Genomic DNA, 72,089 nt, shown 5'->3' on the forward strand with positions numbered 1-72,089 from the left:
ACAATTTTTATTAGTATAGTGTAGGTCACTACATGATTCTGGAAAATGTTTCCTGATTCGCTCCTCCAAAACACCCAAAAGTGGCTCAGTCAGATCTGGTGACTGCTGTCCATGGGAGAGGTTCAACTTCATTTTCATGTTCATCAAACCACTTTATGATGATGTTGCTGTTATTGTTTGTGATATGTTATTGTTGTTGTCTTTTGGCTGCTTCATGTTCAGGGTCACCACAGCAGATCATCCAGTCTGCATATTTGAATTTGCCACAGGTTTTTTGCTGGATGCCCTTCCTGATGCTACCCTCCCATTGTTATCCGCACTTGGGACAGGCACTGAGAGTTAATCCCTCAGTAGCTGGTTTGGTTCCCTGCCCAGGAATCAACAATTTATGGTAATGTATTGGTGAATTATCCTGATACACAGCACCACCTTGGGAATACAATATGTGAAACATTGGGCAGTGGAACACCTATTTAGCATTATCAGTGGACCTATAGATTCTTTGGGGCATCTTCACACCAAAACTCTCCCAGATATGGGAAAGACAGTGAAGGTGGACTAATCAGAAAACAAAACATGTTTCACATAGCCTGAGATTCCAGCTCTGGCACCACTGACACTGACATTTGACATTGGCATCGGTGGCCAAAGGTTAGGCTACAGCAGCACAACCATGAATATGGGGGAAACAGGGGTTTTGGTGGAAACAGGAGTATCAACATGTGCTTTTATTTCTGCATTAAGTTGGGCAGCTGTGGGTTTGTTTTTTGGATGCAGTGAGGTTTGGCATGAGTGACCAAAAGTTTGTGATATCAGTGATGTATCGCCACCAGGCCTCGCATATATAGGCTGACACCTTTAACGCTATATTGGTCAGAGTTTCAATTTCATTGTGAAACCTCTGTATAATCACTGTGTGTAAGCCCTGCAGTCATCTGCACTCTATCTAATCAGAGGACTGGGTTTGTGTCGCACTGCAGCAAGTTTGATGCCAGATGGCGCTGTAACGCTACAGAAGAAAATATCACCCATGCGCTCCTAATGATTTCCAGCATACACTGCAAAATACAGCGTATTACATTTTGTAGTAAAAATCTATTTATTTTTATTTGAAATGCTGCCAGTATCAAGTGTAAAGACCTTTATTAACATGACAGTCTTATGGACATTTAAAGGATGTAAAATGCTATGTTCTAGCGTAGAAAATATATATATATTCAGATACTGTGTCTGGGTCCAGCACCTGTAATTTGAATAAATATTTAACATGGGAAGATTTTGAGTCATGGTATTGTTAAGCCCCTAATTGTAGGTACAGGCCATCAGTTCATTTTCTGCCCCTAAAACTTATTCTACACAGGGTCATGGGGAACCTGGAGCCTATCTCAGGGATGCCAGTCCATCACAGGGCACAATCACACACACTCACACGCTACAGCACATGGGGAAGAAATCAGACTGCACATACCCAGAGGATCCCCCAAAGTATAGGAAGAACATGCAAACTCAATGGACACACTGCTGAGGCACAACTCGAACCTGCATCTCTGGAGTTTATAGTATGGTTTATAGCAAATGTATTTATTCTTTTCATCAGATTCTTGTATTAGCTATGTATCTTTTTATATATCTGTGTATATCCTGTAATTATTATTATTATTATTAATTATTGCATTAATGTGCATTTATAACACTAGCCATAGAAATAAATATTCTACACTGGACTCATACTGTTTACTCATCACTGTGTACCAAGATAGAATTTAAACCTGAAATCAGAAATGTTTATCAGATCCAAACAGATTACAACAGCAACTGTGCGACAACTATGTTAATGCTACAAGAGATTAATACGTTATTTAATGCACGTGTGCTTTATCTCCTAGATTTGAGTTTCCTGACACTGAATGGGTAAACAAAGGATGTTTGGGCACCAATTTTTTTTATACTCCAAAGAAGTACTGCAGTAATTGGCCGGTGTTATAAACCTGATGTGTTGGGAGCAGGTTGAACACTTAAATGTATAGGACAGGCGGAACTCCAGGACCAGGGTTGGGAGGGAACCTGTGCTCTGAATAAAAGGGTGTGGCTGCATTTTGTCCGTAACACCACATCTCCTTGAGCAGGACAAAGGGTTGAAGTGATGGAGCATATGGATCTACCACCAGGGGACAGTAGAGAGCTATTACGGAGGTGCACATTGAGCCGTGTTGAGGCATCCAGGCTGGACGAGCTGTCTTTTGTCTCACCAGCACAAGAGATTTTTTACATCATTCATTCACGGTCGATGAGATGGAGCCGGAGAGAGAAAAAGAGAGAGAGGACAAAACTGTACTGTAAAGATTTGTAGCCCTCGACGCTGAAACGCTTCTTGGTGATCCGTTGAAGAGGGACTAAATGCGACATGGGGGGCAGGTGAATCTTTTGGTTGCTGGAGGGAGACAGCGGGGGCCAAAAGAGGGTGATGGAGGGAGGGACAGAGGGAGGGACGGAGAGCACGAAACAATGAAACACTGGGCGTCTGATGCAGGCTGCCTGTGAAAGGACTGTGGAGAACGATGCAACGTTCTTTTTGCAAACAGACCCTTTTATCAGTCGTAATGGCGAGGGGACGTAAGTGAAACGGAGCGCGGTCAATCTCTCTGTCTCTTCATGGCAGGCGGCATGATGTTGTCGTTGCGATTCCACAGGAGTAAGTCGGTGTGGGCCGCCGTGTGTGTGCTGGTGCTCTGCTGGCTTTACATCTTTCCTGTGTATAGGATGCCGAGTGATAAAGACATCGTGGAAGAGGTGCTGCGCCAGGGCGAGACGTGGACCAAGAACCAGACAGGCATCGACATGTACAGGTATCTGTTATGAGCCGTGCTAAGGTCTATGCATTATGTTAGTTTCGATTGCTGTTACATAAGACCGTGATTCCCTTATGCGCTTGATTGGTTTATTTATTTATTTATTTATTTATTTATTTATTTATTTATTTATTTATTTATTTGCTTCCTCCACAACACCCACACAGTCTCTGGTGTAAAATGTTGACTGCTCACTCTCAGTCAGTCTCCCAATTTCAGTTCCACTCATTAAGTAACAATTCCTTTTTACGAAGGTGGAAGATACAGTATAGCCTAGGTGAAATGTGCAGTGATGGAGCATACGACTTCACAGAGAGACAAGACTCTTGATTAGCCTTTAACACTCGAGTTTACATCCAAGTATATTCCCACCCTGTTATTGAGTGACTGCTTGATTGTCTTTTTCCTCTCGGATGGTTGTCGTTGCTCATAATGAACTCTAACCATCCATTTGCAGAGTGTACTCCGTCCTGTTCCGTGTTAATGCAGCGTAGAGAGACTCCATTCTCCCATGGCCCTATTTTGTTACATCTAAATCTCTTCCCAAGAGGATGTGTGACAGACACAGTGCTGTAGAGAAGCTGATTAAGATAATGCCGCAGAGCATGACACCTGCAGCGGGTTTAGTTTGGGGAGGCATACTTTCAACCAGGTCATCTGTGTAGTTGTAGGCCTTAGAGAGGAACAGTAGGCAAAACCTTCTATTGACGCCTATCCCTCAGACACTTTAGTCACTGTTCATTAGCAGGTGGCTCATTTTAAAACTCATCATTTGTGGCCAGTCATAGGGCCTACTCACCATGTTATTTCAAGGGAGGTTTCGCACTGCTTCTACATGGGCCAGAGTAGGAAACCTATTTGTTGCGCACACATTCTCACCCATTATATTTGCTCAAACTGTGCCTAACTCACTCAATCTGTTTTCTAAATCTGATGCCTGCAATCTTTTTATTCACTATCAAAGAGAATAAAACAGTAGAACTGTGCATCATTATTAATGCATCATTAACATGCCAGAGACACATATTTCTATAGTTTATTGAATGATTCACCAATAGTGAAATACATTATCTTTAATACCACTTCTACCGTGAAGCATTTCTGCTTCTCAACTCCAGTATTGACTGGTTCTGTTTTGAGCTCAGGTTGCTCACTGTGTGGTGTTTTGCATGTTCCCCCCATGGTCACTTGGGTTTCCTCTGAGATTTCTGGTTTCCTCTGACTGAAACATGCACATAGGCAGATTGGCTCAGCTTAATTGCCCCTAGGTGTGAATGTGTGTGTGAATGGTGCTCTGTGATGGACCAGAGTGCCATCTGGGGTGAATTCTCCTGCCTTGTGTTCAGTGTTACCGGGATAGGCTCCAAAACCGCAACCCCAATCAGCACCAATGTCCCCAGGTAATGTCTGGGTGGCTGTCTTGTTCCTGTTTTTCCTATGTGTCCATATGGATTTCCTCTAAGTTTTTACATTTTCTTTTCAATTTTAAAAAGCATGTTAATAGGTTTAGCTTCACACCGCTAGGTGTGAACATGTGTGTGGTACTTTGCACTGGGCAGGAAACCAATATTCCCATTACCCTACTTACACTGACCAGGGTAAGAGTAACGAAGATTACGGTTATGAAATGATAAAACTAAATGAATGAGTGAATGAATAATGTGTTAATGGCAGATGTATTAGTTTTACACTGACGTTTATTTTCGAATGTGTACAATTTTTTTGAAGTATTTGTATACAATAATGTATATAGTGTTTATATTTACTTACATTGTTTAAATCTAATACAATTTATTTATATGTAAGAAATCTACATTTACTTAACTGTCTATTTTGTAGGAAGCTGCTAACTGAATGCTGTGACCCAAAGAGGACTTTTGCAGTGACCAAGGAGAATTCACAGATTGGTAAAGTCCTGTGGTACGATGGCGAGTTCTACCACTACCATACTGTCAACAACGACACCTACCCATTGTTCATACAGGTACAGTTCAACAAATAACAGTCACACACACTCAAAATAGTGAACCCACAAGGTTATTAAGCTCATCGCTTAATCATTTTGGGACGATGTTGTGCTGTGAGAATAGCACCTTTAATCACATTCATGAATTCAGACGTTTACAGTAATCTGAGATCTGTTTACTTCAATTGTTACTTGGATTGAGTTATCAAATATTCAGTTTTCTTATAGAAATAAAAGGTTAATAGTACAGAAATTGTTGTTTACAAAGAATAAACAGAATAGCAGCATTTAATGTATGAGTTTTCATTCATTCAGTAAGTGTTATATTCTGGTGAGTTTTCTGGTGGATTTGGAGCCTATTCTGGTAACTCTGAGCACATGGCTTGATGATTCACTCCAGATGGGATGGCACTCTATAACAGGACACCAATCACACACTCATTCTCATCTAGCAGAAACATAGCTTAGCTAATCTTCGTACCTGCTTGTATCTGGATAGTGAGAGGAAACCTGAGACAACCAGATGAAACCCAGGTGAATAGTTGGAAAAAAATGTGAATCACAGACAGCAATCTAAGCTCAGCATCAAACAAGGGAGTTTCATGTTTTGTTTTGTTTTGTTTTTTTTTTCAAATTAATTAATTGTACAGGTTTAACCATAAGTCATAGAGATGTGAAACCTGGTTATTAGGTACAGTAGGACCCAGTAGTAACCTATGCATCCTCACTCAGACTGCTCACTGGCGCTATTTATTTTTTTTACAAATATATCACTTGTGAAATAAGACATTTCTTTTTTTCTTTTTTTGATGGCTGAAACCGTAAAAATGTTCTTTTCGATCATTTAGGCCCACCCTCTGAAATTTACAGTAATACACATAATAATACACAAAAGCTGCTTTTACAAAGTTGTCCTTAAATATCTGGAATATCTTCAAAAACATTGATATTAATAAACAACATGGCTACCACATGCCAGTCAATTCTAGTGTGTGGAGTTTAATTTACTCAGACTTATTAAATCCTAAAAGCATGACCTGATTCGAGATGACCAGAGTGTTTATCCGTTTATCCAACTTTTAATCAGATAGATAGCTTGCTCATTCCAACTGACCTCAGTTGGTATGTTATTATTCTTGTGGTATGGGTTTGGTTTTTATTACAGTTGAGTCACTTAATAGACTCTTTGTCTATATTAGGCAACTGATAGCAAACAGTCTTGGTGTTGGGTGAATAATATCTAATCTGAATCTTAAGTCATTTATAATACAATAAAGACTAACTGGAGACGGAGATGTCCACAGTTCAAAATTAGGGAATATGACCTTAAACTGGATGGAAGAAACAAGATATTTTATTTATTTGTTTGTTTGTTTGTTTATTTTATGCAGTAATGAGCTAATATATATATATATATATATATATATATATATATATATATATATATATATATATATATATATATATATATATATATATAAAATATATAATAAATAATAAAAAAAATTTCATTCAAATTGATTGGTGATGTAAGGCTATAGGTTTGCAGTTTTTTCTGTTGATTTATTTATATTTTAATTACTACTGATGAATAAACTGCAGTGTAAGTGTTAACTAGATATACAATACAATACAAATACAATAGTCAGAAAGTAAAGAGTAATGTTTGACTCTTAATGCATAGATATATGGCTGCTGAGTCTTTGGACCAACAGGATGTGGCTATAACTTTACCTTCCTGTGTTCTTCAGGCAGTTATACAGTCTGAAGGCAACCTGGAAGCTCATGTGATTCCTCACGAGCTGAGCTCAAGGGTCATACGTCTGTAGTAGATTCTGTGTGTTTTCCAGTTGAGGATGTCAGTCTCACAAAAAAAGGAACATTTCTTAACTCGTGTGTTTTTTTTTTCTATTTCTTACACGTGACACCAAGATTGCAAAATATTTGTGTCTACTGATGTTTAAGTATGGTTTCTCTGATGAAATGTAGTAGGATTTTCGTTGATTTATTATCGCGTACTATTTTTTCTTATCCTTAGATACATAATTGTACAAAGCTACACATTTTGGCCCACTGATTCAGACGGCTATCAGGAAGTCACAACTAGGGGGTGTGATCTGAAATGATCTACATTGTTTTTTAAGCAAACAACAAAAGACAGAGCAGTTTAAGCAAAACATGAATCAGCCTCCTGAGGCATAGTTCATAGAATGATTTAAATGCTAGTCAATTTTTATAACAGTTCACAATACGTAAAAATGGTAAAAATGTGCTGCTAGTGGTACAGAGGAAGGCGCTAAGGTAGCAAACGCTGTCTTGACAGTGCAGTAGTATTGGCCTTATTAACAGTAGTGCTAAAATTAGCAGGCACAACCCGGCTCAGTTAACATCAGAGTATTATTCAACAGTACTTTTCAAATGTTTGAACACACACAGCCAATAGCATGAAAAAGCTTAGCGAACATCAGGCCGAAAGCAGTCAAATATATTGTTTGGGAGCCTCTTGGGAAAGACAGATTTGTGATGTGAGCATAGCAAATATAATCCTAGTTTTAAACAGACAATCCTGCAAATATAAACACAGTGAGACCTCGTGTTTTTATACTAGCAGAACATACCATAGCAATACAGCAGCAGCTTTTCTTTTTGCAAATATTTATATCATGTTAAGAAGATTCTAAATAAACTATGTTGTCATTACTAATAGTTTTTATTAAATAGGTATATCACTCATTTTTTATTTCTTCTGCCAGCATGTTCCAGAGATCTGAAATATTCATTCATTAATGTTCAGTAAACCTTTGAAGTGCTAAATAAATACTGGACATGAATTGATCCAAATAATTTAAAAAATTCAGCGACTGCAAAGTTACTAGAGTTATCAGTTAGGGCATGTGCAGATATGATTCATGGTGTTCATGGTGTCGCAACGCTACTGTCACTGTGCGAAGTAGCAACGGAAAAGTAAAACCTCATGTGCATTTTGCGCCCAGAGAATAAGAGTGCGACTGAGGCATATCTGTAACGCACTGTGAACTGTTAAAGTGATGAAATGCACCAGACAGCATGGGCTGCCTGAGTATAACCTACAGGAAGCAGGAACCTTGTCTGCATCTAACTGTTTCTGATAACTGTGTAACTGATTTGGCATCATCCCTAGTTACATGTTTCCAAGTTTGTGTGCTATAGAATGATCCAGTCCTTCAGAGAGGGTTGTAATGATAAGTGCAGTTTTGTAGCAGAGACACTGTTAAAGCAGGCATTTCCAACCTTCTTGACTGGCTAAAACTGGGCATGATAATGGAGAGTGCAACTTTCTTTCTATCATTGTTGCCAATATCATGCCACCAAATATATTGCTCCCTCCTAATATATGCATATATGGGTTGGACAAGGAATCTGAAACACTGGCCAATGTAGTTTTGGAGCATTTACACCTATATAATCGAGGCCTGGTGACTAATCTTCACTGGTTTCACATTCCATGAGTAAGAGCAGAGTAAAGGTTGAAATAGCAGAGCAGTAGTACAGGTGTGCCTGAAATATGCCAAACCATATGGCATCATTGGAGATATATCCAAAAAAAGAGGGCACATTGTTGTCGCCTCTTTGACCAGGACAGTGTATCGAGAGCCATGGTATCCAGGGTAATGTCAGCATACCAACACAGAGGTATCACAAAACACAAGAGTGATCTACTGCAAGACAATATGTGAACTTAGTAAGGGTTCTTAGTGTATTTCTATGTGGGTCAAAGAGGATGCAGATTCAGCAAATTAAACAGGTCTGGCTGCAATGTTGTATTCAAAGGAAGAAGGTCAATCAGTTAGCATTTTGCAGGGTATTTGCAACTTGGGAGGGTATTGTATGGTCTAAACCACTGTGTTTTCACTGTGCACATGACAATAAACCTCTTGCATCTAGATGTTCTTTTATACAGCTGCATTGTGGTGTAACCCTGAAGAGAATATGTTCCCTTTCCAGTCTGGTTTCCCTCAAGGTTTCTTGTCGTCACTTTGTTCATTAGATCCCTCGCTTTTCTGTAGATCCGCGGTGAAATGAATCGAGGCTTGTTCATTAATGAATCCTACCATCCTGCTAAAAGTTGAAGTCGACTTGTCGTTACTCAACTTGCAACTCCAACTTCTTTTGTTAAGCGTGCCATTTTTGTCAAATGTTGGTTTACTAATATGGAGGCAGTTCCCATCAGTCCTAGCTTTTAGCAACTTAATTAACACACTCCAGTGTCACAGTTCCAAAGATTCTGCTTTTACGCTTCGTTTCTCTGTTTGCAATACAGTTGTCAAATTTAAGGAAGTACTGACCCAAAAGCAGGAGGAAGTGATCTTAGTCTGGATTCTGAAACACAAGCTCTGGTTATTCTCTCAATTATACAGTTTTTAGACAAACATTTTTCCCAGTTGTAACCAATAGGTTCTTAGCTGTGATATGATTTTCGCTTCAAGAGTAATATAAAGGTAGCTGATATCTATGAAATGGTTGGAGGAATTAGTTTGAGCTGTATGATATAAAATAACTGGTTCATAGAGCAGATTTACAAGTGTTTCGTTGATTAGTATTGTACTAGTGGGACTGTGTATTAAAGAACACATCTCTGCTATAGATTGTGGTGTAAACAACCTGTATTTCTCAGTTGAGGAAGAGGATATATACGTATTATTTTAGCCTCACTTTCTGTTCTCTTTAGGCACTTCTCATATAAGCTCACAGGCTGCTGTTCCCAGAGCTAATGTCTTTAGAGATGTGTATGGTGAAGCAAAATTCTAGCAATGCACTGCTTTTGATTGCTGATCCCTTACCCCTATACATACCACTGTATTCCTTACTGAATTCCTTACATCAGCACTCACATGGTCCAGGAAGCCTTTATCCTGAATGTCATTCACACTCTTTCCTGTTTCCTATCTGTCTGTATTTTCTCTGGGAAATAATTAGTTTCTATGCTATTACACCCCCCACACACCCACATGTGCATTTACATGAATGTTTTTTTTTTATTGTTATTATTCTTGTGTGTGTGTGTGTATGAGGGGGTTCTCTCTCTGTGGAATTCTCTGAAATTGCATCTCCTTATCTTTTCACCAGCTTGAGCACTGGCCAGTTCTGTGTTTGTGTGTGTGTGTGTGTGTGTGTATTTAAATGACTGTTTAGTTCATTCTGTTATCACTCGGCACTTTTAGAACTTATGCTCTAAGTGTGTGTGTGTGTGTGTGTGTGTATGGGGGGGTAGGATCTTTCTGGATTTGCAAGCCCATCTCCTTATCTATTTGTCAGACACGAATTATGTCTGAGTGATGGTTCATGATGGCAATGATAAAAATGACCTTGCGTAACGTGTGTAGTAAAATCTAAGTGGATGGCAAATAAGGATTGTTTTTGTTTGCAATTGTTTGCGTCAGTGCTGGAGAATATGGCGTGTTAATCGTTACTGCAATAGTGGCAATAAACCTGTAGTCTGTACCACTTTTTTAAAATTTTGCCATTGCTATCTAATTCAAATGAAAAAACCCCAGACATTTTATCAAAATAATGCAATTCACTCTTTAAGCATGACACATCACAAGTTTCCAAGAAGTCACAATGTACTGTTTTCGTTCATGTTTTCACATGTGCTGTGTGGAAATGTGTTGTAGATCAGGACATACTCACCTCATGTGTATAAATGGGTGTGTTTCATATTTTGCTGCTAACAGCTAAGCTGAATGTGTGAATGCATGTGCCTGTTGTTTCACAAGGGCCTATTTTTGTTTGCCAGGATATTCCTTTTCAGCTGCCATTGAAGAAGTGCGTGGTGGTGGGAAACGGAGGAGTTCTGAAGAACAGCGGATGTGGCAAAGAAATCGACCAGGCTGACTTTGTTATGAGGTAACCCCACCTCATCTTGCATTGGAAAAAATTGTGTACATGTTTGAGGATTATTAAGAAATTGGCTGTGTTCTCAGTTTGGTGAGAAAGTCTGGCTTAGACTGTGTCTCATTTAATGCAATGACGATAGCCAGGAGCAGACATCTCTTAGGTCATATAAACAGATTTGGAAGGATAACATGCTCGCTTCGACACCTCCAGCTTTCGCTGTGTGAAAAGATGAGGTGATGAATGTGTTTGTGTTACCCGTCACAGTCCTAGATAATGATTATTATTGTGCAGTACAGGAGAGCAGACAGGGGACAGTTCACCCAGTATTAAGAATGCATGTAATACTTTGCTACTGTAAACACAGCTAGATATGTATACCTTTTCTAAGTGCTTTTATGCTACATTAGTGCATAGTTGTACATAGCAAAGCTTGTGTTTTGTTTTGCTTTTTAACGTCAGATGAACTAGCGCTGGGTATTAATTACACACTGAGGATTAAACTTTGTACAAGTTTTCCATTTCATCATATTGCTCTTTGAGATGTTTACTCGTGTAACTCATCTAAAAGAAGAAGTCCTTTCATTCTACTTCTGATTTCTCCATGTTTATCAAAATCCATAGTACACTGGTAAAGCTATAAGTATTTAAGGTCATATATAACTTAAATATGATAAATATATTCATATTAAGTTTAAATTATTGTAATACTATACAAGTAGTATTATATTAGAAGTTTTAATTCTTCTGCTTCTAATTGTAGACATTTTATCTCTTTCAGTCTTAAAGGAAACTTTAAATTGTGAATAAAACTTCACATCCTAATCATCCTAATCAACATTGTGTGCTGCCCAGAGGATTGATTTTCATCTTCCTTTCTCTCTTTTTTTATTTGTTTGTGTCCACTCTAGATGTAACCTGCCCCCACTGTCCAAAGAATATACTGATGATGTAGGCAGGAAGACCCAGCTGGTGACAGCTAATCCCAGTATTATAGAGAAAAGGTAATTCTATATGTTCTCTGTATTCTATAAACTCTCTGTGTGGTAAAAGATGGTGCTCTGCTTCATCACAATGACTTTCTTTGTTGTCACATGACACTCTTGCACGGCTTATATGACCAAATATGAAGACAAGGCAGTGAGATCAGATCTGAGGCTGAGGTCAGAGAAAAAGGGTTAAATTTAGGGTTTTGAAGTTTGTCCTTTGGTGGAAATTTTTTATATAGAGACCTATATAGAGACGTTTCAAGAAGAAAGTCTTCAGAAAGATAAAGCCATGCAGTGAATTCTTTCCAAAAGTATATCATAATGCATTCTGCTCAGTATGTGTGTTTTCTCAAACAAGTTCTGATTTTGTTTGTCAGAAAGTTCTGAATTGTTTTTAGAGTTGTCTTCAGAATCGTAATGTAATGTGAGCAGCATGTGGCTTGCTCATGTGGTAGACTTAAGACATCATGTTCTAGTAATGCCACTCATGAGATGTTTTTGATAATTGGATATTTTTCAAGCACAGACAGCATTCTGTGCCCAAAGACTGAGGAAAAAAAAATCTTTATTCAATTATATTTGATTCAGTTTACCTTCTCATCCTCTTTCCCCCAGCTTTCAGAGCCTGCTGTGGTCTCGCAAGGCTTTTGTGGAAAGCATGAAAGCCTATGGCTCCAGCTACATCTACATGCCCGCCTTCTCCATGAAGCCTGGCACAGACTTGTCCCTGCGTGCCTACCATGCGCTGGCTGATTCAGGGTCCAACCAGACGGTGCTGTTCGCTAATCCGGACTTCCTAAAGAATGTGGGACGCTTCTGGAAGCACCACGGCGTACACGGCAGACGTCTTTCAACAGGCCTCTTCCTGGTGAGCCTAGCGCTAGGAGTGTGTGACGAAGTGACAGCGTTCGGCTTCTGGCCTTTTGCACTGGGCCTCGACCAGCAACCTGTAAGTCACCACTATTACGACAACGTGCTGCCTTCGTCTAGGTTCCACGCAATGCCGGAGGAGTTCCTGCAGCTATGGCATCTCCACAAGAGCGGTACACTGAGATTGCGCCTGGGCCAATGCGCTCACTAAAATGTAGGATGAGGCAATTTCTGTTTAACAAAAAAAAATCTGCCACCCTCACCTACTCTTCAAATTAGCATGAGAAGAAAAGAGTGGCTACAGCCCCAACGCTATACTAAAACTCACCAAACTGATGCCAGCCCTAGAGTCTGCTTGATTCCTGCGGGTAGACACTCAATACTCCCACCTAACACACAATGGTTTCACACACACAGACAGACAGACACTCACACACTTTCTTTTTGGTTGCCAAGGGACTGTCTCAGTCTTGCCAAGAGCGCTGTGAGTGTGTAGAGTGGGGAAGAAGCGTGGGCTGATATAAAGCTGTAGCTGCATTTACAGCAGCTGTTCTCCCAGATCTTTTTTTTTTCCACTTTGAAACTTGAACGAAGGTGCGAGGAGGCATGCATGGATCAGGTAATTAAAGACATCTTAAATGCTCTCTGAAAAAAGAAGAGGCAATGTGAACAGCAGGATTTTTTGCCAAGACGACATATAGCCATGACCTTATTGGATGGTGTTTGATGAGGGCGAAAAATGGAAATATGAAAAACAAAGAAACAAACAGTCTAAATTTTTCTGCTTTTTAGTTGCAACATTCTGTGGATAAATAGTTTTTGGTGAAAAATCCCAGGAAAGTATTCTTCTATTAATATATCTTTCTTTTCTTTTCTTTTCTTTTTGATATTCACAACGTCAAAGCTGAGGTCCTTACTTCCTCAAAATGGAAAATCTGAACATTTGGGTGTGAACTGAATGTATTGTCAATGCACTGCTGTACAGCCACAATTTGAATATCAGTTCATCTTTAATTTCAAACTATTTGTATATTCAGGTGTGCAATGCTTCTGATCATGTTTGTGTATGTTTTCGGTCATCATATGGAATGGTTACAAAAGCAGCTACACACATCTTCAGTTTACTGTCAAAAACCAAAATGAAAATGTCAGGCATCAACGAATTGTCAGTTTTGCATCATGAGCGCATTAGTAGAAGCCCATTTTGTGATAACCGCAGAAGGATTTTGCTTGTGGAGGTGATGTGGCTGTCTGCTGTGATCTGAAGTCTTCAATATCTTCTGTGAACTACAGTCTTGCTTTGATAGTAAGAGTGATTTTTTTTTATGATAAAATCCTGCTGTTGGCGCTAGAATCTAAATTGTCGTTAGTACTACTGGGGCATTAGCGCTGCCTATGACTGCTCAGGTGCTGGACACCTGCTCCTGTACTGCAATCTGTACATAAATGTAATGATTCCACTGAATGTAAAGGACATTGTGGGCTATATATCCAATCAAGTTACCGGTTCTTAGCTAAATTCTATCTGTAAAACTGGCATTTTATCTGGCTTTGTCATCTCATAAGCACACTAAGGACAGCTATTACTTTGTAGGTCTTGTAGGTGCTAGTTTTGATATATCACCTAGTCCGAGTATCTAAAAACTAAATATAATTATTTTTGCAAGGACTTAAAAGAATGTGGTTAAAGTGTATGGCATGAGCACTGTTTAACATTCACCATTATGACAGCCATTATCACAGAAGGGTTACTAACTCAAAGAATGAAATGCATACACATTCATAGATGCTTGGGGTTTGCTCAAGGCCAGGCATGTATCCGTCCTCACTGTCTCTGTTCCATCTGTTCACATTCCTTGAGAGGTCGAGTGCCTTTTTAATGTGAAAGGGAAAAAAAGGAAAAAAAGAGACACCAGCAGCAGTAGATAAGAAGATAATAAGTATTTCTCTTGCCTTCAGATTTTTGTTCCTTGTTGGCAATTCTCCAAAAAGTTAATGTGCTACTGGATGTTGAATTACATCCAGCAGGATCTTGGTATAAAACCACGAGTGTTTCAAGGAGTCTTATCAGAAGCTGGCTACCAATGGACCAAGTTGAGATTCTACCAGTTGTTGTCACTCAGTTGCCATTTGAAGGCATGTCTTGTATAATTATTACTGAGAGAAACTTTAGAAAAGAGTGGGCATTTGAATTTTTTGTTATTTGCACCTTTGTCCTGTTCAGTATTGTGAATGACTGAGACTATTGCTTGTATAGCAGCCTGCATGACTGTGGTATGTGTATTTGTTTAGGAAACTGAAATTTGAGTTATGGATGTTTTTCTTGATGATTATAGTTTTCTTAACATTTCTGCCCCTTTGCTTTCTGAGCCATGTTAAGCTGTGTACCCAAAGTGTAACAGCGCTTACCTCAGCCATTTGTTCTCACTGGCAATTCCCATTGCTAATCTTATATGGAAACAAATATGGAAATACATATCGATTCGGGCCAGACTTTCTTTGAAAAAACAAGCTCCTTTTACTGTTCTAGTTGTTGGGTAGGTTATAATTTGCCTTTTCTTGTTTTCTGGCTTGAAAAGAAAATTTTAACGTGTGTAATTTACGTAATGTCAGATTTTAAGTAGAAGAAATTAAAAAGCTGAAACTGAAACACGGACTCTAAACCAGTCATAGAAAGCTATCCTATGTTCGAGCATGTCATACTGAAAAAATGGAAAGAGGAACAGCTTGCACTGAACAGCATTTTTTGTGACAGCTGGGTTATGCCATATGGAAAAAAACTCACCCAAGTAATTTGTGTTTAAAATGGTGGGAAAGATTGTGAAAGGATGTAATAAAGAAACCCAGTTTCAACTGTCCTGGTTTTCTGCACAGCTTTCTCTATTTTATGTTATACTCTGGTTACATGTTTATTATGCTCTGTATGTCTTTCCACTGTGTTAAATTGTAGCATAATTCATTAATTAATGGTTCCCAACAAAGATGTATTCCCACCTCACACCTAGTGTACCTGGGATCCACCATGATCCAGATATGGATAAAGAAATTACTGAACCTGATCTCTTACTGAGGTGAGATCAATACATTGTCAGGTGTGAGATATCAACTACACAATCAACTCCAGAATTATTAGCACCCTTTATGATAATTAACCTTTAATAAGGTTAGAGCACTTGTACAAGGTGGTTTTAGACCCCTAATCCATGAACTGTTCAACTGCTCCTTGATATTCTTGGGTTTCTGCATGTGGATGACACATTATGTTATTATGTTGTGTCACAACCGAAAGAGGAACCAATCGATAAAAGCCATGTTGCCGGTTTATGATTCATGAATCTGGCTATCAAGAAGAAGATGCAAGAATTCATAATTTTCCAAGAGTCCTTGATTAGTGCCAAACCATTATATTTTATAGTTTGTGTAAGTATGTACCGTATATGCAACCCCTGTTTAAAACCAAGCATTTCCATGATGTGCACTGTCAAAAAGGTCTATTTTCAGATTCATTTGCAAACAAACCTTTCCACTTTCACCCAACATTAGGTGCAACTAGTCTATTTTGTGGGTTGCTCTAAAAAATACCTTTTTTTCCAAATAGATCACTGTAATCATTTTAAATTGCAACAACACCATGACTTTCTATAAGAAGTATTGAAATCATGCACAGAATAATCCTGGAGAAAACTGAGGGGGAAAAAATTTCTTGTACATTTTAATGCCACATGAAAACAGAGACAAGACTGTCACCTAGAAGACCAAGTGCCATCGAGCTATATTTATTAAATCAAAGGCAAAATTTGCACAAAAAGCTATGAGGGCTGTCACTGACCTTCCTCTTTTGTAGAGTAGCAAAGATAAACCTGAGTGAATACCAAGTAAAGTCCCCAAGTAAGTCCCCTTGGAAGAAACAACACTCTTCAGGGGAATCCATCCTCCTCTATCCAGCAGTGTTACTCATGAGTTATAATGCTTTTCAGAAATCACCTTATTGGGTAACTATAATGATATCAATGTATTGCCTGAAGTCTGAGAATGTGAGATGGTATAATTCCTAAAAGAATTATAGATAATAGTCACCAGAGAAGAATGCATTAGTTTTGTTAAATTAAAGCTGAAGTCTACACTTCTATTTCAAATCCAGCATGCATGTGTACAGAGGCAAAGCTGTGCCACTGTCCAAATACATATGGATCTGACTGTTTCTAACTGGAAAATATATCGGAGGTGCTTCAAACCTGCTATCCAGTATGGAACTCATCATTCAGCTCAAGCTAATGGCACAAGTCTCATACCATTTTCATATAACATCCTATTATTGATTTAGAAGTAAAAGGAAAATTTTTAATGGATTTAAAACCCAAAGTGGTCTGACTAAATCCTCTCTCGTGTACTATTATGATTTGCTACTAACCGCATTCAGTAACTAAGATTTAATTTTGCACAGAGTATTGTGAATTTAGTTTGATAAATATTAGGTGCTTTAAGTTGCCTAGAAATCATGCTCAAAATCTTCATGCAAATCTTTCAGGATCTACAACCCTGAGACAAACACAAACCATACACTGCGTTATTTCAAGTCATAAGGGCACCTGTCTGTGATGCTTTTTTTTAGAACAAGTAAATCCTGAAATAAATATAGCTCTTGAGAAGGCAAAGCTGAGAGTAGTTGTTAGCATTTACAAAGAATTTCACTGCCCCTGCTTACAAGCGTGTGGGTGTTGGCTGAGCACAGCCTTTTGAGAAAAGGGAATACATCTTTTTTTCAGTTTTCTACATTATAAATAATTAGTCATGTAAATAGATGTGAGTATCAGACATTCCGGGAAATGATTTAGCATTTTCATTTGCTAATGGCGAATGAGAACAGAGACTGTCGCCTAGGAGACGCCCAAGTGCCATGGAGCTGTATATATTGATCAAAGGCACAAATTTGCACACAGGGCTATGAAGAGGGCGCCATGATCACAAGCTGTTTTAGTGTAGCAAGGATAAAGCTGCTTATTTATTATATTTATTTATTTACGTTCATGGTCTATAACCCTGAGTGACAGGAATTTAATAGTGCCAAGAAAACACTTCCTAAAATAAAGCTAAGGAGAAGGAAACAACACTCGGGAGGGGAATCCATCCTCCTCCATCCGGCAGTGTGACTCATGAGATGTTTACATTTCATTTCAAAATCCACTTCAATAAGCTTGTTTAGCTGTAATGATGCACATCCACATTTTAAGGCAGTAGAAGAATGCATCTGCAAACTCCAAATCTGTGGATGATTTATACATTTTCCTCTGTGTAGTAAAGCACTAGTTCAGGTAACTGGTTTCAGCAATGGGGAAAGGTGAATTGCACCACTGATTCAAGAATAGCACACGGGATGGGCATCAAGATGTTACAACCAAATAATTACGCATGTGTTGATTACAATCATAAATTACATGTTATAAACTTTAAAAGAAAGGTAGAATGAGTATTCATTATGCAGAAACATAAGTAGTATGTACAAGTACAGTACATCACAGTGGCAGCAATAAAAATAGTAGTAGTAGTAGTAGCTGTCATAGCAGAAGTTGTAGTAGCCTTAGTTGTAGTTGTAGTGGAAGTAGTGGTACTAGATATAGTAGCAGTAGTAGCAGTAGTAGTAGTAGTTGTGGTAGTAACAGTAGTAGTTGTTGTAGTAGAAGTGGTAGTTTTAGTAGTAGCATCAGCAGTTGTAGTCGTAGTTGTAGCTGTAGTAGTAGTAGCTGTCACAGTAGAGGTAGTAGTAGCCTTAGTTTTAGTTGTAGTAGAAATAGTAGTAGTTGTAGTAGTAGTAGTAGCAGTAGTAGTTTTTGTAGTAGCAGCAATCGTTGTAGTAGTAGTAGTAGTAGTAGTAGTTATAGTTGTACCAGTAGTAGTAGTAGTTGTTGTAGTAGTAGTGGTAGTTTTAGTAGTAGCAGCAGCAGCAGTAGTTGTAGTAGTAGTAGCTGTAGTTGTAGTAGCAGTAGTAGCAGCAGTAGTTGTAGTAGTAGTAACAGTAGCAGTAGTAGTAGTTGTAGTGGCAGTAGCAGTAGTAGCAGCAGTTGTAGTAGGTGTAGTAGTTGTATTAGCAGCAGTAGTAGTTGTAGTAGTAGCAGTAGCAGTAGTAGTAGCAGTAGTAGTAGTTGTAGTGGCAGTAGCAGTAGTAGCAGCAGTTGTAGTAGGTGTAGTAGTTGTATTAGCAGCAGTAGTACTTGTAGTAGTAGTAGTAGCAGTATCAGTAGTAGTAGCAGTAGTAGTAGTTGTAGTGGCAGTAGCAGTAGTAGCAGCAATTGTTGTAGTAGGTGTAGTAGTAGTAGTAGTAGTTATAGTTGTACCAGTAGTAGTAGTAGTTGTTGTAGTAGTAGTGGTAGTTTTAGTAGTAGCAGCAGCAGCAGTAGTTGTAGTAGTAGTAGCTGTAGTTGTAGTAGCAGTAGTAGTAGTTGTAGTGGCAGTAGCAGTAGTAGCAGCAGTTGTAGTAGGTGTAGTAGTTGTATTAGCAGCAGTAGTAGTTGTAGTAGTAGTAGTAGTAGCAGTAGCAGCAGTTGTAGTAGGTGTAGTAGTTGTATTAGCAGCAGTAGTAGTTGTAGTAGTAGCAGTAGCAGTAGCAGTAGTAGTAGCAGTAGCAGTAGTAGTAGTTGTAGTGGCAGTAGCAGTAGTAGCAGCAGTTGTAGTAGGTGTAGTAGTTGTATTAGCAGCAGTAGTAGTTGTAGTAGTAGCAGTAGCAGTAGTAGTAGCAGTAGCAGTAGTAGTAGTTGTAGTGGCAGTAGCAGTAGTAGCAGCAGTTGTAGTAGGTGTAGTAGTTGTATTAGCAGCAGTAGTAGTTGTAGTAGTAGCAGTAGTAGTAGCAGTAGCAGTAGTAGTAGTTGTAGTGGCAGTAGCAGTAGTAGCAGCAGTTGTAGTAGGTGTAGTAGTTGTATTAGCAGCAGTAGTAGTTGTAGTAGTAGTAGTAGCAGTAGCAGTAGTAGTAGCAGTAGCAGTAGTAGTAGTTGTAGTGGCAGCAGCAGCAGTAGTAGTAGTACTAGTAGTAGTAGCCATGACTTCCTGTGTTTGAAGCGCTTACCGCGAGTTCTTGCCTGTGTTGGCGTTTTTCATTCGAAGTTTATATTGTCTGTTTCTTTTTTCTCTTTCACCTAAGTTTCTTACTCTGTCAGGTTTCGTTTGCTAAATCTTTACTTGCATATCGCAGTTAATTTTTTTCTTTTGTTTTTCTATCGGGTGAAGCCTCCCCCCCTCCCCCCGGTTTTTACACAGCAGTCAGAGGATAGATTCACTCAAAGGTACGTGATCATTCATTATGACTAACTTTCAGCTTGTTCAGTGTGTGAGCTGCAGGATGTTCAGTAATTCTTCCTCCGTCGTTAGTGTTAATTTTACCTGTGATAAGTATACGCTAGTTAGCTCTCTGACGGAGAAGATATTAGCTTTAGAGGTGCGCATCCAGACTCTAGAGAGGGTTAGTGATGGTGAGAGCAGTGTAGTGTCTGTAGGAGGAAGTCTGAATGCCTTAGGTGGAGTTAGTAACCCCCCAACTCCGGCATTAGAGCCCTCACAGCGGGGCGAATGGGTGATGACTCGGCGGCATAGTCGCGCAGCCAAGGCTAACGCTAAGGCTTGCCCACGTGAGCACCACTCCTCTCCGCTTCACATGACCAACAGGTTTGTTCTCCTCAGTGAAGAACCCGCTGAGAAGCCTGAAAGAGCTCTGGTTATAGGAGACTCAATTTTAAGGCATGTGAAATTAGCTAGGCCTTTAGGGGCTCCAGCAGCACAGGTTAGGTGTATTCCGGGAGCCAGGGCGCCGGACATTGCAGGTAATCTTAGGGTCCTAGGCAAGCACAGGTTCTCCAAGATAGTTTTCCATGTAGGAGCTAATGATATACGCCTTCGTCAGTCTGAGGTTACTAAGAGTAATGTTGTAGAGGTGTGTAAATTAGCAAAGGCGATGTCCGATGCTGTAGTATGCTCTGGCCCCATCCCAATGTGGCGTGGCGATGTAGCTTACAGCAGGTTATGGTCGCTGAACTGCTGGATGTCCAGGTGGTGCTCCGAAAACAATGTGGGCTTCATAGACAATTGGAGCTCTTTTGAGGGCAAGGCTGGCCTGTTAGGATGGGACGGTGTCCATCCCACTCGGGAGGGTGCTGCTCTCATTTCTTGCAGCATAGCACATAGTCTTAGAGCAGATCTAGTTAATCGGTGACAATCCAGGGCCAGGGCCAGGGAGCAGACAAGCAGGTTAATCCGACCGTCTGCTGGCTGCAATGAGTCGTCACTCAGGGTTCATAACATTGCGACTGTGTCTATTCCCTGAACCAAACAAAATGTTTTAACAATCAGAAAATTTGTTTTAGTAACCTGATTAACATAAAACTAGATGATAGTGAATGCACAGCCAGCACCTTTGATCTGAAGCTAGGACTGTTAAATATAAGATCTCTGTCAACTAAAACACTTATAATTAATGAACTGATTACTGATCAGGAGTTCAGCGTTCTTTGTTTAACAGAAACATGGATTAAACAAAACGAGTACGTAGCATTAAATGAAGCTTGTCCGCCTGGCTATAGCTATATACATCAACCGCGTCTAACAGGCAGGGGAGGAGGTGTCGCAGTTATTCATGATAATAAGCTAAGCGCCACACAAAAACCCAGACATCAGTTCAACACATTCGAAATTGTTTATACTAACCTAACGTATGCAAGTACTAATAATAAGTTCACAGAGTCAATTCCACTAATTGTTATTGTTACCCCCAGGGCCATACTCTGAATTCCTTAGTGAATTTGGAGATTTTACTTCAAACCTTGTTGTTTCTTTAGACAAAGCACTAATAGTAGGAGACTTCAACATTCATTTTGATAAGCCAGAAGACCCTCTGAGAACAGCAGTTGTGTCCATCTTAGATTCATTAGGTGTTAATCAAAATGTAATTGGACCCACTCATAATGGAGGTCACACTCTGGATCTCATTTTTACATTCGGATTAAATATAGAAAACATAGTCACTCTTCCACAGTCAGAAGCTATCTCAGATCATTATCTAGTTTCATTTAGAATGCGTCTTAGTCACGAGATGCACAACTTGCCGAATTACCGTATGAAACGTATATTTACGTCTGCTACTGCAGAGAGATTTACCGATAGTCTCCCAGAATTATCACACATGATTGGTTCACTGTCTGACCCTACAGAACTTGACCAGGCGACTGATTAGTTGGAGTCATTATTTCGGAACACCCTAGACACTGTAGCTCCACTTAAAAGGAAAAAAATTAAAGACAAGAAACTAGCACCCTGGTACAACGACCACACATGAGCTTTAAAACAATCAGCTAGGAAACTAGAGCGTAAATGGCATCAAACTAAATTAGCAGTATTCCAGATTGCGTGGAAGGAAAGCCTTCTGAGATACAAAAATTCTCTTAGTACTGCTAGATCAGCATATCTCTCGGCCCTAATCGAAGATAACAAAAAGAATCCAAAATTTTTATTCAGCACTGTAGCAAAACTAACTAGGAGTAAAACCACTGTAGAAAAGCACACACCATCTACATTTAGCAGCAATGACTTCATGAATTTTTTCAATGAAAAAATTGACAATATCAGGCAAAAAATTCAGACTATTAATTTAAAACCATATTATTTGATAGATAATCCTTTAGATAATATAGCTATTTCTGATCAGAGCTTAGAGTGCTTCACTCCACTTCAAGAGCCTGATCTAATTTCACTAATTTCTTCTTCAAAATCTTCTACCTGCATCCTAGATCCTTTACCCACATCTTTCCTTAAACAGATATTACCAGTAGCTACTGAACCCCTCCTAAAGTAATTAATTCTTCTCTAAGCACTGGCTATGTGCCTAAATCTTTTAAGCTAGCAGTTATCAAACCCTTGATTAAAAAACCGGACCTCGACCCCTGTCAGCATTTTTGAAATGTATCAGTCAGGATTTAGGCCTCATCATAGCACAGAGACAGCACTGGTTAAAGTGGTAAATGACCTGTTACTGGCTTCTGATCAGGGTTGTGTTTCCCTACTGGTGTTACTCGATCTTAGTGCAGCTTTTGACACCATTGACCACACTGTTTTACTTGATACACTAGAACATGTTGTTGGTGTTAAAGGAACAGCCCTCTCCTGGCTCAGGTCTTATTTGACTGACCGTTATCAGTTTTTAGATCTAGATGGTGACTTCTCCATGCATACCAAGGTAATGTTCGGTGTTCCACAAGGTTCTGTCTTAGGCCCACTGCTTTTCTCCCTATATATGTTACCCCTTGGTGCAATTATTCGTAAACATGGTATTAGCTTCCACTGTTATGCAGATGACACACAGCTATATGTTTCAGCTAAATCAAATGAGAGACACCAGCTTATTAAGATAGAAGAATGTGTAAAGGACATTAGACATTGGATGGCCACTAACTTCCTCCTGCTTAATTCGGACAAGACAGAGGTGCTTGTACTAGGACCACAGGCAGTTAGAAGTGAGCTTTCTGATTACAGAGTAATGGTGGATGGTCTTTTGGTTTCATCTTGTCCAGCAGTAAAAGATCTTGGTGTGATTATTGATTCTGGTCTTTCATTCGAAGCTCGTGTAGATAATATCACTCGGGTAGCTTCCCGACTCGGGTGACTCGGGTCACTCTTCCATCTTAGGAATATTGCTAAGATAAGAAATATGTTGTCGCTTCATGATGCAGAAAAATTAGTTCATGCTTTTGTTACCTCTAGGTTGGATTATTGTAATGTCTTACTATCTGGATGTTCCAGTAGGAGCATACACAAGCTCCAGTTAGTCCAGAATGGAGCAGCTAGAGTCCTCACCAGAACCAGAAGATATGAGCACATCACTCCTATTTTAGCCACACTACATTGGCTCCCAGTCAAATTTCGCATTGATTATAAAATACTGTTACTAACCTATAAAGCACTAAATGGTCTCACGCCGCAGTACCTCAGCGATCTTTTAGTCTTTTATGATCCGCCACGCCTACTCCGATCAAAGGGTGCTGGTTACTTGGTAGTACCTCAAGTAGCAAAGGCTACAGCAGGGGGCAGAGCTTTCTCTTTCAAAGCCCCAAAGTTATGAAACAGCCTTCCAATTAGTGTTCGGGATTCAGACACAGTCTCAATGTTTAAGTCTAGGCTGAAGACACATTTCTTTAGTCAAGCTTTTAATGTATAGTTTTCTTAGGTAAAGGAGCAGATCTGGAAGGTTCATGGTCATAGAGTGTTTGGTGTACTGGGATGTGTTGGATGCTGTCATCTTACCACCCTCGCAAGTCGCTCAGGTTTGCTGACTGTGAAGTGGTTGGATGCTTTATGTCCTGGGAAGCCTTCATGTCTGTGACCTTCTGGCTCTCCCTTTTAGTTATGCTGTCATAGCTAGTCTTGCCGGAGTCCCTGCCTGCACTTTACACATAATTCTACACTGTCTTTAAGTATCACATGATCAGAAACTTAATATCTTTCTCTTTCTCTCTACCTTCTCTGTCGAGCTATACACCCCACTCCTGAGCTCCCAGTGTTTGCCAGTTTCCAGTGCGACCGCTGCCCTACCCCTGGTCGGAGTCTCACTGCTTGATGGTGCCCACTGATGCTGTGGATGGATCTGTGTGGACCAGGAGACAGCCATGGACAGAGCCACTTGGGGACTTTCACACCATCACAGATATGCCATTTCATCTGTCAGCCCGTGACAGCAAAGAACTAGTGTTTATAATGACCTTAGAAACTACAATGACCTAATAGTTCCTCATGGGTCGTTGATTGCTGTTGTAGAAAGGACATTAATCAGCTACAGTTACATTATTTTCTGTTTAGTGTCACCCAAATGAGGATGGGTTCCCTTCTGAGCCTGGTTCCTCTCAAGGTTTCTTCCTTTCCATCCCAGGGAGTTTTTCCTTGCCACCATTGCCACAGGCTTGCTCATTAGGGATAAAATAGTCTAATTATAGAATTGAATAATTTATTAACTTAATTTAACTTATTTCTAGTTAATTAGTTATTTTTTATTATTATTTTTCATTTTCCCCTCCCCTTTCTCTGTTTTCTTCTTTTGTAAAGCTGCTTTGAGACAATGTTCATTGTAAAAGGTGCTATACAAAATAAATTGAATTGAATAGTAGTAGTAGTAGCAGTAGTAGTAGTTGTAGTGGCAGCAGCAGCAGTAGTATTAGGGGTAGTAGTAGTAGTAGTAGTAGGTGTAGTAGTAGTAGTAGTAGCTTGTCAATGAAGTTTGTCTCAGAGCAGGTTTAGAAACATCCGTGCCTTAACCCTGAGTGAGTACATGATAGCAAAAAGGAGGAACTCCCAATGAAGAAGATCAGCAGGAAGAAGCCTTGAAAGAAACAAAACTCAGCAGGGGAAGCCCATCCTCCTCTGTGCAGCAGTGTGAACCAAGAGTTATTTATATTAATAACAACTACAAGATAATGGTTAGTCATACATATGATATCGGTCTAACGGTGCCAAACAATATCAGTGTATTGACTGGAGTCAGTATAAATGTATGGGCAGATAATATTCTTAGACGAAGATTGATCATAAATCATTGTCAAAGCCAATGGAGAAGAAGGAGCTTGTAGGCTTCATGAGTAGGATCCTAATGAGAGAAGACCTTCAGCTACATAATGTGTACTGTATTCCATCATCACCAACTCAAAATGTGGACATATATGAAATGGAGCACAGCACCAATATCCATTCATCAAAATGTCCAGCATAAGGTTTGCTATGCTTTTACTTCAAAATGCTTTACTGTACAGTATAGGGAGCTGAAGCAGTCAATGTACATAAGTTATACTGTATAAGATGATGCTAATGTGTTTTTCAGAACTGCGGAAGCTACATTCTGTTTCTAAAAACAGCTTATGAGAAAGAAAATGTGTCCAGTCAGCACTTGACAAAACACAGTCAGTATATCTGACTTTCCCATGTATAGGTGTGCAGTATATCACAACACAATAGCTGCTAAACCAGACAAGTTTAAATCCTTTTGTTTTTAAGATAATCATTAACCTATTTTTTGAAAGAAAGAAAGAAAGAAAGAAAGAAAGAACAAATTATGTTATTTTGCTATTTGTTATTGGTTTTTGGACACAACATGGCAGTGTTTTTCGGAGAAAACAAATAGAGGGTGATGAAAGTTTCATTTAAAAATAGTTGTCTGGAATATTGCCTAGATTGCTTTACAGATATTCACTGCTGGAATTTCCCAAAATGTTGCACAGTGCAATGTATTTATTGTCCTCTGTTCAGCTTCTCAAGTTACTGCACTGACTGCTGACTCACATCACACTGCCACCATTGATTGAGTCCTTTTCTGCTAAAGGAGAGGAATAATAGGAAGAAAGAAAGATATAGCTGTAAGCTAAGAGAGGTGAAAGCAGGTCAAAGAGAAGAAGAAGGAGACCTTCTTTGAAGGATTGAAGCAATAGGAATGGAGCTCTCTGTCTCCGTCTCAGATAGAAATTTTAATCGCATCAGAAATTAAACGTCTCATTACCCAAGGTCAGTAAAGCTAAAATCTCAGCACTAAAACAGTGGTCTAAAGAGATAGAATTGATGGCTGAATCAGTTTATACTCCCACACCTAACAATAATGAGACTGTTGCTTACTCGATTATTCAAACATTTTCTGATGTAAGCCAGTTAGTCATGAATTATCAGCCATGGCTTCCTGTTTGCCTGCTCCAAATGCCTTCATATTCGTCTATACTCTCATTCAGGGTACTATAGATGACAAACTGCTAAGGTGCCCACTTCCTCATGAAATACCCCCAAGTGGTTTAAGCAATGTTTCCTGTCAACTGAGGCTCTCTTTGTGATGTTCTAAATAACGATCAGACAATTTGGATCAACGTTACATTTTGAAAGGTAACAATCATAAATTGATTATTATTGATTATAATTAATTGTTTATTCGCAGGATAGACAGCCAAAAAAACTCATGCATATTTAGAAACCTGTGTATGCATGTGATGTTAAAAAATAGTTTGTTATATAATCAGCAACTGCAAATCAACAGTAGGCCAAACCTAGACAAAGTTGGTCACATATTGAATTGCTGTGAAGATTCAGAATAGTAACTTATTGTGTAGAGGCCTGAGTTTCATGTCCCTACTAAATATAGTACATCTTTCCAAGAAAGAAAAGGGGGAATGATCTATCTATCTTGGAATCCCTTGATGCTCAGAGTCTGGCTATAATCTGATCTACAGTAGGAAAGTTGGATCATCATACAACAGCAACTGGATATAAAAACACTATATTTTCTCTGTCATCTGAGAAATGAGACCTCTTCAGATACATTAAATAAATACACTAGATATATTCATCAGTATGACATAAAAGTAAAAACAATTTAACACAAACTTTGTTAAACTTTAAAGTGTGTTCAGAAACTGTCAGACTGTCAGATGATCATTGACGTCATTCATGCCTCTTCACGAAAGAAGAAACACATTGTGTAAGTTTTTTTTAGTTTCCCTTTTAGGCACTAAAAGGCCAACCCTTAATGATGTGTCTGCCAGAGGTCTGCTAACCCAGGAAGTGCAAAAAAAAATTATAGGTGACTAAAATGACGACTGGGAAATACTTCCTTTTATCTCTTTTTTTATTGTTTTAACTTATCCCTTTATTACCAATAATAAATAAATCATTCAATTCAATTCAAATATCGCTTTTAACAGTAGACTTTACAGAAGTATAAAAATATGGCATAAAAATGAGGTTTAAAATGTCACAATTTTAAATTTAAGTTTAAGTTTAAAGTTAAATTTAGATTTATCCCTAATGATCAAGGCTGAGGCAACATTCAAAGTTGGAATGTTTTCTTGTTTTTGTATTTTTTTTATTATTATTTTATTTTATTTTATTATTTAGTTAGTTAGTTAGTTAGTTATTTTAAGTTTTACATTTTTTATGTCCTCATTTTTGGTGTCTTTCAATAAAAAAAAATACACTAAAACCCCAAAATCTTGATCTTTTATCTTTGACTGAAAATAAGCAAGGCATGCCGAGATAAGACATCATCACAGGTGAACACCCTTCATGTCTTCCCTCTCTCAGGTTGTATTGCACACATGCATTGAGTTCTGATGGGAAGTCTTTACACAGCACACAGCAGCAGACATGTGGCCTCACAAGGCCTGTTTCATACCGCTAAGAAATCACAGATGGGAATTGTGACCTAAAAGAAGATTTTTTCTAACAGCTGCTTGGCTCAATGCTTCAATCCCCTTGTCATGCACTTATCATTAACTAAATCTGTAATTAGCCTCTTAAGGTTTAATACTCTGTGGACGAAACAAAAGGAAGGTAAGTCCACTGCTTTCCCTGTACAATCTCATTCCTGTACAGAGTCTTATTCATCATTTACTGTAAAGGAAGAAACAGACGTATTTGCCAACTAATACCTAATTTAATTTTAATAAGTCCATTAGTCATTTGGCAGTCTTCAGTATTTAGGAAGGGGATTGGGGATCCCATGGGAGAACACTGAGGGTTTCTTTCACTGCTCCAGAATGTGCCATCTGGGAACCTACATCTGTCACTTATCAGGCTGTAGCCACACGTCGGATTAAGATTTAATACACTGGGTATCGGCTATACTGCAAAAAACATTTGTTGTTTCATTTTGCTAAAAAAAATCTTTTTTTTTACTTGTATAGTTTATTCCTTGAATTTTCTAAGCTTGTCCACACAAAATATAGCATCCAGCAAATACACTGCATTTATATTTTTGCATATAATATATGTCTTACTTTATGACTATTTTATAGTCTTTTATAGCCTTAATGCTCTATATTTATTTACTATATAACCTCTTCAAGCTTCAGACTTGAATCACAAGCACCTGACTAGATGAGCTTTTGTCCTCATTTAATGTACAAGAGTTCGTGACCTGGTTGGAGACTTGCTCTAAATGATTAAACTCAAGGGGTGTTTGAAATTAAAAAGAGCAAATTGATATTTTTTTTTAGAAGGATCATTAATCAGGCACCAAGTAGGCTATGCTGTGTAATGAATAGCAGCTTGCATTCACTGCTTTTACCATTAGCATGACAGATTGATTATTATGTAGGTCTACAGCATGACCCATTTGTGGCGTCCTAGTTAGTTCTCTACCTGAACAGGAAGCGTATTGTTAATTCCTTTCCTTTATTTTATGCTTAGTCACGTTTTTAATTAAAACTTTTTAATTTAGATAGCTGATGACATGCTCAAATCTGATACCTCTGCTCTAACTCTTTCATAGAGTATTATGTAATGATATTATTTATATATATATATATATATATATATATATATATATATATATATATATGTAGTGTTATATCAGTCAACGAGATCTAAAGACAGTGAAGAATTAAGTAACAACGGTTGGCAAATGGGGAGCAAGAGCACACTAATAGGAGGTATCTATAGGACAAAGTTGCGTTTGAACAATGTCTTATTTGTTCTTTAGTGCAAGATGAATTGCCATATAATGACCTTCCTGTTTTGGCTTCATAGTCTAACCAAGCTATACTTGAAGGTTTTTTTTTTTTTAAATAGCTAATAAATGAAATCAAACAGGATAAAGAAAAAATGACAAAAAAAAATTATGAAATTGCTAAATGGATATTTTTAGGACTGAGCCAGTAAAAAATCTCACAGTGAAGCACGTAAAATGTCCACAGCTTCCTGAATGCCTGGTGCAAATACCCACGTTTCCAAGTGCTGGGGGCTGTGGAAACAAAGACCACCCTCAGACACAATTCTGCCCAAATCCATTATAGTATCCTTAACTGGATCCTAGTGTCCTTATCTTAACAATAGCACTTTCAGTGTTTTCACTCTGTATGGAAAACTGCAGACAGCAAAGTGGAGTTAATCTATAAATGTGAGGCATAATAAAATTACATTTATGAGAATTTCTTTTCTTTTTTTACTAGAGCTGCCTGTTGGCATGGCAGATAGCGTTACATCTGCATGGTCCTCAGTATTTTAAATCCTGATTCCTTTCAGAATAATGCTTTTACATGGAGTACAGAGCATAGCCATGACCACTTTAGAATGACACTGACAATGTGCCCAAAAGCATGAAACTTGAATATTTATCATGATATCCTTTCATGATTGTGAATTTTTGGACTTCAAAATTCAAAATAAAAATGTGTATGCTTCCAAGCTTTACACTACAACCAACATATTGGCATAAAGTATAATGACAAGGAAGGCAGACCATAAACTCAGTTCTTAACGGAAATGGAGCTGATCACACAGCAGCATGCTTTGCCACAGCACTGATAAAGAATTTTCAAGCACAACTGCTTTTATTGTTTAGAAAGCCCGCTCCACACGATATTTGTGTTGATGGTCACAAAGATAAAATATATGATCATGGAAAATAAAGTCTTGGATGTTTCCATGTGCATCTGTCTACATTAGAAAATGGCATCTGCACAGCAATCCCATGAGACCCATGGTACTTGCTTGATTCCCCCAGGAACAGTAAAAGATCAATACAATCCTGCAGGAAAGCATGGCAGAGGAGTGGGGGAAGCAGGAATAGGCAAGAATATTCAATTCAATTCAATTTATTTTGTATAGCGCCTTTTACAATGAACATTGTCTCAAAGCAGCTTTACAAAAGAAGAAAACAGAGAAAGGGGAGGGGAAAATGAATAATAATAATAATAAATAAAAAATAACTAATTAACTAGAAATAAGAATAAATTATTAAATTCTATAATTAGACTATTTTATCCTATTTTATCCCTACTTTATCCCTAATGAGCAAGCCTGTGGCGACGGTGCCAAGGAAAAACTCCCTGGGATGGAAAGGAAGAAACCTTGAGAGGAACCAGGCTCAGAAGGGAACCCATCCTCATTTGGGTGACACTAAAAAGAAAATAATGTAACTGTAGCTGATTAATGTCCTTTCTACAACAGCAATCAACGACCCATGAGGAACTATTAGGTCATTGTAGTTTCTAAGGTCATTATAAACACTAGTTCTTTGCTGTCACGGGCTGACAGATGAAATGGCATATCTGTGATGGTGTAAAAGTCCCCAAGTGGCTCTGTCCATGGCTGTCTCCTGGTCCACACAGATCCATCCACAGCATCAGTGGGCACCAACAAGCAGTGAGACTCCGACCAGGGGTAGGGCAGCGGTCGCACTGGAAACTGGCAAACACTGGGAGCTCAGGAGTGGGGTGTATAGCTCGACAGAGAAGGTAGAGAGAAAGAGAAAGATATTAAGTTTCTGATCATGTGATACTTAAAGACAGTGTAGAATTATGTGTAAAGTGCAGGCAGGGACTCCGGCAAGACTAGCTATGACAGCATAACTAAAAGGGAGAGCCAGAAGGTCACAGACATGAAGGCTTCCCGGGACATAAAGCATCCAACCACTTCACAGTCAGCAAACCTGAGCGACTTGCGAGGGTGGTAAGATGACAGCATCCAACACATCCCAGTACACCAAACACTCTATGACCATGAACCTTCCAGATCTGCTCCTTTACCTAAGAAAACTATACATTAAAAGCTTGACTAAAGAAATGTGTCTTCAGCCTAGACTTAAACATTGAGACTGTGTCTGAATCCCGAACACTAATTGGAAGGCTGTTTCATAACTTTGGGGCTTTGAAAGAGAAAGCTCTGCCCCCTGCTGTAGCCTTTGCTACTTGAGGTACTACCAAGTAACCAGCACCCTTTGATCGGAGTAGGCGTGGCGGATCATAAAAGACTAAAAGATCGCTCAGGTACTGCGGCGTGAGACCATTTAGTGCTTTATAGGTTAGTAACAGTATTTTATAATCAATGCGAAATTTGACTGGGAGCCAATGTAGTGTGGCTAAAATAGGAGTGATGTGCTCATATCTTCTGGTTCTGGTTCTGGTGAGGACTCTAGCTGCTGACTAACTGGAGCTTGTGTATGCTCCTACTGGAACATCCAGATCGTAAGACATTACAATAATCCAACCTAGAGGTAACAAAAGCATGAATATAATTTATTACAGGCAAAATGTAGAATAGGAATAAATATTTCTTATAATAATTGTTGTATGCAGTATGTAGTATTAGGAATATATACATGATTAGCAATTTCCAGAGTCGCAAATTGCTCTGAAATCTGTGTTGGGATTTTTTGTTTATTGTTCTTCAGAGTACAAATTTGTTATTGCGAATAAATGGAAACTTTGACCAACGCCTTCTATCTGTGTGTGTCTGATATAAGTAGCTGCTCAAGTCATCTACATCCTTGTTATTTCACCCAAAATAAAGGCAGTTTTCCTTGTGGGCATCAGCCATTTCTTCTGTTGTTTTTTTATGTAATTGTATGAGGTATAATGACTGTGCTGTGGAGTTTCTCTCCTGCTAAATGGACTATATAATATGTTAAAATTAACAAAAAGGGAAACTATTTGCAAATAACCATTAACTGAGATCAACCAGCTGCCAAGAAAAGAACAGCACTACCATACAGTATTTGGCAGATCTGATTATCTCTATTTTTAATGCTAAGGAACTTACTGTTCCTTCTCTACTCCTTTCTGCCCTATTTAGGCTGCCTCAGGTGAGAGAGAGAGCAAGTGCCCGCAGAGCTCATTTGGACAAGAATTACTGACCATTAGCCTTAATTGGAAAGTGCCTGTCCTATTTGTAGTGGGTCATTGTGACCATTTAAAAGATATGATACACCATTCACAAAAAACTGTTTAGTAGATCTGCCCTTGAATTTTCGCTCTCGTATCATGTTTCTAATAGCTGGGGTGCTTAACATTTACAATGCTACAGATATATTCCAGACAGTGCAAAACTGATAAACTGAAATGATAAGCTATTAAACACAAGACAAAAAGAAGTGATCTGGCACAACCAAGGTCTACTCCTATATCTTGCTCTCCTCTAATGTTGAAGGTAATGAAGGCATTGTGGATGTTCGTATCAATTCTCCTTAAATTCTTTGCTTAATATATATCTAATGGTTTTTTTAGCATTATTTTAATGTCTGTTATATGTCATGGCCTTTATCATTTCTTTATTTTTTGTAGTTTATTTTATATACAAGATATCGTATTAGAAGCACTCTCAGCTGCATTTGTCACAATAATTTTTACAAGTAATTATAAACTAGAGATGCAAGCTTATATCTGGCCTACACAACACTCTGATATAGAATCATTTGCATAAAAATGAGAAAATAATTTACAATAAAAGTTTTATAAATTTTTTTAGCTCTTGTGCCTTTTTTCTTCTATTCCACATTTGTTCTTGACAAGAGACTTTTTATGATCTAGAGGGAATGAAAGAATATGACAGCTTGGCTATGAAGCCTCTATGTCAGTAGGGCAATTGTTCTACTGCATGCAGGCAATGTGAGCACCAACAAGCAAAATGTCCAAGGTAAATAAAGCATAAAAATATGTATATAGATTGATTTCAGTTTACGATAAATTGCAGCTGGTAATGAACTTTTAAAATATAATGTAATATAGAAAGAGTCTATAGTACACTGCTACTGACTTTCACACTGCCATGACGACTGTACAGCTTTCATGGACTCTTATCTGCTGCAAGTCAGAGCCAGTAAATGTTCAGAAACACGTTGTGTCTTGACTTGTGGTGTGATTCAGTTAGTAATTTTTGTTTACTCATTAGGTACATTGTCATGACATTTAAAAGACCCAGTTGTTTTATGTCAGAGGTTTCTCACAAACATTTTACAGGAAGATGAAACCTTAAAATGATAAGCAAGATGAAAGGCCCACCACTCAACTACCCCTCAGTGAGACTAGTTAGATTTTTTTCTAACTAGACAGAACTGAATAACAGACATAGATTAGCAAAATAAATAAATAAATAAACATTGATATTAGATTGCAGTTCCATGAATAATTTCATCCTGATAAGGTAGTTAGGTAGTGGGGCACTCTGGCCAAATCCTATAACAGAATAATTGCTAACAATAAAAGCACAGGAAAGGGTCCATTAAAGTTTCAGATGTTTAATGAGATGAATCAGTTTCTTGGAGGGCAGCATGACATCATACTGACTGTTCAGATGATGGTATCAAGGTCAGATGGTCAGCAGTAGTGGGAACAAAAATGAGCCAGCCAGTCTCCTCCTACTGCAGTCTACGAGGGAAAAAAAGCATGGTACACACAATAGCACTCTTTCAGTTCATGTGAGCAGCCAGTCAAAATGAGGAGCCATGAGGAGATTCCTGCTTAACTGACCAGCAGCCTTTCTAAAACATAAAGCAGAAAGAAATCTGTTAGCAGTTAACAGTATAGATTTATAGTTTTTGTGGAAGACCAACTCAATGGTGTGCACTTGTTTTAATTGCTGCATTTGTTTGAAAAGGCTGTTTTCAGTGCATGCAGTGCATTTTTTTTTAAATTAGATGTAAGTAGATCATCATTATGTAACAGTATAGAAATACAATTAAAAATACAAATAATCTCTTGGACAGACAGTAAGATGGCTGTTGCATAGGCATACATCCAAACTGGCTGATCTCTGTTCAGGGTCACCACAGTGGATCTGCATATTTGACGTTGGCACCCTTTAGTTAACCCCTCAGTGGCTGGGTTGGGTCGCTGCAGGGAATCGAACCCAGGCTGCGGTGGTGAGACCTGTCACTGGGCCACTATGTTATAAACATGTATGCAAGAATGTGCAGTCTTATAGTTGATGGATTGTGTAATATCTCCATCTGGATTTAGGTCTTCGGGAAATCTGCTTAACAGCTGCTGAGCCGACCATTGTTTTGCTTTAATGTAATTATTATTAGATATGTCTGTTCACAGAGTCTAGATCTCAACTGTCCCATTTTGTTTTCTCAGTCCAAGAAAAATGCTGAGAATCATCAGAAACATCCTTTTCCTTCCCTCTGTTGTACTCTCAGCATTTTCAATTGACAACCTATAGCTGTAATTACTAGATCAATGCCAGTAATTTTCCTGAACATTTCCACACTATCCTGTTGTGCATTAACTTTTGAGGTGGCATGGTTCTACAGTGTGTAGCATTTCCACCTCACAGCTTCAGGATATCTGGATCGATCCTGAGCTCAGGTTACTGTCTGCATGTCTCCAAATGTCCATGTGGGTTTCCTGATAAGATAACACTTTATTAAACCCAGGTGGAGAGAATAGAGTATCATTTGGAATCTAGATTTTGGTTTAGCTAGCTTAGCTGCAAAAACTAAAGTGGCACCATACTATATTTATAGAAATATGATTTACTCATAAAATTGAGGAGTGTTTGTGCTCGACATGTTGATACTTCCTTCTGTTTTCCCATGAGCCGGATGTGTGCAGAAAACATCACAGTCACAGAGTGGTCACATACCCAAAGACTTAACCATGATGCTGTAGTTATGAACTAAAATACTTTTATCTGTCTACTACTAACAATATGTATTGATCTTTTAGCAGACAAAAATATGGATGGTTAAGATTAACTAGATATTGACACATATTACTCATGTTATTGTGTCATTCCAAATCTGTGTTTCAAAGGTCATCTTGCTGATCTGTGTCTCATATATTAGTCTCTCCTCATTCCTGTAAAGAGGAGTTTAGCCTTGTTTGAAATCTGGATGGGAGCATTGTCAAGACAGCTACTAGAGTTTACTATAAGGACTCCAGAGAAAAAGGGTGCAGCTGCCTCCACATTTGTGAGTATTGACAATTTAACATGTTGCTGCCTGCTGATATGTAGCAAAAAAAAGCAAATGGGAGGCCAAAATTTTAGACCTGTGGTTAAGGCTCTGGGTTGTTGACCAGAAGATCAGGAGTTCAAGCCCCAGCACCGCCAAGTTGCCACTGTTGGGCCCTTGAGCAAGGCCCTTAACCCTCTCTGCTCCAGGGGTGCCGTATCATGTCTGACTCTGCGCTCTGACCCCAACCTCCAAGGATGGGATATGCGAAGAAAGAATTTCACTGTGCTGTAATGTATATGTGACAAATAAAGGCTGTTTCATTTCATTTCACATGATTTGACCATTAAAATAATCTTTAACTACCCACTTACCAGAATACAGACATATATATATATATATATATATATATATATATATATATATATATGCTTATAAGAGTTGGGACTTGGTTGCCTCTGCTAGAAAAATGCTAATGCAAGCTACTTTCAGATTTTTCCATAATGTGGGTCCTTCAGCACTCTTACTCCTTTGTTCACATTAATCTTAAGGCTGTGAGTTTACAGCTGGGTGTAGAATTCATTAAGAAGTAGAATGCGAGCCAAAACAGTAGTGATGGACTGATGTATTGTTAAATAAAGTCATATGGAGTTTATGATGATTTGCGATTGCAGCTGTTCACTATCAGAGTGGTGCTATGAGAATAACTTTATTGTGCACATTAGTGTGACTGTCACAGATACTGAGCACCAGATAAAAGAGCAAAATCGTTCAACACAAGCTAGACTTTTAGCTATTGTCAGCTGTTTAGGTCTTACTGTGACTGCCTGATCAGACAGCAGTGACCTTGCCTCTCTGTTAAACCACAGTGTAACTGTCCCAATTCCTCAGGACCAAAGCTACAGAATGATTTATTCACATTGTGTGAGCTTCCTATAGTATAAAACACATGCTCCAGAAAGGGTTGCTCTGCACCATGCTGAAAACAACAGTGTTAAAAACACTCACTTTTATAATCTACTCCCTCAATTACTTACAATAAATCTGCAGATTTATCAATAACATCACCAAAGTGTGCACTTGGATGAGCTCCACAGTGTATAGCAAGCCACTTGGGACATGGTAGTTAGATGCAGTTAGCTCGCAAACTCTAGCAAGCTAGCTAGCTAAAATACATTGCAAGGAGTAACATTATAACTGCTGTTTGTTCCTGATGGTTTATTAATAACAGTGTTCTCTGTGTATTTTGCTTGGAATGGATTAGCCCCTTAGTTAAAACTGTTAAAAGGAGAAAGAGATCAGGAGAGAAGAGGGATAAAGTCACTCACTCTCACTTGATATAACCAAGGTCAAAATAGAAAGAAACACCTTTTACCAGTTTTTGTAAGATCTCCAGCCAAAAACAACTCTCAAATGGATTACAAATACAAATTCCACAACAAGGGTAAATAGATATAAATATCATATAACATAAATCCTTCAAAACAAATTAGAGAACAAATTAAACTATTGCCTGTTCAGATCATATAAGAAAAGATTTACTCTCTCTCTCTCTGTGTATAGGGCATGTATACTGCAATAATAATGTTTTAGTTGTTATGGTTATGTTATTCATAATTAGCTCCTGTGATGAGGCTACTATTTAAGACAAACTATTTAAAAGATATAGCCATTCTTGTCCCTTTTTATTTGAGTGATTTTTTCCAACAGTGTTGCTCAGATTATATTGGGTATAAGCAACCCCAATACACAGCGTCTTTCCCACTAGACTCTTGATCAAAACTGCATCTAGCTAGCATTTTTAGAATTCTGTATACACCATTTTTAACCCAGTTGTTTATGCATGGCCATGAAAAGCAATTGTACCTCATGTATTTCAAAAACCCTAAAGAAACAGAAAGAAGTGTCGGGAAGCCAGAGATCTCTAGTATCGTGAATGGTTAATTAATCTGTAGCCACTGCAGAGCTGTGAGTGTGACAGTAGCAAGAACAGTAAAGTGCTAATCATGCTGCTTCAGTGCCTTTGTACTAAATCTATGCTAATAAGGCTAGCTCTTTAAACCTGCTGGAAGGCATGGAGCAACTTTGAAGTATACACAAAAACCAAAAATCAACGTTGCATTATTTTCGCTGCTTGTCTTAAGGACCAAAATGTAGATTTATGTGCATAAAAATACAAATGGAATTTGTTGCAGTGTTTTGAATGTCACAGTGGTACATAAATAGTGTAAATAAATAAATAAATAAATAAATAAATAAATAAATAAATAAATAAATAAATAAATAAATAAGCAAGCATTCTATTATTTTTACTTTTTTTCCAGATTCCAGCACACTCAAAAAAATGGTATATTGACAGGAAAAGGCTCTTTACAATCATTATTATATCATTGTGATCTGACCCAACCACACAGTTCTGATAACAGAGACAGTTTAGCATTTATTAAAATAAAGCACACAATGACAGAGGCTATAAACCTGAAACAAAACAAACAAAAAACTTGACACGTGTGGCAATAGCATGAACACAAAAAGGACTATGCTAAGGGACATACAGCTACAACTAAATCGAGACAATGAGATGCACACGATCCAGAACTTAACTAGTGACACTAATTAAGGTGAAACATTAAACATGTGAGTGATCACTGAGACATGTGACTTGGTCTGAAGCATATTCAGCACTAAAGTGGATAGAGTTTGCATTAGTACCTAGGCATCCCTTTAAGACAGCTTCCTCTTGTGTCAACAGTTACTCCTGTTGGATGTTGTTCGTCCTTTGTGGTAATATGTCGACATTACTCTAGATACCATGGCTCTTGATATGCCGCCAGCGAGACGTCCTCTTTTGAACTCTGATATGTCTCCTATTATGTTGTGTGAATTGCATTATTTTACTCTCTCTCTCTCTCTGTCTCTCTCTCTATCGCTAGGCCAGAACAGAAAAAAATGGCATGTCCCAGCTACCAATCACAGCCCTTTCTCAACAAGCCATTGGCCAATAAGAACAAAGTGGACCTGAGCCAGAACAGTACTGACTGTTCACCAAGGGCAGCAACGAGCTTAAAAGTATTAGGTTTTGACCTTCCAAGTGCCGCATTTCCACAAATCAATTCACTTTAGTCCATCAGCAAATGGGGGCTGACATGGCAGCGCTCCAGTACAAACATAAATCAAGCGATTCATTCATTTGAATCAATGTGAGCTGGTCAAGTGAGGAGATGCTGGCTATCTTTAATATATAATAAAGCTAACAAATTCATCTGCATCATTTTAAATCTGCAAGGCATAGCTGTTGCCAGCAAAATGTTGGTTATAGCTTCTGAGAGTATCCATTAAATTTAATTTATGAGCTTCTGAGAGTATCCCTTGTAATCATATATGTTGGGGGAAGGATGCTTTTCAGCTACCGGGCCCGGGACTCTGGTATGTGTATGAGCCTGCTCAGGTATATCAATAGACATGTACCTTTAAAAGTGCTAAGTTACGAGAATCTGACAAACATACTTCCTGTGTTCTGACTAAGCACAAATCCTAAATCAAGCTTTGTCAGTAACTCTGGACACTGACAAGCGCAATAAATATAAATCAAGAAGCACACTTACATCCATATATCCAATAACATATCAGTTTTGCTCTATATAACCCATCCTTATGGCATGCTGTGTGCTTTTCAGGTCTCCATTTTAACATTATTAACTTATTGCATGCTTTTCATCATTCTGAAATGGACATTATCTATTGTTATTAAAAGAAAATCTTCCCAGAATATCATACAGACATAAAAAAAAAAGATTTCTTTTTAACAAGCAATAAATACATAATATATTAAATAATATATATAATAATATTAAAAAATATATATATTTATTAGGGATATTTTAGAAAAGCTAATTTTCTGCACATACTATTTTTGGTTAAATCACCCTTACTTGCGCATTTTGTTAGATGCAAAAGAAAATCATTGACCTGTCAGAGAAACCCACGTTCACTCTGTTTGAGTAGGCTGCAATTCTGAATAAGAGGACAGTATTAATGGAGCAGATCTTCAACCCTCTGCTGCTGATACAGTATGTCCATCTGGACTGAAAACATTTGGATCTTTATTTGTAAAACATTACTGCCCATGTGTAATGCAGAAAACACACACACACACACACACACTTGCAAATTAAATTATCCATATTAATTTCTCTCTCTCTCTCTCCCTCTCTCTCTCTCTCTCTCTCTCTCTCCCTCTCTCTCTCTCTCTCTTTCATTTTCTCTATTCTTTCCTGTTTCTGTTCCTCTGCTCCCTTCCCCCTCTATTCTTTTTCTCCCAGGTTGATGATTTTTTTCTCTCTCTTTGGCCACAGCTGCAGTGTGGGTGTTATGTATGTATGGCAGAACATACAGACTAATAGTATATTTCAAGGAACCTGCTACAAAAATAACCAGCAGCTGACTCTGTGTTATACAAGCCCTTATTATACTGTACAAAAAGGCAGCACAATGAGCATTTATTTGCTGCTTAGTTCAGCTGAGGTTTGGAACAGGAATAAAATTTCACTTCATATGCTTGCATGAGTCTCATTTTTCAAGCCAGCTGTTTTCCCTGATGATGTGAAAGAGTACTGGTGCCTTAATTAAGCAGTAGATTACCAGCACACTGATTACAACTAGATTAAGATGATAAATGACTGTCTTGGAAAGGTTTTACTGATCACCCAGGTTCAAGAATACACTGGAAAAACGACTCCATATTGACCAGCCAATTAATTATATAGATACTTACAATGATATGTGTTGTAGCTGTCAGTGACTAACTAAAACTATCGATGTGTATGAAAGATTAACTTCATAAATCATTTCCATCTAGATTAATAAGTTCATTGGATCAGTGGCTTCAAGGTTTCTTAGTTTTGCAGTTTGTAAAAGCAGTAGTGTTTTTTATTCCTTTATTAACATAACACACAGTGCTCTTTCTTTAATGCAGTAATTCACTCAGTTTCTCTGGCAGTTTCACTAACTCACATCATACTGTGCTCAGTTAAATAAAATGCTGCCTTAGATTAATGCTGCATTTCACTTAAACTTATTCACTTTCCTTAACAGCTTGGCATGGTTGTCTAGATACAATTTCGCAGGGATAAAGGATGTCATAGCCATCAGGAAAAAAAATGGATTATCATGGTTGGCATGACAACAAGGGCATCATTTTATGGAGTATAAGCAGTGTTGTTTGGCTCTTGGAAAGGCTACTGCCGTCTTGTGTGCTCTACTAAAGCAATATTTTTTTTCAGTTTTAACATAAAAAAGCAAAATCATATACTTTCAAAGCACAAAATAACAGAACAAGGACTAGATGACAGCAAGGGCAAGAGCCACTGTTAATTATAGTTATTCCTAAACTCCACACAAAATTTATAAAGTCATCTTATTTGTTCCAATTTAATGTCACAGAGAACTCTGGTCCATTTTGTCCTTAATTAAATAACAGTTTTTATTAAAGGATAATGCACAGCATGGTATTAAAATGCATTGCAGGAGAGATGATACAGATACTTGTGTAAAGCTTATATGGCACGAATATGATCTGTCATCTTTAGTTTGATATGAAAAAGATAGATTGTACCAATCCACAGACAGAAGAATACAAGTAAGAGAAATTTATTTAATCAAATGGTGAATGAAATGGAAATTGATGGAAGAAGTAAGAGACTCTCTGTGCATACATTTCTTTATTATCCTTGTTTCTTTTTGTTTGTTTGTTTGTTATTTTGTTTGTTTCTTTGTTTGAGCTAACAAGAGCGCAAGTAAGTGAACAAGGTTCTTGCTTATTAGTTTATCCTAGTATTATTAGTTTACACTAGTCACTAAGACTGTTGCTGAAATATTATTCTTTTATCTTTAGGACCCAGACTCACAAACATTTCTTTCTCAACAATATTATTAAATGTAATTATGTGTTACTAGGATTGTGTCTCTATTAAATGTAATTCCACCAATCAGCCATAAGACATAAGGATCTGAGCGACTTTCACAAGGGCCAAAATGTTTGTGACCACCTGACCATCACACGTATATAATCCTGTTGAACATCCTAATCCAGATTTAGTCCCAGGGCCTCTGCACATAGTAGTCAAGTTAACACACCATGTCATCATGGGGCTCACTTTGTGCACAGGGGCATTGTCATACTGGAACAGGGTCGGGTCTCTTAGTTCCAGTTAAGAGAAATTGTAATCTTACATCATAAAAAAATATTTGTTGAGGCCCAAATATGAATGTGATGATTGGGAAATCTTTGGCTATATACATTATATTTATCTAAAATCCAATAAATTGCTGGTTGATTAGTAATTAAATCAATAAACCTAATATAAAAGATGTATTGACCTAATTACAAATAAACTGTATGTATATATTGTACATGATGTGTTTATTAGATGCTGAACTAGTAACTAATAAACTAGTCACATAAATATGCCTACATATTATAGTTTTCCCCTTAACCCCATTAATTAGACTATAAAACAACACACACCCCTTTCCCCCTGCCTGCTGGATATTTAGATCTATAAACCTATGACACTGGACTAAATGACAGTTTGTTCACCTTTGGCATCATTAGACTTTGAGACAGATTGTTCTGTTTGTTATTCGTTTACAATGAATGCATTTATAAACCTTAAATTCATTTATGTAATAAGTATTGAAAATAGCACCCATTAGCAGTGTATGACTAGGTCTTCATAAAGGCCAGTTTACTAACACTGAAACATTCAAGTGTTCTTTCTGGCATAATTACTGTCCACATCGTGCCTAAACTTTGGTCAGTCAGGGTTCAGTGGAAAATTCTCCACACTGAATAATTCACTGGCCTTTAGAAAGCTAATGGCGCTTATGTAAGACTTGTACAGAACACATCTAGTGCAAACACCATTGGCCGCTGTGGCAAAGATGAACAATTAGGGGGATGGGGCATGTGCTGTACGCAGGGGTTGGGGGAGTGTGGGTGGAATGAGTCTGTCGCACATCAAAGTGAATATGGAGACAGTTCAGCTGTATGTCAATTAATTTCTTCAGGCAAATCTGATGGATCAGAAAGTGGAAGAAATGAATTAAATCACTGCATGCCTCAACACATTTCATCAATTGATTTGGACTTTATTTAAGTTGAAATAATATCGCATGAAAATAGAATTGATTTGAATCAAGGCCAAAGGCTCAGGGTCAAGGGTCATCTATAAAGTGGATTCTCCAACATGTGTGTGATCAAATCCAGCAAACAGAAGTCTACCAAGGGAAATGAAGTGTTAAAGTGCAATAGAATAGAATAGAATAGAATAGAATAGAATAGAATAGAATAGAATAGAATAGAAATCAATGCAGCAACATAGACAATATATTTAAGAACAGAATAGAACCAGCTTTATAGACATCAATTAAATAAGCTTAGAATAGAATAGAACAGAAAAGAATAGAACAGGACAGAATATAATAAAATAGAATTGTGTTATTATGTCATATCATTATGTCATTTGTTTATTATCTGCAATGACAAATACAAAAAAGAGGACAGACTATGAAGTATTAAATTTGAAAGAAATTTCAGAGTCTAATAGACATATACTACCTTCAAAAATTCTATTTTGAACTTGAAGCATGCTGAAAAATTGACATTGTGTTTTATTACTTGTAAAGAAAAACAGGGTAAACAAAAAGAACAGAACAAAGATGGGCCTGAATCTCTTGCACACCTCTTTTTTCTGCTCGGGCTCTTTATTGCTGTATGAGGGTAATATCTGCAGTTCTGCACTTTGAAATGACCAGGTGTGATATTTAAGCTACTGTATAACAAGGAACAAGGCACAAGCACAGTATACCCCTTTTGAATATTTAAACCATTCCCATAGGATAGAAAGAGCTTGGAAGCTATTATAATCGCAAAAGTTGTTAAAACCTTTGAATCACATTCAGAAAGGTTCTTTTTAATACTTTTTAAAATCTCTTAAGACATCACATTTGACCATTTTGTTTCTTGTGATAATGAAGGAATGTCTGGAGAAACCTTAGACTAAATTCACACTCACATGTAGCTTCCACTAGAATTTCTGATTAAACATCTAAAAGAGTCAGTTTCCTGAGGTGACAGGGTATTATCATATCATACGTTTGAGAACACTATAATAACATTTTTATGTCTGGACAGTAAATAATCCCAGAAAGAGTGATAGAGGATAGAGAATAGAGGAAAGGGATAGATGAATAGAGACCGACAGAGACAGAAGTGCATGAATTAAATGTAATTTAATTTGCATTGTATGTAATCACAGGCTGTTGCTATGCTACATGTTGCTATGTTATCCCCTTAAAGACACAGGAAATAATACTGAAATTAAGCTTATTATTTAGTAAATCTAATTAAATGAATAAGAAATAAATGTTACCTCAGCAATGTTAGACTGCTCCCACTGACAGGTCCTGTGAGTTTGTGAGGTAAAACGTCTCTAAAGACTTAAAGTTAGATGGAGGATTTCTCTTTGTAATGCTGACTGACAAAATCTTAATAAAAACAGTTTATAAGATGAAGGTCAAAACCTTTACTTACTAAAGGGCACAGTGCTCTTTATTACAGACCACTTTATGCAACTCAATTTTCCCTGTCATTGTCTGCTTCATCAGCTATTTACCATGTTCTAAATGTCACTAGTGCTGTAGCACATAGACTTTGGCCTTAAGAAATACATTTATATGTAAAATAAACCCAGTTAGACCAATTGCTATTTTAAAAGTTGGTGAAATAAAATAGAGTCAGAATATCGCTCACCATACACACAGACACAATCCTGAATAGTACAGAAAATCCTCACAAACATAACACAGAATTTTACCTGCTTGACTGTAGTAAACAATCCTTTAAATAAAAGCACATGTCAGACCAAGCACATAAAATCTATTTCATTTGAAGGACATGATTTAGATTAACTTACAAGTATATACTTAATGTTTCCTGAAGTCTAAGGGTGACAGATATCTGTCACTGTGTAATCAAAGTATCAGATATCTGTCACCCTTAGTCTTCAGGAAACATTACACTGGTAGCATGTAGATAGCTATAACTAAAATAGTGTTAGCCTACCTTTTCCACCACCACCAAGCAGTTTAACACTCTGATCTTCCCGTGCCTGTTCTGAGGCTAACCACTGCTAAGCAGGTTATTAACTCCTTTTTCGCTCCACCGAGCTGTTTTATGCACTGTCAGACATTAATTCCCTAGCTTCGAGTGTTTTTTCCACCATAATGCATGCTCCTCATGGTTAGCCACCAAATTAGCTGGTTTCCACTATACATAGTTTAGACTAACGAGCCATGCTATACAATTTGCCCTTGTGAAGAAAGTGTTGAAGCTCTCGCTGGAAGCCCCACGGATGAATACCATTTCAATGTCCCCTGCCTTTGACCTTCTTAGAAACATAGTCTCTGGTTTTGATGCCCCCTGTGCTGGCTGCACAGCAATGCCAATGCAGTTGATGTGTAGGCCATAGCACTAAATGTACCCAAGGAGGTTTTTACACTGATCAGCCATAATTTTAAGTCTCCCTTGTGCTGCCAAAACAGCTCTGACTAACAGAGGTAGGAATTCCACAAGACCTCTGAAGGCGTGCTGTGTTATCTTGAACCAAGATGTTAGCAGCAGTCCTGTACATTGTGAGGTGGAGCCTCCAAAAATCATGGTCGTTTGTACAGCACATCCCACAGATGCTTGATGAGACTGGAGGCCAGTTGAACACCTTGAACTCTTCGTCATGGTCCTGAAACCATTCCTGAACATTTTTTTGCAGTGTGTCAGGGAGAATTATCCTGTTGAAATAACATCCACAACATCAATGCCAGGACCCAAGTTTTCCCAATAGAACATTGCCCAGAGCATCACCCTGTTTCCGCCAGCTTCCCAAAGTGCATCCTGGCCCCATCTTCTTCCCCTGTAAGCAATGTTCCCACACTCACCCAAACTCATGACGTAAAACAAAACATTCACCAGCTCAAGGCACATTCTTGCTCCATGGTCCATGGTTCTGATGCTGGGTAGTCATTATTACTCAAGAAAGTCTGTTCTGCTGCTATTTAGATCAAATGAAAAGCTAGTTACAAAAGTAACTGTGGTTTTATGAACACCAGATAACTGCCAGGGCTCCTAGCTCAAATCTGATTGTTCAAGAGATTTGCTTTATTTTTATGTAATAGTACAGCTTGATAGGATAATATTCATGAAGTAGGTGTAATGCTTCTGTTGCAATAAAACCAAATTACAAGTTGTGTAAAAACAATAAATCTAAATCTAAAAAATTTAAATATACACTATATTGCCAAAAGTATTCGCTCACCTGCCTTGACTCGCATATGAACTTAAGTGACATCCCATTCCTAATCCATAGGGTTCAATATGACGTCGGTCCACCCTTTGCAGTTATAACAGCTTCAACTCTTCTGGGAAGGCTGTCCACAAGGTTTAGGAGTGTGTTTATGGGAATTTTTGACCATTCTTCCAGAAGCGCATTTGTGAGGTCACACACTGATGTTGGACGAGAAGGCCTGGCTCACAGTCTCCACTCTAATTCATCCCAAAGGTGTTCTATCGGGTTGAGGTCAGGACTCTGTGCAGGCCAGTCAAGTTCCTCCACACCAGATTCTGTCATCCATGTCTTCATGGACCTTGCTTTGTGCACTGGTGCACAGTCATGTTGGAAGAGGAAGGGGCCAGCTCCAAACTGTTCCCACAAAGTTGGGAGCATGGAATTGTCCAAAATGTCTTGGTATGCTGAAGCATTCAGAGTTCCTTTCACTGGAACTAAGGGGCCAATCCCAGCTCCTGAAAAACAACCCCACACCACAATCCCCCCTCCACCAAACTTTACACTTGGCACAATGCTGTCAGACAAGTACCGTTCTCCTGGCAACCGCCAAACCCAGACTCGTCCATCAGATTGCCAGATGGAGAAGCGCGATTCGTCACTCCAGAGAACGCGTCTCCACTGCTCTAGAGTCCAGTGGCGGCATGCTTTACACCACTGCATCCGACGCTTTGCATTGCACTTGGTGATGTATGGCTTGGATGCAGCTGCTCGGCCATGGAAACCCATTCCATGAAGCTCTCTGCGCACTGTTCTTGAGCTAATCTGAAGGCCACATGAAGTTTGGAGGTCTGTAGCGATTGACTCTGCAGAAAGTTGGCGACCTCTTCGCACTATGCGCCTCAGCATCCGCTGACCCCGCTCCGTCAGTTTACGTGGCCTACCACTTCGTGGCTGAGTTGCTGTCGTTCCCAAACACTTCCACGTTCTTATAATACAGCTGACAGTTGACTGTGGAATATTTAGGAGCGAGGAAATTTCACGACTGGATTTGTTGCACAGGTGGCATCCTATCACAGTTCCACACTGGAATTCACTGAGCTCCTGAGAGCGACCCATTCTTTCACAAATGTTTGTAAAAACAGTCTGCATACCTAGGTGCTTGATTTTATACACCTGTGGCCATGGAAGTGATTGGAACACCTGATTCTGATTATTTGGATGGGTGAGCGAATACTTTTGGCAATATAGTGTATGTTGCTTTGTTCCCTGGTGGTCCAGTGGCAAGATCCTGTGTTCTCACTGCTGCAGCCTGGGTTTGATTCCTGGGCAAGGAACCAACTCGGCCAGTCAGGGGTTAACCCTCAATGCTGGTCCAAAGTCTGGATAAAATTGGAGGGCTGTGTGTGGTATATATTTAACTGTACACCCATGTTTATAAGATTCATCCTTAAAGGACTGAATAACAAACTTAGAATTAAATACATTTTATGTGTATATTTTAAAAAGTTTTAGTTTCTGTTTGTTTTATGGTATTCTACAAAATACTGAATTAACTTTTTTGATTTTACATAAATCAAATATTATATTCTATCAAGTATGTAAAACTTGATAGCTTTTTCTAATAGAAACTTACATGTCTAAAAATCAGACATCTCTAAATTTTTATTCTATTTCTTTCCTTCATAATTGGATATTTTGTGTAGACTTATAGCCAATAATCCATAATCCATTTTAAATTAAAGCTATAACATACAATCGAATGGGACTGAATACTTTCCTTATTTCCTTATTATTCTGCTTTTGGCTTTTTTTTGTTTGTTTGTTTGTTTTATTTCATTTTTATTTTATTAAAATTCTGTTTTAAATAACGTTTTTCTGTTTGTTTTTTCATCTTTATTGTAATTTCTTTTATACATGGACAGCTGAAAAAAGCATTTCACTACATGTCATATCATGTATAATTGTGTATGTGAGAAATTTTATTTAAATTTTAAATCTTTCCAAATCCATATCTATTTATGTGTAAGGATTAAAGGGCAAAAGTATAGCTATGTCTGGTCTGGTCTTTTGCTCGTCTTTGCTGATGCAGGAGCTTCTCAGTAAGAGCAATGGTGCTCACAAAAGAGCAGACTCCAGAAATCCTAAGAAAATCTCCTCCTTCTCCATCTGTTAGTTTCACATCTGCAAATCCAGATTATGTCCTTGTATGTATAACACTTAAAAGATACAGTGCCACCATTTGGTGAAATCAAGAGTGACCTCCCTGCTGTGTGTGTTGCTAGTGTCAGGATTGATGGTGGATGATGAGGATTTATTGTCAATACTGCAAAGAATTCAGCAAACACCACAAATGGCAGGAAGTAATCTGGAGGAACAGTTAAGTGAACGAGCATGCACTCTGCTGCAGCTGGGTTACATTTGACTCTGCAAGAGCATGTGCTCATACCAACATTCATCATAAATAATATTACAAAATTAAATAAATTATATACACTGATCAGGTATAACATTATGACCACCTGCCTAATATTATGTTGGTCCCCCTTTTGCTGCCAAAACAGCCCTGACCCGTCGAGGCATGGACTCCGCTAGATCCCTGAAGGTTTGCTGTGCACCAAGATGTTAGCAGCAGATCTTTTAAGTCCTGTAAGTTGCAACTTACAGGACTTAAAGGATACTTACAGGACTTTTGATAGATACTGACCACTGCAGACCGGGAACACCCCACAAGAGCTGCAGTTTTGGAGATGCTCTGATCCAGTGGTCTAGCCATCACAATCTGGCCCTTGTCAAACTCGCTCAAATCCTTACGCTTGTCCATTTTTCCTGCTTCTAACACATCGACTTTGAGGACAAAATGTTCACTCGCTGCCTAATATATCCCACCCACTAACAGGTGCCATGATGAGGAGATCATCAGTGTTATTCACCTCTCAGTGCTCATAATGTTATGCCTACTTTTCTGTATGATTTCATGTCAACAAATTGATCTTTTAGTCAAAACAAACAACTATACAGTACCGTAGAATGACTAGCATAGCTAACTTTCTGCTAGCACAAAACAACATGGCATGAATTAAAACAGTATGAAACAATAAACATGAAATCCTATTAAAAAATGAAAAACATTTAGCAACAAATAGCAGATATGAACACTAAGCCAAACGCAGCACATTCAGCACATTCTAACAGCACATTCTAACCATGCCATACGTATGGGATGCTAGCTCAGGGTAAGAAATTAAGGCAGTGGGTGAGCAAAAAAAGACCACTTAAATGACTGACCTGACCTCTAAAAAGCCTGTAGAACCATAGAACTGTAATTTCATATAGCTAAGTGAAGTGATACTAAAAATAAACAGTAAAAATATCCCAGTGCTGTGACACTAAATATATAACTGCATTGTTATATCTCTTTCCAGAATGGTCCACACCCATAACTGGTACAAATCTTTCCAGAAAAGTCCAAAAGGGCATGTGTTTCAGATCAATTACGAACTTATTGTGATTAATATAATGTAGTTGCACTTTATTTCACATAAGATGGCAGCACAGTGTACCAATTTACAGCATTACACTCTGGCGCCACCTAGTGACCAGGGTTATGCTTTAATAATAAATCATTTTTAGTAAAGTTTTAGACATCGAAAAATTTTTGTTATCGTGTAAATAGACGGGTGTGTGTGTGGGGGGGGCGGTAATTTTATAGCTATATACATTTTAAAGAAAAGACTTTATAATGAAGCTGTTACAGCATTGCTGGTACTCACTCGTCTTAACACTTACGGTGAAACGAAATTGAAAGTAATTTCGTTTTAGTTCTGAGTATGGCTTCGAACTACGAGTACGTGTCTGGTGAGTCTCGCAAAAATATTGATTTATTTGTGCTGATGACATTGACACAAATGATGACATTGTTCATTTGGTGTTACTGGTTTGTTACTTAAGTGGTTTTTTTTATGTAGGTTCAAAAAATAAAAACAAAAAGGGTTGAAATGTCCTGAGCAGTTTTAGTGACCATCAATCTGAAGCGAAACCTTTTTCCAAAAACACTGAACCTATATATAGCCTTATTTACCGCAGGTGGAATTTTATTGGGATTTAAAAGTGATTTCTGTCTTTCTATAGATAGCAGTGTGTCAGATTTCGGCGACAGTGACACAGATGTTCAGTCTAATTCTGAACCGGATTCAGATTCAGCAGCACCACAGGTGACATTTACACTTCACTCCTGTTTACACTTTATCCTTCTTTACACTTCACTCCTGTTTACACTTTATCCTTCTTTACACTTCACTCCTGTTTACACTTTATCCTTCTTTACACTTCCTTCCTGTTTACACTTTATCCTTCTTTACACTTCACTCCTGTTTACACTTTATCCTTCTTTACACTTCACTCCTGTTTACACTTTATCCTTCTTTACACTTCCTTCCTGTTTACACTTTATCCTTCTTTACACTTCACTCCTGTTTACACTTTATCCTTCTTTACACTTCACTCCTGTTTACACTTTATCCTTCTTTACACTTCACTCCTGTTTACACTTTATCCTTCTTTACACTTCCTTCCTGTTTACACTTTATCCTTCTTTACACTTCACTCCTGTTTACACTTTATCCTTCTTTACACTTCACTCCTGTTTACACTTTATCCTTCTTTACACTTCCTTCCTGTTTACACTTTATCCTTCTTTACACTTCACTCCTGTTTACACTTTATCCTTCTTTACACTTCACTCCTGTTTACACTTTATCCTTCTTTACACTTCCTTCCTGTTTACACTTTATCCTTCTTTACACTTCACTCCTGTTTACACTTTATCCTTCTTTACACTTCACTCCTGTTTACACTTTATCCTTCTTTACACTTCCTTCCTGTTTACACTTTATCCTTCTTTACACTTCACTCCTGTTTACACTTTATCCTTCTTTACACTTCACTCCTGTTTACACTTTATCCTTCTTTACACTTCCTTCCTGTTTACACTTTATCCTTCTTTACACTTCACTCCTGTTTACACTTTATCCTTCTTTACACTTCCTTCCTGTTTACACTTTATCCTTCTTTACACTTCACTCCTGTTTACACTTTATCCTTCTTTACACTTCCTTCCTGTTTACACTTTATCCTTCTTTACACTTCCTTCCTGTTTACACTTTATCCTTCTTTACACTTCACTCCTGTTTACACTTTATCCTTCTTTACACTTCACTCCTGTTTACACTTTATCCTTCTTTACACTTCCTTCCTGTTTACACTTTATCCTTCTTTACACTTCCTTCCTGTTTACACTTTGTCCTTCTTTACACTTCCTTCCTGTTTACACTTTGTCCTTCTTTACACTTCACTCCTGTTTACACTTTGTCCTTCTTTACACTTCCTTCCTGTTTACACTTTATCCTTCTTTACACTTCCTTCCTGTTTACACTTTATCCTTCTTTACACTTCACTCCTGTTTACACTTTATCCTTCTTTACACTTCACTCCTGTTTACACTTTATCCTTCTTTACACTTCACTCCTGTTTACACTTTATCCTTCTTTACACTTCCTTCCTGTTTACACTTTATCCTTCTTTACACTTCCTTCCTGTTTACACTTTGTCCTTCTTTACACTTCCTTCCTGTTTACACTTTGTCCTTATTTACACTTCACTCCTGTTTACACTTTGTCCTTCTTTACACTTCCTTCCTGTTTACACTTTATCCTTCTTTACACTTCACTCCTGTTTACACTTTATCCTTCTTTACACTTCCTTCCTGTTTACACTTTATCCTTCTTTACACTTCACTCCTGTTTACACTTTATCCTTCTTTACACTTCCTTCCTGTTTACACTTTATCCTTCTTTACACTTCACTCCTGTTTACACTTTATCCTTCTTTACACTTCACTCCTGTTTACACTTTGTCCTTCTTTACACTTCCTTCCTGTTTACACTTTGTCCTTCTTTACACTTCACTCCTGTTTACACTTTGTCCTTCTTTACACTTCCTTCCTGTTTACACTTTATCCTTCTTTACACTTCCTTCCTGTTTACACTTTATCCTTCTTTACACTTCCTTCCTGTTTACACTTTGTCCTTCTTTACACTTCCTTCCTGTTTACACTTTGTCCTTATTTACACTTCACTCCTGTTTACACTTTGTCCTTCTTTACACTTCACTCCTGTTTACACTTTATCCTTCTTTACACTTCACTCCTGTTTACACTTTATCCTTCTTTACACTTCCTTCCTGTTTACACTTTATCCTTCTTTACACTTCCTTCCTGTTTACACTTTGTCCTTCTTTACACTTCCTTCCTGTTTACACTTTGTCCTTATTTACACTTCACTCCTGTTTACACTTTATCCTTCTTTACACTTCACTCCTGTTTACACTTTGTCCTTCTTTACACTTCACTCCTGTTTACACTTTATCCTTCTTTACACTTCCTTCCTGTTTACACTTTATCCTTCTTTACACTTCACTCCTGTTTACACTTTATCCTTCTTTACACTTCCTTCCTGTTTACACTTTATCCTTCTTTACACTTCACTCCTGTTTACACTTTATCCTTCTTTACACTTCCTTCCTGTTTACACTTTATCCTTCTTTACACTTCACTCCTGTTTACACTTTATCCTTCTTTACACTTCCTTCCTGTTTACACTTTATCCTTCTTTACACTTCACTCCTGTTTACACTTTATCCTTCTTTACACTTCCTTCCTGTTTACACTTTATCCTTCTTTACACTTCCTTCCTGTTTACACTTTATCCTTCTTTACACTTCACTCCTGTTTACACTTTATCCTTCTTTACACTTCCTTCCTGTTTACACTTTATCCTTCTTTACACTTCACTCCTGTTTACACTTTATCCTTCTTTACACTTCACTCCTGTTTGCACTTTGTCCTTCTTTACACTTCCTTCCTGTTTACACTTTATCCTTCTTTACACTTCCTTCCTGTTTACACTTTATCGTTCTTTACACTTCCTTCCTGTTTACACTTTATCCTTCTTTACACTTCACTCCTGTTTACACTTTATCCTTCTTTACACTTCCTTCCTGTTTACACTTTATCCTTCTTTACACTTCCTTCCTGTTTACACTTTATCCTTCTTTACACTTCACTCCTGTTTACACTTTATCCTTCTTTACACTTCACTCCTGTTTACACTTTATCCTTCTTTACACTTCACTCCTGTTTACACTTTATCCTTCTTTACACTTCACTCCTGTTTACACTTTATCCTTCTTTACACTTCACTCCTGTTTACACTTTATCCTTCTTTACACTTCACTCCTGTTTACACTTTATCCTTCTTTACACTTCACTCCTGATTACATTTTATTCTTGTTTAAATAGAAATACCTTTCTCTTTCACTTTAATCTCAATGTGGAAAAAAAAACCCTAGGCATTTGGTTTGTTTGTTTGTTTGTTTGTCTGTTTCTTTTTTTGTTTAATTACAGTTGAGAAAGGATATCGAGAAAGCAAAGGAAATTGAGAGACAAGTTTCATGTTTCAGAATCATAGTTAGGAATGAAATATAGACAGAGAAACCGTGATATTAAAGTAATCAGTTAACAAAAGTCACTAGAAATAAATGTCACTTATGCACAGCCAAATCTCCAATATTATATATATATATTTTTTTTTTTGTTTGTTTGTTTTGTTTCAAATGTTGTTTTGGGTCCATCATTAGGATTTTGCTGTGTGAACTAATTAATGTCCTCTCATTTTTCTTAATAGTACTAAACAGGTTCATATAAGTACTGTACAAGTAGATCTAGCACATAATGCATGTGACTTCAGGGTTTGTGATTATACATATACAGTCCAACAAACTGTCAACAAACTGCTTGTTGTCTGTGACCCAGCAGCAGGCCTGTATATACTACAACAAAGGCAACTGTCGCAATGGCGAGATGTGTCGAGACCTACACGTGTGCAAATATTTTTTGAAAGGCTCTTGTCACTATGGCAACAGCTGTCAGTTCAGTCATGTCATGAACTCCAATCAAACCAGGAGGGGCCGTGGCAAAAGGACCCCAAGATACAGAGAGCGCAGTCGCAGTTCCTCATTGGGTATGTGTGGTTATGTTTTTTGTTTTTTGTTTTTTTTTTTATTTAAAGGTTTTTGGTTAGAAAAACCACAAACATCCAACCAATCAGGTGTCTCAACTCGCCTGTCAATCATGTTGCTTTTCAAGTCAGAAAGCTCCACTTCTTGAACTTGCATTCAGGTTTTCCAGCCTAGCCAGTGCATGCATATTTGTTGGTGTGGCTTTGCAAGAAATGTTAAAGGAAGAGCCTTTAAAATACCTTTGGCTGACTGCCACAAAAATATATCATTTCTGTAATATATCATCTTCCAGATGACACAGACAGCAGCAAGCCCTATAGATGGCAGTTAAATTTGGGACAGGGCTGGGAAGATGTAGCCAATGATCACATCCTGGAAGCTCAGTTCTCAAGACCTAACACGAAAGGCATCAGGATTTACAACACTCCCTGTGGGTATGTATGCCAGGCAAATACTTCAGTAGGTGATTTTTCTTTCACGTCATTTGCTGTTGCTGAGCCAGCTCATAGTTTTCATTCTTTTTACACGTCCGCATACCAGAGTGTCTTGAAAAACCTGCAAAATTATTCATTAATATTCAGTAATTACTTTATCCTGGTCTTTGTAATGGTGGAAAACAGATCCTATCTCAGGAACCCTGGGCACAAAGTAGGTAAACTATAACCATAAGAAAAAACTACTGGCATGTTTCAGAAGATACACACAAACACAAAGGAAAAAATAAATAAAAATCAGTGGCACCAGCAGGTGCCAAGGGTACAAAGGGTACAAAGTACATATAGTGCAAACTGCATGATAAAGTGTAATTAAACTGTGCTGTAGAAAAATACTGTTGCTGAATAAAGATGATTATAGTGTAAATTATCTCTATCTATAACTATCTTTATCTATGATGGGAAGTGGTAGCTCAGTAGTGAAGATATTGGCTTACTAATTAGAAGGTGATGAGTTCAATCCCAGGACCTCCAAGCTATCCCTGCTGAGCCCCTGAGCAAGGCCCTTACAAAATTGATCATTTGTATAAATGAGACACAGGAGACAGGAGAGGTGACTACACAGTACAACAAGAGTTTGGATAGAGTCATATCAGTTTTTATGATCTTCTTATCACAGACATAAACTGAGTAAATAATGACATTCTTTTCTGGAACCAAAGTTCTAAGTTAGGCTTAAATATATCAAGAGTAGGTCTGTGGTAGTAGTCCAGTGTAAAACCCCTATGACATTAACTCCTAACATTCCCTGTTCATCTATAATGTAGTATCTTGTTTAATGGTTGTTACTGTATACTATGCTTATTCATGTGACTCACAAAAATATGGCTTAACTGTTAATCCCTGAAGAATTGGATGAGTAGCTTAACAACAGAGGCTTTGTAATTTAATATACATGTTATTAATAATTAGCTCTGATCAACCACCACAAATGTTTCATTTGCATATGTAGTGCTCTGTCTATCGACTTTACAAGAATGTGCATCTTGAAGAAAACCAACCTGCAAGTCAGGCGCAAATACTCCCGTCACTGCAAATGGCAGTGGTATTACCAAGGCAACCATGGCTGGCATCAGTACGGAAAGAAGGTAAGCTGTACGGATGTCAAAATTTCCTCATCGATCTCACTGGAAATAAGTGTGTGCATATTAATAGAGAAAACATGCAAAAGGAAAAGAGCATATATTTAAAGAGCACGTTTTTTGCTTTGCATGGTTTCCTGCTTTATACACTACAATATACAAGATGATATATTCTGCAGAATTAAATTAACTATATATATATATATATATATATAGAATATAATATTTTGTTTCCAGAAACCTGAACTGACTGCTGAACTCAGTGTACTAAATGCTTATGGGTTACTGTACACTGATTTGTCTGTGCAAATACAAACACAAATATATGATGTTTAATGGGTTTCTCTGCCATGTTTTTAATGAATCACTACATGTCACAGAAGAATTAAGTCTTGTGTCTGAGATCTTCATATCAAATCCAACAGAGAATATCAGTTTCATGCTTTAATAGTTTCATATATGTTGCTGTATATGGTTAGTGGATGATCTAATCATTGTAGATTTTAAAGCATCACCAAATGTCCAAGTGAAAATACAAAGAACCGGAATATGTTATTATTATTACGTTATATTACCATAGTCAACAAGGGTTATTATGGTCAACAAGGCAAGCACATAAAGTTTCGACCCATTACAATTATAAATGGAATGGATTAAGAGTTTTGAATGCATTTGCAGGATGCACAGGGCAACGTCAGTCCAGTCAATAGCTCCAAGCTGGAAAGTGAGTTTCAGAATAACCGGCGTGGTACTGTTAACTTCACCATAAGCTCCAGCAACTACGAGATAAGATTTAAAGGTATGTAACAGGAACATACACAGAAACGAAAGCGAAAAGTAAAAGCCGAACTGTCTCACCTGTCATATGGATATCAGTCACACATTTTGGGTGTAATTTGACATGCAGTCATTTGTGTGCTTCCTCAGAAATGTGCCAGAAAAACTTGTCTACTGGCCACAGGAGGAGAATCAGAAGGCGTCCAAAATATGTTCCTCCCCAGGATGGAGGGTAACTGACACAATCACGAACACCTGGCCTTGCCTGCAGCACCCATTTCATGACAATCATTTCATCTTATGTTTTATATATGTTATGTTTTATATTTGGTCATAATAGCTTATATTAGAATCATAATGGAGGCTGAAGATAGAGATAGATCCTAATGCACTATATACAGTCTTGGGAATTATAAAATACACCCTACTTCAATTCTGGTCCGCACCAAAGTCTGAAACAAAACTAGTAATTCCATGTGACAGTAAACCCTATAATTCAGGAAAATGCAGAACCATCTTCACCAACATCTTTATCAGTCTCACAGACTGTTCTTCTTTCAGTTCATTGATGTTTGAGTGTATTTGTTTTCATGCACAGCTATCTTAAGGTCTGGACTTTGGTCTTAAGAATCTGCTAAAAATACTGAGGTTTTCACCATTGTTTTGATGAAGTTTGCCAAGTTACTGCAGAACAAGCCTAAATCACAACACCTCCACCACCATGCTTTGTGGTCATACACAGTGCTTGTTTTTTTTTTCTATCTAAATAAAATGGCTTGATCAGCATAGATTTATAGGTTTATACTCTGTAAATATGGTTGGACAGCTTTGTCTTCAGATTACCAAAGAAGTGAGTGTAAATGTGAAGGCGTTGCCTTAGCAACTCTTTTTCACCATGTGCCGTGACCTTTAATATTCATTATCTTGCCCAGGAGCAAGAGCAGAGTTTTGCAAAGCAGTGCTGAAACGCTACACATCCTGTTACATTAGTCAAGTAGAGTAGAGTAAGCATGCAATAGCATTATTGTGTTCAGGGCCAGGGAATAGCGAGGATAAGCACCCCACCATTTAGAGCTATTCTATAGAATAGCTAGGTAGTACTGTATGTGATATTGTAAAAACATGTTTGCTAACATGAGTCAACTCAACATTCCTAGCATTTTTTGCAAAAACTCAAACCGGTTTATCTCATCATTTGTTATGTTGAATCAGTAGACTGAGTGCAGTGACGAATAAGTTAAAGACCTCATGGCCGTCCTCATCTAAGAAGACCCCTCTGTGGCAGTTCAGTGGGAGAGGAGGAAACTGGCATAATTTTGTACAGCGAGTATGGCTTCTTCTTGCACACATACGCACAGATATACACAAAGACTTTAAAAAGACCTTTTCCAAGCACCACACGACAACTCTGATACAGGGCCAGGCTTCATATCTGACACATACACACACAAGCTCTAAGACCTCACACAAAATAACGCACCTGTTTTATTCATATCTTGTGTACATGGAGTGAAAGCATACTCTCACCCAGAAGATTTTCTCTTCACAGAAGTAATGTGGATTTGAGAAATGTGGACAATATCTAGTAATCATTTTCGGATTAAATTTTGAGTTAGCTTCATGGTTATAGATGAAAGAAATATGTTACAGATGAAATTAAAGCAAATCACAAAGACCAACTCACACACAAAACAATCTATCCTTCCTTTGTCTCTCTGACAAACCTGTTTGAGAGGTTTTTAAGGTATGTATGGTATGTGATACTGTATGAATTCTTTGTATCATCTCTCTCTCTCTCTCTCTCTCTCTCTCTAGGGCTCCTGTACTGTAACAAGTGCAGACATTGAGGCAGAGTACCAGCGTAACACTCAGGGCTCCATGAGCTTCACTGTAAATGGAGATCAGTACATCCTGAACTTCTCACGTACGAAAGCAAACCCTTATTCATACTCTTAATGAGACTGTGATCTAATCTGTGATCTTAAAGTGATCTAATCGATTATTAAAAAGGGAAATGCTTGTCACTATTTAAGTTTCATTTCCCTTTCTGAGGAAAATGAAACTTCTTGTCATTACAAATTGCTCTTTTAAAGTTGAAGCTGATTTTAGTTGGATTACTGATTTAGTTTGCTGACTTTAGGCTTTTTTTTTTCTAAACAGGAATGACCCAAACCAACCAGAAAACGCAAGCCACTCGCAATATCAGACGTGTGATGCAGTGATGCTGCTCTCGCAGCAGGTTTCAGAAATTTGCACGGGATAAAGAAAGGGAAATGGTGGTGAAAGTGATAATGATTAATCTGCAGTGAATTTAGACAATTTTTTCATGCTGCCATATATACAGACTTCATGTACTGAAAATTTGTGCTGCACACTAACAAACTTGTTTACGTGCCGTATTTGCCAAATAATGCCTGTGATTAGTTTCTGTTAATGATGGGGCACTAGATTTCTTGTGTGATTTATATGACTATTATTATTTTTGCAAAAGCATTAAGAACTAAAGGCTGTAGACTCTTTTGAGTATGATCATGTTTTCATTTACTGTATTCTTAATTTTTGCTTAAATAATAAAATTGGATTTGCCAGAACTGTTTATTAAATGTGTTAAATGAAACAAGCAAGACGGTTATGGTTTCTTTAAGTTTTAGAATAATAGAAGAATTCTTATGAGGTTTATTGGTCACACACACAATCATTCACAGTACAATGTGGAGTGAAATGACTGGTGAATTTACATAAAAACAGAATTTATTTACATACTAATAGGATAAGAAAAATATGAAATATAAATATAAAAGATGTGTGAAGTATATGCAATGTCGAGCTGAGGTAGTTGCAGAGGAAAGCAGTGAAAATAAACATTTATTTACATTATTCATCCTCTGCTCCTGTGTCATGCTGAAGTCCACTATAAACTTCTTTGTCTTGCTGATGCTCAGGAGGAGGTTGTTCTCCTGGCACCAGTTCTCTGGGCTTTTAATCTCCACCAAGTAGGACTTCATGGCATTATCAGAGATCAGGTTCAACACTACAGTGTCAACAGAAAACAGAACTTGAGTGTCCTGCACAACTCTGACGCTACCCCACTGAACACCTTTGATATGAACTGGAACACCGACTCAAATCAAGTCAAGAAGCTTTATTATCATTTCACCCACATATAGCTGACGCAGTACATAGTGAAACAAAACAGCGTTTCTCCAGGACCCTGGTGCTACATAGACAACATACAGCTACAAAACAGAAACAACAACACAGAGCTAGGGACAGAAAGTTTGTCCTAATTAGATAAAGTGCAACAACTCCACACCTTCTCACCCCTTAAATCAGGGCCTGACCCCTCTAATAATCACAAATCTCCATAGCCATGCTCCAAAATCTAGTGGAAAGCCTTCCCGAAAGAGTGAAACGGTGTGTTTAAACAATGCTGATGGGTGTGATTGTTCACATTCTTTTAGTCCTGTACTTTATTTCCGACTTTAGACAGCTCATATGAGTTCATATGAATGCTTTAATGTTAGACATAGTTGTTGTGAAGTGTCGTGATTCAAGGTAAAACTAGTGTATGTATGTAGGTCAATCTGTAATGTCATTAGGAGTGTTGTGAGTGCACTAACCAAACAGAGCTTATGGAAATGATGGTATACTGGCAAATGCAAAAAAAAAAAAGAGCACAGAAAGCAGCTTTTAGCTTGTCAAGACTATTCTTTCTTACATGTGAAGCTGACTACAGCAGCTGGGGTTCAAATGCTGGTTAAAGGAAATACTAAAACGAAACTATTTTTACTTAGTTACACAGAATCTGTGTGAGTTTCTTGAAACCTCAGGTTCCTGGTATACACACCCTAGACAAGCGTAAGGTCCTGGGTGGAAAAACATGTTGGGCGTGTTGGACGATTAGCATAATAATAAAATTAGTGTGAGAGAAAGGAAACCGAAAGCGAAGAGAATCTCCTCAGCTCTGGTCCAGGTCTACTGCCTTTCACAAGTAAGTGTGTTAGTTTAGATCTGCACTGCTAGTGAACATGCGTGTGTTAATGAAATGATAATAATATCAGCGAAGTTATTCTTATAGTCTATGACCGACACACGACCTGACTGATCCGGTCGCTGTATAAGTTTCATTTTTGTTCTTGTTTTTTTCTCTTTTTGCATTTCAGTGTTTACACTCAACGACACAACTTTGGTAAGTTGGCAATTATTTGTCTTCATTGTAGCCTAAATTTTGCAAATGAGCTGAATTTATAATCACTTTCTTTGCGGCGTTTTTTATTAGAGGAGAGTGGGGTTAGTTGATACAGGCTTCACTATCTTCCTCAGGCATCCCGTATTTTATATATATATATCTATATAGTTTAGTTTATTAACCTCATTCATTTTGGATTGGTTGATTAGGACGACGTCAGAAATATTTCTCATCATATAAGAGCACAGCAATAAAAATGGTCACGTAATCAGCGAGTTTCTTAGCGGGTTGTATTTTCAGTTAGTTCCTCCAGGATTTCATGAATTTCTGATCTGGTCACAGATAGTAACGCAACATCAAGCGATATTTGGAGGAGCAAGTCATTAAAGAATCATAGAAAGTAATTATATACACGGACCAGGCATAACATTATGACCACCTGCCTAATATTGTGTTGCCCCCCCCCCTGCTGCCAAAACAGCCCTGACCCGTCATCCACTGTGTATTCTGACAGCTTTCTATCAGAACCAGCATTAACTTCTTCAGCAATTTGAGCTCGTCTGTTGGATCGGACCACAGGGGTCAGCCTTTGCTTAAATTAATGAGCCTTGGCTGCCCATGACCCGATTCACCACTGTTCCTTCCTTGGACCACTTTTGATAGACACTGACCACTACAGACCGGGAACACCCCACAAGAGCTGCAGTTTTGGAGATGCTCTGATCCAGTGGTCTAGCCATCACAATTTGGCCCTTCATCAAACTCGCTCAAATCCTTACTCTAGCCCATTTTTCCTGCTTCTAACACATCAACTTTGAGGACAAAATGTTCACTTGTTGCCTAATATATCCCACCCACTAACAGGGGCCATGATGAGGAGTTCATCAGTCTTATTCACTTCACCTGTCAGTGGTCATAATGTTATGCCTGATCAGTGTATGTATCTTCGCTGGTTGTATTAAAAAAGAAGAATCCTGTGCTTGGAATTTCAGCAATTCAAATAGTTTTACAGGGCCAGAAACACACACACACACACAAAATGGAGTAGAGAAGAGACACTGGCTCTTACTTCATTATTGGGCAAACCAAACTTCCAACAGCAATTTCAAAATAAATTAAAGCAATAACCACAAAGCTTAAGAGAAGCCTCCAGATCTTTGATCTCTTGACATAAGAGATGAATGTTGGTCAAGTTGGGGGTCATTTTAGTCAGATATTTTTTGAGAGCTCCTAATAACCCAGAAGTTAACACTGTGTTAACCAACCCTATAACCAGCCAACTTCCTTCCTCCTGTACTTATGTTACATATGAAAAGAACAAGAAATACTGCAGCATAGAAGAATATACAGGTTTTAAAATAACTAAAAACCTTTTTATTTTGATGGATACAGGAAGAAGACCTTACCCAAATATTTCAACAAATAAGATTAGCAGGTAAGTAGAGTTAGATGTCATAGATGTTGAAACCAGTTTTTAACTCAAATCTTTAGTTCTGATTTTTAAACAATAAACAATTGGAAATCTGTTTGGAGGTCTGGAAATGTGATAAACAATTAATTACATATGAAATATCTGTGTTTTTGCACTTCTTTAAACAGCTTCTCAACGTCCACTGTTTTTTTTTCCAGCTATGTTTTTTACCGTATCAGTATTGCCAGTATTATTTTAATCAGTGGTTATCTAATACTCATATGTACACTTAGAAAGATTAAATACTTAAGCATTTGGGGCTTATCAAAAGGGATACAATCTGAAAGCGAAACATTTGGTTGTAAGGCTATATATAGAATTTTTAAGGGTTCAGCAAAGTTTATGAATCCTTTAAATGAGTAGTAACTGATCTAACCTTGTTAGAGTTTTATTTCTCTAATCTATATACCTGGTGGCTTTCATTGTCTAGCTATAGTAAGAGATGTGGCAAATAAATGTTACAAATCACCAAAAAGTTGAACAATAAAATTGTCCTGTTCTTCATTTTCAATCTTTAAACTGAAAACTGGACCACATTATAATCTTCTCTTTTCCCAACGCAAACCCATTTCAGGAAGACAACTAGGAAGACAAGAAGTTCCTCAACCAATGAATACCTCAGGTAAAATCATTAAAACAAATTGTCTCTATTACCCTTTAAAAACTCTTCCTAGAATGTAAAATGTACTTGTGTTACAATCTAGTCAGTTTTACAAGAGCTTCAGAAGTAATAGCTTTGTTTTTACATATGCTGTCAGATCGGAGGGACTGTTTCAGACAGATAAGTCTCCTCAGGTTCATCATCCCAAACAAACAACCTAAATATATAAATAGAATTTATATATATCTACATAAATAAAATAAAATATATAAATAAAATATTATATATTAAAATATTATAATATTCAATATTTAATATTTATTTTATATAAATATAATATATAATATTTAATTTATATATTTTATTATATTTATATATTTATTATATATATATATATATATATATATATATTTATAAAGACTTCTGTATGCTATGTAATAAATGATATAATTCATGATAAAAACACTATAATTAAAGGAGCATGTGTTAAAGAAAACTGAAAGCAAAAACAAATTTAACTTTGGAACAGATTAAACATTGCTGTGTAAATAGCTTAATACAATGTCTTACAGTGAAACCTTTATGACATGCAAGAAATGCAATAAAGAATTTATTTTTTAATCTGTTCAGGCCCAGAAACATAACCAAATAGGGATGAGCTAGACTATCTGCATGCAACAATCTCTCATATTCATATCTGGGCATTAAGGGGAGGGCAGCAAGATGGAAGCCAAGCTTCGACTAAGTCACCCCAATCCATGTGGCAAAATGTGTTATGGTCTAATGAGAATAATCTTACAATTTTACAATTTTAGTGCATACATCCAAATCAACAAAGGAATGGCTTAAAGTTTTGAGTGGTCTAGCCGAAGCCGAGACCTGAATCCAACTAAAAATCTGCGGGGTGTCTAGAAGCGGGCTGTGCACAGGAGATGCCCTTACCATTTGATGGCGCTAAAATATGTTTGAATAAAAAGTGGGAAAATATTCTCCTTTTCTTCTGAATGTTCACATCAAGGGTGGAAAACATGGAAACTGTTCTGGCATGATTTATCATGGTTTCGTTTTTTGACGTCACAGAAACCTGCCATTTTATCAGAGATGTGTTTCTCAGCCTTTATGTCCACATACATCCATAAGATCATGTCTGTTATAGAATTATCCAAATAATTGGCCGTTCATTCAAGTTTTCATCAGAGTAATGCCATTTAAATGTGTACTACATGTGCCACACCCTCTAAAAACAGTAATAAATGAAATTCATTTTATAAGTGAAGTTTCTTGTCTTGTATTAGTATTTGACTCTTGTAAACCTTTCTGATAAATTCATGTGTCAAGTGCTAATTCTGAAGCAATCTAAGTATATAACAGTGTGGTGATGGAGAATGGTTTTACTGGAAGCCCATAAAAGGCACTATGGGATTTGAATCTCCTACAACATCAACAGCTGATACACCACTGACCACAAGATGTGATGTGAACTAAATGAAAACAGAAATATATTAGTCTATTTCTAAACCATGTTGGTTACAATAAATGCTTTTACTCCTTTATTGCTTCACAGGAAAATACTACGTGTGGCAGCTGTTTGATGGACGGAATTGGTTTCAGATAGAAAATGATCACGTAATCGAGTCTAACTACTGCCAGCTGGACGCAAAAGGGATCACCATTTTTACACACTTGGGGTGATTCCATTAGCTTTTTTCTGCATCATGTTGAGATTATTTAGTTAGGTTCTGATGAACATACTTTTTTCCCTGTTTTTTTTTTTTTTTTAAAGGAATCTTTACATTGATTTTGATACCATGGCAATAACGGGACCTTTTCAGTGCCTCGCTATACGAAGACTATTGTCCCTGTCTCACAACCAGAGAGAAAATGTGGGATGGTATTTCAGAGACAAGAATTGCTGGAGTGAATATGGGACACAGGTGAGGGACATTTTTGCATATAGATGCTTTTTTATTGCAGAGAACTCTGGCAGTTGGTGAAATTTCTCTGTTGTATATCATGAACATCACACACTTGTCATCCCAAACAGGGATCAAGTACCTACATGTCATCAGTAAGCAGTCAGGACATAGAGCAGCAGTATAACTCCAACCCGACAGGCTCCTTCAGTTTTACAGCAGGAAAATATAAATACGTTTTGAACTTCTCTGGTAATCCTTTTCTTGATGCACTAAACTGAATACTTTGACATACACATGAAACATATGAAAATGACACTTTATTTGTTTTTATTTTTTTATAGCCATGACGCAAACCAATCTGTCTACTCAAAACCAGAGGAATGTGAGGAGGAGGCCAAAGTTTAACTCTGTAGTCTATGTACACAGCAGGTGCTACACTTATAATTGGGATAAGAATACAAAATTGAACAAAAAGTATTTTTTAAAGAAGTCCTCTGTTCTATGTTTTTATTTTGTGTACAGTCTGAACACTTCTGAACCTTCTACGTCCACCATAAATCCATTTCCGTTACCTGCACCTTCTGTAAGTCCGTCCACTACGGTTACCTGGCAGTTTATGGGCGATGAAGGCATGTGGACAAATTATCAGAAACCAGTGAGTGATTCTCCTCCTTTTAGCCAGAGACACAGTCTCTTCACTTTAGTGAATTAGGGAATAATGTATCTTTAGTGAAGGAGGTGTTCAGAATGTTTATAGTGCTGTGTATCTGTTTTTAAGGGTTCCTCACTGGACAGTGTGGATATAGAGAGAGAGTATCAGAGGAATCCACAGGGCCAGCTTGCTTTCACAGCTGGACGCTACAGTTACTCTCTCTATTTCAACGGTAAGTCTGACACCTTCTCCAACCAGTAACTTCTCACGACTTCTCAGTGTTTAATGTGATATATTTTCCACCCACAGGTATGTACCAGATCAATTTGACATATAAGACAAGACGCGCTGTCCAGAGAATCTCTGCGGATCAGAGCAACATGTAGGGATCCATCTATACACCAAGGATCTGAAATTAACATAACCACAGGATTTTAGTCATAACCTAAAATTTTGTTGATCATATTTTGTGCAACGTTTCCTCCTCAGTCCTCTGTGCCAAGTTCGCTGGCAGTTTAAAGATATGGACGGCAGATGGAAAGACTTTGTTAAAGTAAGAGAAATTTCCATTAATGGCTCTCCACAGTAAAAAAAATCTGTTCCATTAAGTTGCAAGTTCAGTTCCTGGGGTCTAAAGCCAAGGGAGGAAAAAGGCAAGGAATGGCATTAGTCTTTCTTTCTGCTATCAATCACATCAACACTCACACAATGGTGGGAACATGGGAGCTCATAAATGCAGAAGAAGGTAGATAACAGTTTTTTCCTGTTATATTTCCCTGTGATGCAACAGGAGCAGCAGTTTGAAAAGATCTGGTTATGTAGCTTTATGTGAGGGAGCACGTGATAGGCTTCACCCTCCGTGGTTGGAGGAGAGGAGAGCTGGCTGCTGGGAAACAAATTTGGGAGAATACATCAGAAAACAATTGTTTGTAATGATTATTTGCAAAAATTAAATTAAAACAGTTAATTGAGTCTTCATACAGCCATGACGATGAGGGTGTGGGATCCTGCCGCTGGACCACCAGGGACTTTTAGCACATTTTTTAAAATATTTTGACAAAAGTGTTCTAAAAAATGAGTTTTGTATTGTGTGAATTTACAGAGTCATACTTTTGTTTTGTACAGTTTTCACACTTAACACAAAAGTTAGGTTGAAACATAACTATTAACCAGTGTTACTTTAAACCTGGTGTGTGTGTGTGTGTGTGTCTAGGGCACTGGGAAAGGGAAATGTTCTGTCTCGATTCAGGAAATTGAGATGCAGTACCAGCAGAACAGTGCAGGGGTTATGTATTACAACTCAGATCAGTTCAGATACATGCTTAACTTCTCAGGTAAACACACACACACACACACACACACAGAAAGTATTCAGATTTTTAAAAATAAATAATAATACAAAATTAACCTTTTTTGTTTGCAGAAATGACCCAGACAAACTTGACCACTCGTAAGCAGAGGCCAGTCCGACGTGTCTAACTTTAAGAGCTGGAGTTTACCTAGCATTTTTCAGGATATTCATTCATTTTAAAACCTTTATTATTCATCTGTACCATCCCAGCTGTTGTCTGAAGTCCTCAGTCAATTTTACTGCCTGAAAACACCCCCACCAGTTCACAACCAGGTTTAAATGGTTTGCTAGAGAAGGAAGGTTATCAAGCTGTGCATGAAATTGAACCAGAATTATATATATTTGTATATTAGTAAAAGGTAGAAATTGGGCATCACTGTGTGGGTGTATAACTGGGTTCTTTGATGAAAATGTTTTAGTCTTCTCCTGACTTGAACACCCTGTTTACTTTCCTTTCTAATATCTGCCTGTTTATTTGCTGCTGCTATCAAAGATCATTGGTATTTTTGTCATATAGCAAATTCTGAACTAAATTGTCTGTAACCCTCAAAAAGCGATGTTTATTATGCACTTTAATTAAACTTTATTTTATTAAACTTTATTAAGAAAAACTATCCTGCATTCTTATGTATTTTCTTCTATATGCACATTTAGGACAAGGGCACACAAAACAAAGAAAAAAACTGAAGACGAGGCCTCAGGGGACAAATGAGATTTAACCTATGATGCTGCTTTCCACATTTTTCCATTTGTGATTAAAAAAAAACAAAAAAAACACTTGGAGTAGTCATGTGCGTCTATAAAAATATATATTTATAAAATCTTGGAATGCTTCTCGACCAATTAGATTAGTGGACTGGAACAAATTGCTGTTTAACAGATATATACACTCACCAGCTTGTATTTTTCTCTTTAGGAGATAATAAGACAAAAGAAATTCAGCTTGTCTGTTACTTCGGATGTCCTGAAGGGTTTCTAAAGTCTGAAAATAACTTATTACAGCTTTATATCTGACTGTGAGATAAACATCTCACTTCCCTCTATCACCAATTACAGTACAATTACTCTTTATAATTTCTTAAAAAGTTTATGTAGAGCCATACAAAATCCTCTGTAAGCGGTTGTGGTATAAATGACAGTGAACAATGAATGTGTGACATGTCCTACATTTGGCTCTGCTGTCAGCGCTGCTGTTATAGAATATTAATCAACACCTTCTGACCAAGAGGAATGAAGCATTATGGGAATTCTACATTACACAGACTCATAACTCATCACACACTCGCCTCCAGCTGAGTCTGTTTTTTCTGAAGACGCTGAACAAAGGACACTGCATAGCTAAAAACAACTTTAACTCGATGACTATGGTGTCAGAATGAATGCCTTCACTGTTGAGTCTAGTTCTTCTTGTCCTTCTTAAAAATGTACGTGACAGAAATACCCTGAAAATATCCTTCTAAGAGAAAGGAAGCTATTGAAGAAGAACCATTTAACCTTGATTTTGACGCTGGTTGGCTAAAATGCAATAAGTAATCATCTAATGGTTATAATGATAATTCCACATACAGTCTACAAACATTCAACCACTTGTTCTTGAGATATTGTGCTAATGAGAATCTCAGACCTCAACCTCAGTGCTTAATCCAAAAATACAACATCTCCACCACCTAGTGGTAGGGTATTAAAAAATATCAGCAACTATCCTGGATCACCTTCAGTGTCTCCTTAAATAATAGGCTCAGGTCGATGTTTTGGATATATAGATAGATATATAGATAGATATATAGATGGATATACAGACAGACAGACAGACAGACAGACAGACAGATAGACAGATAGATAGATAGATAGATAGATAGATAGATAGATAGATAGATAGATAGATAGATAGATAGATAGATAGATAGATAGATACTTTATTCATCCAAATGGGAGAGTATCATAATTTGCCATAAATGCCACCAACTTATGTCTGTTGAAGATAGTGGATGATGATTTGACGTGATTAAAAGCAATGCTAAACTGGAAGCTACATGATGCTCTAATAAACAGTTGGAGTGGAATTTAATATATATTTTTATATCATTAGAACAGGGGGAAAATGTGATCTCATCTCAACAAAACTGGACAGCTGAAGGCTGGAGAAATGTAGCCTGGTTTAATACACTTTGGTTTCTACTTAAGCACACAGATGGCAGGGTCAGAATTTTAAACCAGCAGCAGGGATCCATGGACCCAACCTGTGTTGTGTCAACAGTCCTGGTTGGTGGAGGTGCTATAATGGTGTAGGGATGTCTTCTGGACACACTTTGGGCCAATCAGTCATCACTTACACAGTTACACAGACTAATTGGGTATTGTAGCAGTCTTTCATTGCCACAATTTACCATCTTCTAATGGCTGCATCCAGCATGATAACGCACCAAGTCGTCTCCAACTGGTTTCATAACCATGACAGTGAGTTCACTATTCTTTAGTGGCCTTCCCAGCCACTGGACATCAATGCAGTAGAACTCCTGTGGGATGTGGTACAAATGGAGATTCACAGCATGAACGTATGCAGAATAGAGAAGGAATATTTCCAACATCTTGTGGAATCCATACCATGAGGAATTCACTGAGCACTTTATTAGGAACTCTACACTAAATACTAAGGCCTCAGTTCGCTCTCATAACAGCTTGAATTCTTAAACTTTGTGGAACTTAGATATGCTGTGTTTGAGTTTGATCCCAAAATCATTTCACAAAAATCACTTCTCGTGTGTTTGAAGATCTTTATTTAAACCTTTCGGGTTATTCTTCAGATCTATTTTCTGTCCAAAACTATACACTGCAATTAAGAATCTACACAATCAAATCTGTTCGACAAAATGACTGAAAAGCTTCGAAGAGAGCGTCAGCGTGTGTACTTAGAGAAATATTTACAGATTTTTCATCAAATTGTCAACTTCAGACAGTACAATCTCATAACACGATACAAAGTTCACAAAAGTGCCACACTGTACACATATTACATTGGTAGAATATAAAGATAGAAGAATAGGCTTTGTTTCTTTATTTTATTTTATTTTTAATCTTTGATTTAGAGGCCAAATTACTTATTGGCAACTGAAACCAGATCATGACAGAGCAAAGTAAAGTTCAAAAGGAAATGGATGAAATATAAATATTTTCTGTGATTCTTTTCAAGTTCTTACTTTCAGCTGAAAGCGAAAATAACTGGAAACGACGCTGAAAACCGTATGGAATAAAAACACGCATTGACTTCAAGCCAATTTGACAAAACCCTTCCAAGACCTATTATTGCACACCTCTCTTCATATAAGGCTTCATTCTTTTGTACATTTGTACTTAGAGGTCCCCTTTATGAAAGTGATCCCAGGAGTATATATTAAAAGGAAAAAAAATAATAATAAATGTTAACTAATGTCAAACAAATCTGAGTTTACTATACACTTCATTCGTATGATATGTAAATATAATACACAGTTGTGATATCTATTTGGTCATGAATAAAGAATAAACGGTTAGGTCTGTCTATTACTTTTTTTTTTCTTTTTTTTTAATCTGCTCAGTGTCGATGCTACCGTCACGTGGGCTCCAGGGAAAACGATCAGTAACGAGAAAAGGCAAAGCACTAAACAGAAATGACTCACACAAATTAAACGAAAGCAGCTGGACAAACACGAAGCCAGACGAAAACCAAACCTACATATACACTACAGTTCACTGAAGGTTTGTAGATATATATATATATATATATATATATATATATATATATATATATATATATATATTTTTTTTTTTTTTTTTTTTTTTAAATGGGTCAGATTCCAATTTATACCCCTAGAGAAATCTTTCCTGATCGAAGAACTACGCAGGCCTGCTTCTGTTACAGTCAACAACAATTTGCTCTACTACGCTTAAACTCACACCGTAGCACACTAATAGCTCATAATAACTCCAGCATACGTGGAAAAAATACAAAACATTCTCTCTCATTCATATTCAAATCCTCACACTTCACATCAGCCTTAATAAGGACCACGTTTGATCACAATGCAGTTCATCTGCACCACCGTGTAAATATGGTCAGTTGATGCAATACTACATGATTCAGATCTGAACAGCTGGGCTAGCCTTACACGACTAGCGCAGACCAGCTTTGGGATTAATTTACTCCCTCAACACTTGCAATAAAAGAGTGGTGAGATGTGACGCTACACTGAATAGAATATTAATATTGCGCTGATGCTAACCTAAACTTTTACACCTGCACATTGATGCAGATATCAAACCAGCCAATCATGTGGCAGCATTGCAATGCATAAACTCAAGCAGGAACGGGTCGAGAGCTTCGGTTAATGTACATCAAACATCAGAATGGGGACAAAGTGTGATTTCTGTGACTGTGGATTGGGTAATTCAGAAAAGGTTGAGTTGTCACAGAAAAAAAAACCATCCATGTCACAGTGTTTAATGTGAAGCTCTTGAGCTGTAGCTGCATTTTTGGGGGTTTTTTTTGGACTGCTGTTACACAACTGGCTGATTAGACTACAACATGAATGTTCCTAATAGAGTGGACAGTGAGTGTATATAGACACGTGCCGTGAACGCATGTGACGTCAAGCAACGATTGAAGCACTGATTCACCTTACAGCAGCGTCTGCAACCGGGAAATGCGGGGGGGAGGGGGGGTCACTGGATAGATTAAGGGAATTCCATTGATGCATGGATTAGTATCCACGTCGATGCAATAGCATCTGTATTAAAAAGAAAAATAACACAGAAGCAGAAATTTGATTTCAAATGTTTAAAGAATCTGAGATTTATTAAGTGACGCCTATCAGTAACAGGATTATGGAGGGACTGCCAGGGAGGCCATTTTGTTCCATAATCAAATAGCTGTTTAGAACAGGTCTTAATCAAATTGCTGTTTAGAGCACTGAAAGTAATCGAACTGTTCTCTATCTAATTGAAAACAAAAGGATTGTCAATTGAGTCAATTCAATTTCACATAAATATCTGGGCAGAAAACACTGTTGAATTCAGCCTGTTAGACTCTAATAGAATAAAACAGCTCAGTGAGAGTTCACATGGAACGGGAGAAAAATGGTGCAAAATTGAAGGAATGTATGACCATAAACTTCCCTATAAAGAAGGCAACAAGTTAATATTCTGGCTCTCACCTGGCTACAAATGACCAAGACCCTAACACGCTTGTTTTCAAATCCGCTCGCTCTTCCAAAAAAAAAAAAATGCTGCAACATTTTCCATTCAAGTAAATTGTCGTCTTCACAAGGTGAAGCACTACTGTTGCTGTACTCATGCCGTTCTCCATATTTGGGTAAATGTCTGATTTCATGTGTGTGTGTGTGTGTGTGTGTGTGTGTGTGATTAGACAACAAACCAAATGAACACATTATACCTAGCAGGCAGTATTCAGACAGGGAGAACAGTAAAACAAGTGCAACTTGTAAGACTAGTGTGACATGTGACCCTGCTTGGTTAAGGCTGGTGGTCATCCTCTGATTGACTGTAAGGTCCAGCACAAGAAAAAGAAAAGAAAAAAAAATGGTCTGTCTCGATTAATTTCCTTTAACCTTCCTGTGTCTAGGCGATGAAAACAAAGAAGCCTTTTAACCAAAGAGGTCTTTCAGATCATTATTGACCGACATGCTCTGTTTCAGCATGCCTGTATTCATGGTGGGAGCAGCAGCAGGTTGAGAGAAGTTCTGAGGGCTGAAGAAAGGGTTAGCCTGCATCCCGAACCCTCCCTGCACTCCGGTCATTCCCATCGGTACTGCCTGCATGGGTGCAGTCTGAGAGGGCTGGCCTGCACCAAACTGGTTGATCCAGGGAGAGGGTGCATTACCGGTAGCTGGTTTGGGGGCCATTTGGTTGAGGCTGACTTTGGGCTTGTTAG

General features: G+C 37.8%; 4 protein-coding genes across 9 annotated transcripts in view; 3 read left to right on the forward strand and 1 right to left on the reverse strand.

Moving 5' to 3' along the window:
* The first annotated feature begins 2,186 nt into the window (after positions 1-2,186).
* On the forward strand, positions 2,187-14,321 carry st8sia1 (ST8 alpha-N-acetyl-neuraminide alpha-2,8-sialyltransferase 1). Its single transcript, XM_058416769.1, has 5 exons — positions 2,187-2,846; positions 4,689-4,833; positions 10,592-10,701; positions 11,601-11,693; positions 12,294-14,321. Exons 1-5 carry the CDS (start codon positions 2,653-2,655, stop codon positions 12,757-12,759), a joined length of 1,008 nt encoding a protein of 335 aa, XP_058272752.1. The 5' UTR covers positions 2,187-2,652; the 3' UTR covers positions 12,760-14,321.
* A 34,942-nt stretch (positions 14,322-49,263) lies between these two features.
* si:ch211-244b2.4 (uncharacterized protein LOC541512 homolog) lies at positions 49,264-58,739 on the forward strand. Of its 3 annotated transcripts, none has more exons than XM_058416588.1 (10): positions 49,264-49,412; positions 49,686-49,768; positions 53,425-53,632; positions 53,923-54,064; positions 55,077-55,212; positions 55,885-56,005; positions 56,134-56,215; positions 57,199-57,310; positions 57,799-57,907; positions 58,144-58,739. In XM_058416588.1, exons 1-10 carry the CDS (start codon positions 49,385-49,387, stop codon positions 58,203-58,205), a joined length of 1,083 nt encoding a protein of 360 aa, XP_058272571.1. In that variant the 5' UTR covers positions 49,264-49,384; the 3' UTR covers positions 58,206-58,739. The 3 variants fall into 3 exon arrangements, with proteins under 3 accessions (XP_058272571.1, XP_058272569.1, XP_058272570.1); XM_058416586.1 differs by having other exon boundaries at positions 57,196-57,310; positions 58,144-58,738; XM_058416587.1 differs by having other exon boundaries at positions 49,265-49,412; positions 53,428-53,632; positions 57,196-57,310; positions 58,144-58,731.
* Positions 58,740-59,727: 988 nt separating this feature from the next.
* On the forward strand, positions 59,728-66,777 carry si:ch211-244b2.3 (uncharacterized protein LOC557230 homolog). 3 transcript variants are annotated; one of them, XM_058416570.1, is made up of 14 exons: positions 59,729-59,974; positions 60,147-60,172; positions 61,565-61,607; positions 62,218-62,265; positions 63,809-63,932; positions 64,028-64,178; positions 64,289-64,409; positions 64,502-64,589; positions 64,683-64,815; positions 64,939-65,044; positions 65,122-65,194; positions 65,302-65,365; positions 66,026-66,146; positions 66,236-66,777. In XM_058416570.1, coding segments are annotated over exons 1-14 (1,155 nt in total). In that variant the 5' UTR covers positions 59,729-59,973; the 3' UTR covers positions 66,292-66,777. The 3 variants fall into 3 exon arrangements, with proteins under 3 accessions (XP_058272552.1, XP_058272554.1, XP_058272553.1); XM_058416569.1 differs by having other exon boundaries at positions 59,728-59,974; positions 64,502-64,815; XM_058416571.1 differs by lacking the exon at positions 60,147-60,172 and having other exon boundaries at positions 59,728-59,974; positions 64,502-64,815.
* Positions 66,778-69,982: 3,205 nt separating this feature from the next.
* The window catches only part of scyl2 (SCY1 like pseudokinase 2), a 19,980-nt gene continuing 17,873 nt past the window's right edge, over positions 69,983-72,089 (reverse strand). For both annotated transcript variants that reach the window (XM_058417379.1, XM_058417378.1), the window contains one exon: positions 69,983-72,089. This exon is cut by the window's right edge and continues 349 nt beyond it. In XM_058417379.1, coding sequence (XP_058273362.1) covers positions 71,803-72,089 — 287 coding nt within the window. In that variant the 3' untranslated portion in view covers positions 69,983-71,802.

This window comes from Hemibagrus wyckioides, linkage group LG19 (genome assembly GCF_019097595.1).
Source record: "Hemibagrus wyckioides isolate EC202008001 linkage group LG19, SWU_Hwy_1.0, whole genome shotgun sequence".
Lineage (NCBI taxonomy): Eukaryota > Metazoa > Chordata > Actinopteri > Siluriformes > Bagridae > Hemibagrus > Hemibagrus wyckioides.

Bases quoted from the DNA above. Each gene is read 5' to 3' on its own strand.
- st8sia1 (XM_058416769.1), top strand. From the start codon at position 2,653: ATGGCAGGCGGCATGATGTTGTCGTTGCGATTCCACAGGAGTAAGTCG. The intron at 2,847-4,688 runs GTATCTGTTATG...TCTATTTTGTAG, and splicing joins ACAGGCATCGACATGTACAG to GAAGCTGCTAACTGAATGCT. The intron at 4,834-10,591 runs GTACAGTTCAAC...TTTGTTTGCCAG, and splicing joins CCTACCCATTGTTCATACAG to GATATTCCTTTTCAGCTGCC.
- si:ch211-244b2.4 (XM_058416586.1), top strand. From the start codon at position 49,385: ATGGCTTCGAACTACGAGTACGTGTCTG. The intron at 54,065-55,076 runs GTATGTATGCCA...TTGCATATGTAG, and splicing joins ATTTACAACACTCCCTGTGG to TGCTCTGTCTATCGACTTTA. The intron at 57,908-58,143 runs GTACGAAAGCAA...TTTTCTAAACAG, and splicing joins GTACATCCTGAACTTCTCAC to GAATGACCCAAACCAACCAG.
- si:ch211-244b2.3 (XM_058416569.1), top strand. The intron at 65,195-65,301 runs GTAGGGATCCAT...TTTCCTCCTCAG, and splicing joins TCTGCGGATCAGAGCAACAT to TCCTCTGTGCCAAGTTCGCT. The intron at 66,147-66,235 runs GTAAACACACAC...TTTTGTTTGCAG, and splicing joins ATACATGCTTAACTTCTCAG to AAATGACCCAGACAAACTTG.